Consider the following 72,089-nt stretch of genomic DNA (forward strand, 5'->3'; position numbering starts at 1 on the left):
AAAGAGCCATTGATCAAATATTTCATGAATACATTTGTTTCTCCCATGCCATATGGCCTAGAATACGCAGCGCCTTTAAAATGGCACTCAGATCTTAGGCTCTAGAACCTACGGTGTCTTCCCATATGGTCTAGCGGTTAGGATTCCTGGTTTTCACCCAGGCGGCCGGGGTTCGACTCCCGGTATGGGAACTAATTGTTGTCGAAAAATCAAGTATGTTCTTTCAATGTGTAGAACGGAAGTCATCGAAAACTCACTACATGTTGCATCCCTATCCACTGTATTTGTGTAGTGCTTTTTGTTTTGTGTGAAGAACAAAAATATATGGTGTGTGACCACTCTGGCAAAGTCAATCTTATGCTTGACTATGGGTGACATCTTTTTGTTTTGTTTGGATAGAAAGGTGATCTTGGGTGTTTTGGCAACATTATTAGAAATGTAAAGAATCCAATGATTAGAATGAATATTGTAGCAATCGTTTTTATTTTCATCTTTCTTTTACAATCACCCGTCATCTACTCGAAGAGGACGTATAGCAAAAAAAAAAGAGAAGAAAAAAGGGAAGGAAGTCTGTGATTTGTCCAAATGTAAACAATATATATTTTCATGAACCCCGAAGAAATACTTTCAACACAAATGGTATGGTTTGAACAAAGAGTAAAATAACCAAACAGCACAAATGATGATATTTCCAGACATACACAACCCAGACAATAAACTCTTAAACTCTTTCAATGTCCAAGAACCTTATGTCTCTTTTGGAGTGTATTTTTTAGTTCATATTTAGTTCGTTTAGCTAAATTCCTCACAAATAGCCTGTCTTTTAAATCATAGTTCATTGTAAAAGAAAAGACGGCCGGCAAAGGAAGATCGTGGCAAAATGTTTGCAAACAAAAATCGATCTCACCAGGGGAAGAGGAGACGCGCGTCCGCGTTCATAAACTTTCGGCTCTGATCCGGTGAGTGGAATCCAAAACTCACAGCGATGCAAAGGAAATAATCCAATCTCTATTATTCCAACCACGATGCAAGTGCACAATTGTAATCCAATACAGATCATTTCAACTGCTTCTTGCCAAAATGGTTTGATCGAGTGGAGCACAGGACACACACCGTCCGGCGTGGGATACCAGTGGTAACATGCCGTGATCGTATAGTGGTTAGTACTCTGCGTTGTGGCCGCAGCAACCCCGGTTCGAATCCGGGTCACGGCAGCTTCAGAATGAAGGCTCTATCCTTTTGAAGCAAGCTAAAACCAAAGTGGTACTTCTATTCCAATGATCTGGAGTGATTTCCTATGCCATTCGGTTTACACACACACACACACACACCAGAGGCTGAATTCCAGACTAGTTATCCCCCTACTCTGAGGATCTCATCATGCCCTGCTAGTAGAGGGAGAGTGGGCCAGTGGCGCAATGGATAACGCGTCTGACTACGGATCAGAAGATTCTAGGTTCGACTCCTGGCTGGCTCGGTGTTGTTTAGTTTCAGCAGTACAAAACCCCCCAACTAAAACACAGAGGAGTCACGCCCTCTTCCACCGATTTCGTGAGGCTCTGACAGCCGGCCGCGCTCTCTCCGTCCGAAAAAGAGCAGAGTTGTGCTTCTCAATACAAGGCAATGCAATGAATGAAGCGTGACAAAAGAGCCATTGATCAAATATTTCATGAATACATTTGTTTCTCCCATGCCATATGGCCTAGAATACGCAGCGCCTTTAAAATGGCACTCAGATCTTAGGCTCTAGAACCTACGGTGTCTTCCCATATGGTCTAGCGGTTAGGATTCCTGGTTTTCACCCAGGCGGCCGGGGTTCGACTCCCGGTATGGGAACTAATTGTTGTCGAAAAATCAAGTATGTTCTTTCAATGTGTAGAACGGAAGTCATCGAAAACTCACTACATGTTGCATCCCTATCCACTGTATTTGTGTAGTGCTTTTTGTTTTGTGTGAAGAACAAAAATATATGGTGTGTGACCACTCTGGCAAAGTCAATCTTATGCTTGACTATGGGTGACATCTTTTTGTTTTGTTTGGATAGAAAGGTGATCTTGGGTGTTTTGGCAACATTATTAGAAATGTAAAGAATCCAATGATTAGAATGAATATTGTAGCAATCGTTTTTATTTTCATCTTTCTTTTACAATCACCCGTCATCTACTCGAAGAGGACGTATAGCAAAAAAAAAAGAGAAGAAAAAAGGGAAGGAAGTCTGTGATTTGTCCAAATGTAAACAATATATATTTTCATGAACCCCGAAGAAATACTTTCAACACAAATGGTATGGTTTGAACAAAGAGTAAAATAACCAAACAGCACAAATGATGATATTTCCAGACATACACAACCCAGACAATAAACTCTTAAACTCTTTCAATGTCCAAGAACCTTATGTCTCTTTTGGAGTGTATTTTTTAGTTCATATTTAGTTCGTTTAGCTAAATTCCTCACAAATAGCCTGTCTTTTAAATCATAGTTCATTGTAAAAGAAAAGACGGCCGGCAAAGGAAGATCGTGGCAAAATGTTTGCAAACAAAAATCGATCTCACCAGGGGAAGAGGAGACGCGCGTCCGCGTTCATAAACTTTCGGCTCTGATCCGGTGAGTGGAATCCAAAACTCACAGCGATGCAAAGGAAATAATCCAATCTCTATTATTCCAACCACGATGCAAGTGCACAATTGTAATCCAATACGGATCATTTCAACTGCTTCTTGCCAAAATGGTTTGATCGAGTGGAGCACAGGACACACACCGTCCGGCGTGGGATACCAGTGGTAACATGCCGTGATCGTATAGTGGTTAGTACTCTGCGTTGTGGCCGCAGCAACCCCGGTTCGAATCCGGGTCACGGCAGCTTCAGAATGAAGGCTCTATCCTTTTGAAGCAAGCTAAAACCAAAGTGGTACTTCTATTCCAATGATCTGGAGTGATTTCCTATGCCATTCGGTTTACACACACACACACACACACCAGAGGCTGAATTCCAGACTATTTATCCCCCTACTCTGAGGATCTCATCATGCCCTGCTAGTAGAGGGAGAGTGGGCCAGTGGCGCAATGGATAACGCGTCTGACTACGGATCAGAAGATTCTAGGTTCGACTCCTGGCTGGCTCGGTGTTGTTTAGTTTCAGCAGTACAAAACCCCCCAACTAAAACACAGAGGAGTCACGCCCTCTTCCACCGATTTCGTGAGGCTCTGACAGCCGGCCGCGCTCTCTCCGTCCGAAAAAGAGCAGAGTTGTGCTTCTCAATACAAGGCAATGCAATGAATGAAGCGTGACAAAAGAGCCATTGATCAAATATTTCATGAATACATTTGTTTCTCCCATGCCATATGGCCTAGAATACGCAGCGCCTTTAAAATGGCACTCAGATCTTAGGCTCTAGAACCTACGGTGTCTTCCCATATGGTCTAGCGGTTACGATTCCTGGTTTTCACCCAGGCGGCCGGGGTTCGACTCCCGGTATGGGAACTAATTGTTGTCGAAAAATCAAGTATGTTCTTTCAATGTGTAGAACGGAAGTCATCGAAAACTCACTACATGTTGCATCCCTATCCACTGTATTTGTGTAGTGCTTTTTGTTTTGTGTGAAGAACAAAAATATATGGTGTGTGACCACTCTGGCAAAGTCAATCTTATGCTTGACTATGGGTGACATCTTTTTGTTTTGTTTGGATAGAAAGGTGATCTTGGGTGTTTTGGCAACATTATTAGAAATGTAAAGAATCCAATGATTAGAATGAATATTGTAGCAATCGTTTTTATTTTCATCTTTCTTTTACAATCACCCGTCATCTACTCGAAGAGGACGTATAGCAAAAAAAAAAGAGAAGAAAAAAGGGAAGGAAGTCTGTGATTTGTCCAAATGTAAACAATATATATTTTCATGAACCCCGAAGAAATACTTTCAACACAAATGGTATGGTTTGAACAAAGAGTAAAATAACCAAACAGCACAAATGATGATATTTCCAGACATACACAACCCAGACAATAAACTCTTAAACTCTTTCAATGTCCAAGAACCTTATGTCTCTTTTGGAGTGTATTTTTTAGTTCATATTTAGTTCGTTTAGCTAAATTCCTCACAAATAGCCTGTCTTTTAAATCATAGTTCATTGTAAAAGAAAAGACGGCCGGCAAAGGAAGATCGTGGCAAAATGTTTGCAAACAAAAATCGATCTCACCAGGGGAAGAGGAGACGCGCGTCCGCGTTCATAAACTTTCGGCTCTGATCCGGTGAGTGGAATCCAAAACTCACAGCGATGCAAAGGAAATAATCCAATCTCTATTATTCCAACCACGATGCAAGTGCACAATTGTAATCCAATACGGATCATTTCAACTGCTTCTTGCCAAAATGGTTTGATCGAGTGGAGCACAGGACACACACCGTCCGGCGTGGGATACCAGTGGTAACATGCCGTGATCGTATAGTGGTTAGTACTCTGCGTTGTGGCCGCAGCAACCCCGGTTCGAATCCGGGTCACGGCAGCTTCAGAATGAAGGCTCTATCCTTTTGAAGCAAGCTAAAACCAAAGTGGTACTTCTATTCCAATGATCTGGAGTGATTTCCTATGCCATTCGGTTTACACACACACACACACACACCAGAGGCTGAATTCCAGACTAGTTATCCCCCTACTCTGAGGATCTCATCATGCCCTGCTAGTAGAGGGAGAGTGGGCCAGTGGCGCAATGGATAACGCGTCTGACTACGGATCAGAAGATTCTAGGTTCGACTCCTGGCTGGCTCGGTGTTGTTTAGTTTCAGCAGTACAAAACCCCCCAACTAAAACACAGAGGAGTCACGCCCTCTTCCACCGATTTCGTGAGGCTCTGACAGCCGGCCGCGCTCTCTCCGTCCGAAAAAGAGCAGAGTTGTGCTTCTCAATACAAGGCAATGCAATGAATGAAGCGTGACAAAAGAGCCATTGATCAAATATTTCATGAATACATTTGTTTCTCCCATGCCATATGGCCTAGAATACGCAGCGCCTTTAAAATGGCACTCAGATCTTAGGCTCTAGAACCTGCGGTGTCTTCCCATATGGTCTAGCGGTTAGGATTCCTGGTTTTCACCCAGGCGGCCCGGGTTCGACTCCCGGTATGGGAACTAATTGTTGTCGAAAAATCAAGTATGTTCTTTCAATGTGTTGAACGGAAGTCATCGAAAACTCACTACATGTTGCATCCCTATCCACTGTATTTGTGTAGTGCTTTTTGTTTTGTGTGAAGAACAAAAATATATGGTGTGTGACCACTCTGGCAAAGTCAATCTTATGCTTGACTATGGGTGACATCTTTTTGTTTTGTTTGGATAGAAAGGTGATCTTGGGTGTTTTGGCAACATTATTAGAAATGTAAAGAATCCAATGATTAGAATGAATATTGTAGCAATCGTTTTTATTTTCATCTTTCTTTTACAATCACCCGTCATCTACTCGAAGAGGACGTATAGCAAAAAAAAAAGAGAAGAAAAAAGGGAAGGAAGTCTGTGATTTGTCCAAATGTAAACAATATATATTTTCATGAACCCCGAAGAAATACTTTCAACACAAATGGTATGGTTTGAACAAAGAGTAAAATAACCAAACAGCACAAATGATGATATTTCCAGACATACACAACCCAGACAATAAACTCTTAAACTCTTTCAATGTCCAAGAACCTTATGTCTCTTTTGGAGTGTATTTTTTAGTTCATATTTAGTTCGTTTAGCTAAATTCCTCACAAATAGCCTGTCTTTTAAATCATAGTTCATTGTAAAAGAAAAGACGGCCGGCAAAGGAAGATCGTGGCAAAATGTTTGCAAACAAAAATCGATCTCACCAGGGGAAGAGGAGACGCGCGTCCGCGTTCATAAACTTTCGGCTCTGATCCGGTGAGTGGAATCCAAAACTCACAGCGATGCAAAGGAAATAATCCAATCTCTATTATTCCAACCACGATGCAAGTGCACAATTGTAATCCAATACGGATCATTTCAACTGCTTCTTGCCAAAATGGTTTGATCGAGTGGAGCACAGGACACACACCGTCCGGCGTGGGATACCAGTGGTAACATGCCGTGATCGTATAGTGGTTAGTACTCTGCGTTGTGGCCGCAGCAACCCCGGTTCGAATCCGGGTCACGGCAGCTTCAGAATGAAGGCTCTATCCTTTTGAAGCAAGCTAAAACCAAAGTGGTACTTCTATTCCAATGATCTGGAGTGATTTCCTATGCCATTCGGTTTACACACACACACACACACACCAGAGGCTGAATTCCAGACTAGTTATCCCCCTACTCTGAGGATCTCATCATGCCCTGCTAGTAGAGGGAGAGTGGGCCAGTGGCGCAATGGATAACGCGTCTGACTACGGATCAGAAGATTCTAGGTTCGACTCCTGGCTGGCTCGGTGTTGTTTAGTTTCAGCAGTACAAAACCCCCCAACTAAAACACAGAGGAGTCACGCCCTCTTCCACCGATTTCGTGAGGCTCTGACAGCCGGCCGCGCTCTCTCCGTCCGAAAAAGAGCAGAGTTGTGCTTCTCAATACAAGGCAATGCAATGAATGAAGCGTGACAAAAGAGCCATTGATCAAATATTTCATGAATACATTTGTTTCTCCCATGCCATATGGCCTAGAATACGCAGCGCCTTTAAAATGGCACTCAGATCTTAGGCTCTAGAACCTGCGGTGTCTTCCCATATGGTCTAGCGGTTAGGATTCCTGGTTTTCACCCAGGCGGCCCGGGTTCGACTCCCGGTATGGGAACTAATTGTTGTCGAAAAATCAAGTATGTTCTTTCAATGTGTTGAACGGAAGTCATCGAAAACTCACTACATGTTGCATCCCTATCCACTGTATTTGTGTAGTGCTTTTTGTTTTGTGTGAAGAACAAAAATATATGGTGTGTGACCACTCTGGCAAAGTCAATCTTATGCTTGACTATGGGTGACATCTTTTTGTTTTGTTTGGATAGAAAGGTGATCTTGGGTGTTTTGGCAACATTATTAGAAATGTAAAGAATCCAATGATTAGAATGAATATTGTAGCAATCGTTTTTATTTTCATCTTTCTTTTACAATCACCCGTCATCTACTCGAAGAGGACGTATAGCAAAAAAAAAAGAGAAGAAAAAAGGGAAGGAAGTCTGTGATTTGTCCAAATGTAAACAATATATATTTTCATGAACCCCGAAGAAATACTTTCAACACAAATGGTATGGTTTGAACAAAGAGTAAAATAACCAAACAGCACAAATGATGATATTTCCAGACATACACAACCCAGACAATAAACTCTTAAACTCTTTCAATGTCCAAGAACCTTATGTCTCTTTTGGAGTGTATTTTTTAGTTCATATTTAGTTCGTTTAGCTAAATTCCTCACAAATAGCCTGTCTTTTAAATCATAGTTCATTGTAAAAGAAAAGACGGCCGGCAAAGGAAGATCGTGGCAAAATGTTTGCAAACAAAAATCGATCTCACCAGGGGAAGAGGAGACGCGCGTCCGCGTTCATAAACTTTCGGCTCTGATCCGGTGAGTGGAATCCAAAACTCACAGCGATGCAAAGGAAATAATCCAATCTCTATTATTCCAACCACGATGCAAGTGCACAATTGTAATCCAATACGGATCATTTCAACTGCTTCTTGCCAAAATGGTTTGATCGAGTGGAGCACAGGACACACACCGTCCGGCGTGGGATACCAGTGGTAACATGCCGTGATCGTATAGTGGTTAGTACTCTGCGTTGTGGCCGCAGCAACCCCGGTTCGAATCCGGGTCACGGCAGCTTCAGAATGAAGGCTCTATCCTTTTGAAGCAAGCTAAAACCAAAGTGGTACTTCTATTCCAATGATCTGGAGTGATTTCCTATGCCATTCGGTTTACACACACACACACACACACCAGAGGCTGAATTCCAGACTAGTTATCCCCCTACTCTGAGGATCTCATCATGCCCTGCTAGTAGAGGGAGAGTGGGCCAGTGGCGCAATGGATAACGCGTCTGACTACGGATCAGAAGATTCTAGGTTCGACTCCTGGCTGGCTCGGTGTTGTTTAGTTTCAGCAGTACAAAACCCCCCAACTAAAACACAGAGGAGTCACGCCCTCTTCCACCGATTTCGTGAGGCTCTGACAGCCGGCCGCGCTCTCTCCGTCCGAAAAAGAGCAGAGTTGTGCTTCTCAATACAAGGCAATGCAATGAATGAAGCGTGACAAAAGAGCCATTGATCAAATATTTCATGAATACATTTGTTTCTCCCATGCCATATGGCCTAGAATACGCAGCGCCTTTAAAATGGCACTCAGATCTTAGGCTCTAGAACCTACGGTGTCTTCCCATATGGTCTAGCGGTTAGGATTCCTGGTTTTCACCCAGGCGGCCCGGGTTCGACTCCCGGTATGGGAACTAATTGTTGTCGAAAAATCAAGTATGTTCTTTCAATGTGTAGAACGGAAGTCATCGAAAACTCACTACATGTTGCATCCCTATCCACTGTATTTGTGTAGTGCTTTTTGTTTTGTGTGAAGAACAAAAATATATGGTGTGTGACCACTCTGGCAAAGTCAATCTTATGCTTGACTATGGGTGACATCTTTTTGTTTTGTTTGGATAGAAAGGTGATCTTGGGTGTTTTGGCAACATTATTAGAAATGTAAAGAATCCAATGATTAGAATGAATATTGTAGCAATCGTTTTTATTTTCATCTTTCTTTTACAATCACCCGTCATCTACTCGAAGAGGACGTATAGCAAAAAAAAAAGAGAAGAAAAAAGGGAAGGAAGTCTGTGATTTGTCCAAATGTAAACAATATATATTTTCATGAACCCCGAAGAAATACTTTCAACACAAATGGTATGGTTTGAACAAAGAGTAAAATAACCAAACAGCACAAATGATGATATTTCCAGACATACACAACCCAGACAATAAACTCTTAAACTCTTTCAATGTCCAAGAACCTTATGTCTCTTTTGGAGTGTATTTTTTAGTTCATATTTAGTTCGTTTAGCTAAATTCCTCACAAATAGCCTGTCTTTTAAATCATAGTTCATTGTAAAAGAAAAGACGGCCGGCAAAGGAAGATCGTGGCAAAATGTTTGCAAACAAAAATCGATCTCACCAGGGGAAGAGGAGACGCGCGTCCGCGTTCATAAACTTTCGGCTCTGATCCGGTGAGTGGAATCCAAAACTCACAGCGATGCAAAGGAAATAATCCAATCTCTATTATTCCAACCACGATGCAAGTGCACAATTGTAATCCAATACGGATCATTTCAACTGCTTCTTGCCAAAATGGTTTGATCGAGTGGAGCACAGGACACACACCGTCCGGCGTGGGATACCAGTGGTAACATGCCGTGATCGTATAGTGGTTAGTACTCTGCGTTGTGGCCGCAGCAACCCCGGTTCGAATCCGGGTCACAGCAGCTTCAGAATGAAGGCTCTATCCTTTTGAAGCAAGCTAAAACCAAAGTGGTACTTCTATTCCAATGATCTGGAGTGATTTCCTATACCATTCGGTTTACACACACACACACACCAGAGGCTGAATTCCAGACTATTTATCCCCCTACTCTGAGGATCTCATCATGCCCTGCTAGTAGAGGGAGAGTGGGCCAGTGGCGCAATGGATAACGCGTCTGACTACGGATCAGAAGATTCTAGGTTCGACTCCTGGCTGGCTCGGTGTTGTTTAGTTTCAGCAGTACAAAACCCCCCAACTAAAACACAGAGGAGTCACGCCCTCTTCCACCGATTTCGTGAGGCTCTGACAGCCGGCCGCGCTCTCTCCGTCCGAAAAAGAGCAGAGTTGTGCTTCTCAATACAAGGCAATGCAATGAATGAAGCGTGACAAAAGAGCCATTGATCAAATATTTCATGAATACATTTGTTTCTCCCATGCCATATGGCCTAGAATACGCAGCGCCTTTAAAATGGCACTCAGATCTTAGGCTCTAGAACCTACGGTGTCTTCCCATATGGTCTAGCGGTTAGGATTCCTGGTTTTCACCCAGGCGGCCGGGGTTCGACTCCCGGTATGGGAACTAATTGTTGTCGAAAAATCAAGTATGTTCTTTCAATGTGTAGAACGGAAGTCATCGAAAACTCACTACATGTTGCATCCCTATCCACTGTATTTGTGTAGTGCTTTTTGTTTTGTGTGAAGAACAAAAATATATGGTGTGTGACCACTCTGGCAAAGTCAATCTTATGCTTGACTATGGGTGACATCTTTTTGTTTTGTTTGGATAGAAAGGTGATCTTGGGTGTTTTGGCAACATTATTAGAAATGTAAAGAATCCAATGATTAGAATGAATATTGTAGCAATCGTTTTTATTTTCATCTTTCTTTTACAATCACCCGTCATCGACTCGAAGAGGACGTATAGCAACAAAAAAAAAGAGAAGAAAAAAGGGAAGGAAGTCTGTGATTTGTCCAAATGTAAACAATATATATTTTCATGAACACCGAAGAAATACTTTCAACACAAATGGTATGGTTTGAACAAACACACCTTCCGGCGTGGGACACCAGTGGTAACATGCCGTGATCGTATAGTGGTTAGTACTCTGCGTTGTGGCCGCAGCAACCCCGGTTCGAATCCGGGTCACAGCAGCTTCAGAATGAAGGCTCTATCCTTTTGAAGCAAGCTAAAACCAAAGTGGTACTTCTATTCCAATGATCTGGAGTGATTTCCTATGCCATTCGGTTTACACACACACACACACACACCAGAGGCTGAATTCCAGACTAGTTATCCCCCTACTCTGAGGATCTCATCATGCCCTGCTAGTAGAGGGAGAGTGGGCCAGTGGCGCAATGGATAACGCGTCTGACTACGGATCAGAAGATTCTAGGTTCGACTCCTGGCTGGCTCGGTGTTGTTTAGTTTCAGCAGTACAAAACCCCCCAACTAAAACACAGAGGAGTCACGCCCTCTTCCACCGATTTCGTGAGGCTCTGACAGCCGGCCGCGCTCTCTCCGTCCGAAAAAGAGCAGAGTTGTGCTTCTCAATACAAGGCAATGCAATGAATGAAGCGTGACAAAAGAGCCATTGATCAAATATTTCATGAATACATTTGTTTCTCCCATGCCATATGGCCTAGAATACGCAGCGCCTTTAAAATGGCACTCAGATCTTAGGCTCTAGAACCTACGGTGTCTTCCCATATGGTCTAGCGGTTAGGATTCCTGGTTTTCACCCAGGCGGCCCGGGTTCGACTCCCGGTATGGGAACTAATTGTTGTCGAAAAATCAAGTATGTTCTTTCAATGTGTAGAACGGAAGTCATCGAAAACTCACTACATGTTGCATCCCTATCCACTGTATTTGTGTAGTGCTTTTTGTTTTGTGTGAAGAACAAAAATATATGGTGTGTGACCACTCTGGCAAAGTCAATCTTATGCTTGACTATGGGTGACATCTTTTTGTTTTGTTTGGATAGAAAGGTGATCTTGGGTGTTTTGGCAACATTATTAGAAATGTAAAGAATCCAATGATTAGAATGAATATTGTAGCAATCGTTTTTATTTTCATCTTTCTTTTACAATCACCCGTCATCTACTCGAAGAGGACGTATAGCAAAAAAAAAAGAGAAGAAAAAAGGGAAGGAAGTCTGTGATTTGTCCAAATGTAAACAATATATATTTTCATGAACCCCGAAGAAATACTTTCAACACAAATGGTATGGTTTGAACAAAGAGTAAAATAACCAAACAGCACAAATGATGATATTTCCAGACATACACAACCCAGACAATAAACTCTTAAACTCTTTCAATGTCCAAGAACCTTATGTCTCTTTTGGAGTGTATTTTTTAGTTCATATTTAGTTCGTTTAGCTAAATTCCTCACAAATAGCCTGTCTTTTAAATCATAGTTCATTGTAAAAGAAAAGACGGCCGGCAAAGGAAGATCGTGGCAAAATGTTTGCAAACAAAAATCGATCTCACCAGGGGAAGAGGAGACGCGCGTCCGCGTTCATAAACTTTCGGCTCTGATCCGGTGAGTGGAATCCAAAACTCACAGCGATGCAAAGGAAATAATCCAATCTCTATTATTCCAACCACGATGCAAGTGCACAATTGTAATCCAATACGGATCATTTCAACTGCTTCTTGCCAAAATGGTTTGATCGAGTGGAGCACAGGACACACACCGTCCGGCGTGGGATACCAGTGGTAACATGCCGTGATCGTATAGTGGTTAGTACTCTGCGTTGTGGCCGCAGCAACCCCGGTTCGAATCCGGGTCACGGCAGCTTCAGAATGAAGGCTCTATCCTTTTGAAGCAAGCTAAAACCAAAGTGGTACTTCTATTCCAATGATCTGGAGTGATTTCCTATGCCATTCGGTTTACACACACACACACACACACCAGAGGCTGAATTCCAGACTAGTTATCCCCCTACTCTGAGGATCTCATCATGCCCTGCTAGTAGAGGGAGAGTGGGCCAGTGGCGCAATGGATAACGCGTCTGACTACGGATCAGAAGATTCTAGGTTCGACTCCTGGCTGGCTCGGTGTTGTTTAGTTTCAGCAGTACAAAACCCCCCAACTAAAACACAGAGGAGTCACGCCCTCTTCCACCGATTTCGTGAGGCTCTGACAGCCGGCCGCGCTCTCTCCGTCCGAAAAAGAGCAGAGTTGTGCTTCTCAATACAAGGCAATGCAATGAATGAAGCGTGACAAAAGAGCCATTGATCAAATATTTCATGAATACATTTGTTTCTCCCATGCCATATGGCCTAGAATACGCAGCGCCTTTAAAATGGCACTCAGATCTTAGGCTCTAGAACCTACGGTGTCTTCCCATATGGTCTAGCGGTTAGGATTCCTGGTTTTCACCCAGGCGGCCGGGGTTCGACTCCCGGTATGGGAACTAATTGTTGTCGAAAAATCAAGTATGTTCTTTCAATGTGTAGAACGGAAGTCATCGAAAACTCACTACATGTTGCATCCCTATCCACTGTATTTGTGTAGTGCTTTTTGTTTTGTGTGAAGAACAAAAATATATGGTGTGTGACCACTCTGGCAAAGTCAATCTTATGCTTGACTATGGGTGACATCTTTTTGTTTTGTTTGGATAGAAAGGTGATCTTGGGTGTTTTGGCAACATTATTAGAAATGTAAAGAATCCAATGATTAGAATGAATATTGTAGCAATCGTTTTTATTTTCATCTTTCTTTTACAATCACCCGTCATCGACTCGAAGAGGACGTATAGCAACAAAAAAAAAGAGAAGAAAAAAGGGAAGGAAGTCTGTGATTTGTCCAAATGTAAACAATATATATTTTCATGAACACCGAAGAAATACTTTCAACACAAATGGTATGGTTTGAACAAACACACCTTCCGGCGTGGGACACCAGTGGTAACATGCCGTGATCGTATAGTGGTTAGTACTCTGCGTTGTGGCCGCAGCAACCCCGGTTCGAATCCGGGTCACAGCAGCTTCAGAATGAAGGCTCTATCCTTTTGAAGCAAGCTAAAACCAAAGTGGTACTTCTATTCCAATGATCTGGAGTGATTTCCTATACCATTCGGTTTACACACACACACACACCAGAGGCTGAATTCCAGACTATTTATCCCCCTACTCTGAGGATCTCATCATGCCCTGCTAGTAGAGGGAGAGTGGGCCAGTGGCGCAATGGATAACGCGTCTGACTACGGATCAGAAGATTCTAGGTTCGACTCCTGGCTGGCTCGGTGTTGTTTAGTTTCAGCAGTACAAAACCCCCCAACTAAAACACAGAGGAGTCACGCCCTCTTCCACCGATTTCGTGAGGCTCTGACAGCCGGCCGCGCTCTCTCCGTCCGAAAAAGAGCAGAGTTGTGCTTCTCAATACAAGGCAATGCAATGAATGAAGCGTGACAAAAGAGCCATTGATCAAATATTTCATGAATACATTTGTTTCTCCCATGCCATATGGCCTAGAATACGCAGCGCCTTTAAAATGGCACTCAGATCTTAGGCTCTAGAACCTACGGTGTCTTCCCATATGGTCTAGCGGTTAGGATTCCTGGTTTTCACCCAGGCGGCCGGGGTTCGACTCCCGGTATGGGAACTAATTGTTGTCGAAAAATCAAGTATGTTCTTTCAATGTGTAGAACGGAAGTCATCGAAAACTCACTACATGTTGCATCCCTATCCACTGTATTTGTGTAGTGCTTTTTGTTTTGTGTGAAGAACAAAAATATATGGTGTGTGACCACTCTGGCAAAGTCAATCTTATGCTTGACTATGGGTGACATCTTTTTGTTTTGTTTGGATAGAAAGGTGATCTTGGGTGTTTTGGCAACATTATTAGAAATGTAAAGAATCCAATGATTAGAATGAATATTGTAGCAATCGTTTTTATTTTCATCTTTCTTTTACAATCACCCGTCATCGACTCGAAGAGGACGTATAGCAACAAAAAAAAAGAGAAGAAAAAAGGGAAGGAAGTCTGTGATTTGTCCAAATGTAAACAATATATATTTTCATGAACACCGAAGAAATACTTTCAACACAAATGGTATGGTTTGAACAAACACACCTTCCGGCGTGGGACACCAGTGGTAACATGCCGTGATCGTATAGTGGTTAGTACTCTGCGTTGTGGCCGCAGCAACCCCGGTTCGAATCCGGGTCACAGCAGCTTCAGAATGAAGGCTCTATCCTTTTGAAGCAAGCTAAAACCAAAGTGGTACTTCTATTCCAATGATCTGGAGTGATTTCCTATACCATTCGGTTTACACACACACACACACCAGAGGCTGAATTCCAGACTATTTATCCCCCTACTCTGAGGATCTCATCATGCCCTGCTAGTAGAGGGAGAGTGGGCCAGTGGCGCAATGGATAACGCGTCTGACTACGGATCAGAAGATTCTAGGTTCGACTCCTGGCTGGCTCGGTGTTGTTTAGTTTCAGCAGTACAAAACCCCCCAACTAAAACACAGAGGAGTCACGCCCTCTTCCACCGATTTCGTGAGGCTCTGACAGCCGGCCGCGCTCTCTCCGTCCGAAAAAGAGCAGAGTTGTGCTTCTCAATACAAGGCAATGCAATGAATGAAGCGTGACAAAAGAGCCATTGATCAAATATTTCATGAATACATTTGTTTCTCCCATGCCATATGGCCTAGAATACGCAGCGCCTTTAAAATGGCACTCAGATCTTAGGCTCTAGAACCTACGGTGTCTTCCCATATGGTCTAGCGGTTAGGATTCCTGGTTTTCACCCAGGCGGCCGGGGTTCGACTCCCGGTATGGGAACTAATTGTTGTCGAAAAATCAAGTATGTTCTTTCAATGTGTAGAACGGAAGTCATCGAAAACTCACTACATGTTGCATCCCTATCCACTGTATTTGTGTAGTGCTTTTTGTTTTGTGTGAAGAACAAAAATATATGGTGTGTGACCACTCTGGCAAAGTCAATCTTATGCTTGACTATGGGTGACATCTTTTTGTTTTGTTTGGATAGAAAGGTGATCTTGGGTGTTTTGGCAACATTATTAGAAATGTAAAGAATCCAATGATTAGAATGAATATTGTAGCAATCGTTTTTATTTTCATCTTTCTTTTACAATCACCCGTCATCGACTCGAAGAGGACGTATAGCAACAAAAAAAAAGAGAAGAAAAAAGGGAAGGAAGTCTGTGATTTGTCCAAATGTAAACAATATATATTTTCATGAACCCCGAAGAAATACTTTCAACACAAATGGTATGGTTTGAACAAACACACCTTCCGGCGTGGGACACCAGTGGTAACATGCCGTGATCGTATAGTGGTTAGTACTCTGCGTTGTGGCCGCAGCAACCCCGGTTCGAATCCGGGTCACAGCAGCTTCAGAATGAAGGCTCTATCCTTTTGAAGCAAGCTAAAACCAAAGTGGTACTTCTATTCCAATGATCTGGAGTGATTTCCTATACCATTCGGTTTACACACACACACACACCAGAGGCTGAATTCCAGACTATTTATCCCCCTACTCTGAGGATCTCATCATGCCCTGCTAGTAGAGGGAGAGTGGGCCAGTGGCGCAATGGATAACGCGTCTGACTACGGATCAGAAGATTCTAGGTTCGACTCCTGGCTGGCTCGGTGTTGTTTAGTTTCAGCAGTACAAAACCCCCCAACTAAAACACAGAGGAGTCACGCCCTCTTCCACCGATTTCGTGAGGCTCTGACAGCCGGCCGCGCTCTCTCCGTCCGAAAAAGAGCAGAGTTGTGATTCTCAATACAAGGCAATGCAATGAATGAAGCGTGACAAAAGAGCCATTGATCAAATATTTCATGAATACATTTGTTTCTCCCATGCCATATGGCCTAGAATACGCAGCGCCTTTAAAATGGCACTCAGATCTTAGGCTCTAGAACCTACGGTGTCTTCCCATATGGTCTAGCGGTTAGGATTCCTGGTTTTCACCCAGGCGGCCCGGGTTCGACTCCCGGTATGGGAACTAATTGTTGTCGAAAAATCAAGTATGTTCTTTCAATGTGTAGAACGGAAGTCATCGAAAACTCACTACATGTTGCATCCTTATCCACTGTATTTGTGTAGTGCTTTTTGTTTTGTGTGAAGAACAAAAATATATGGTGTGTGACCACTCTGGCAAAGTCAATCTTATGCTTGACTATGGGTGACATCTTTTTGTTTTGTTTGGATAGAAAGGTGATCTTGGGTGTTTTGGCAACATTATTAGAAATGTAAAGAATCCAAGGATTAGAATGAATATTGTAGCAATCGTTTTTATTTTCATCTTTCTTTTACAATCACCCGTCATCTACTCGAAGAGGACGTATAGCAAAAAAAAAAGAGAAGAAAAAAGGGAAGGAAGTCTGTGATTTGTCCAAATGTAAACAATATATATTTTCATGAACCCCGAAGAAATACTTTCAACACAAATGGTATGGTTTGAACAAAGAGTAAAATAACCAAACAGCACAAATGATGATATTTCCAGACATACACAACCCAAACAATAAACTCTTAAACTCTTTCAATGTCCAAGAACCTTATGTCTCTTTTGGAGTGTATTTTTTAGTTCATATTTAGTTCGTTTAGCTAAATTCCTCACAAATAGCCTGTCTTTTAAATCATAGTTCATTGTAAAAGAAAAGACGGCCGGGAAAGGAAGATCGTGGCAAAATGTTTGCAAACAAAAATCGATCTCACCAGGGGAAGAGGAGACGCGCGTCCGCGTTCATAAACTTTCGGCTCTGATCCGGTGAGTGGAATCCAAAACTCACAGCGATGCAAAGGAAATAATCCAATCTCTATTATTCCAACCACGATGCAAGTGCACAATTGTAATCCAATACGGATCATTTCAACTGCTTCTTGCCAAAATGGTTTGATCGAGTGGAGCACAGGACACACACCGTCCGGCGTGGGATACCAGTGGTAACATGCCGTGATCGTATAGTGGTTAGTACTCTGCGTTGTGGCCGCAGCAACCCTGGTTCGAATCCGGGTCACGGCAGCTTCAGAATGAAGGCTCTATCCTTTTGAAGCAAGCTAAAACCAAAGTGGTACTTCTATTCCAATGATCTGGAGTGATTTCCTATGCCATTCGGTTTACACACACACACACACACACACCAGAGGCTGAATTCCAGACTATTTATCCCCCTACTCTGAGGATCTCATCATGCCCTGCTAGTAGAGGGAGAGTGGGCTAGTGGCGCAATGGATAACGCGTCTGACTACGGATCAGAAGATTCTAGGTTCGACTCCTGGCTGGCTCGGTGTTGTTTAGTTTCAGCAGTACAAAACCCCCCAACTAAAACACAGAGGAGTCACGCCCTCTTCCACCGATTTCGTGAGGCTCTGACAGCCGGCCGCGCTCTCTCCGTCCGAAAAAGAGCAGAGTTGTGCTTCTCAATACAAGGCAATGCAATGAATGAAGCGTGACAAAAGAGCCATTGATCAAATATTTCATGAATACATTTGTTTCTCCCATGCCATATGGCCTAGAATACGCAGCGCCTTTAAAATGGCACTCAGATCTTAGGCTCTAGGACCTACGGTGGTTTGAGCGTCGTGCTAATAACGCGAAGGTTGCGGGTTCGATACCAGTACTGGCCACTGGTTTTAAGGGTCCCATTCCCCCCTTCAGCCGTTTTGAAATCAGCACTACCTTTTCTCCTTGGTTGAAGTAACTGTAATGTAACAGCCCTCGTCCTTCATCAATCTAGACCTTCAACGGCCACCGTACTCCTGGAGATCTCTGGCCCCTCTCGTTGCTATTTTGCTGATAATATTCCCGTGGACCATAAGACACACAAATAAACTTTAGATGACGTTCAGAGAAAGTCCAAATCCATACCCAAGCACTATTGTGAAGCAATGTTTTGACACACATTAAGCGTGGCTATTCATAGTTCATGAGAATACGCCGACTGATGTCCATGCTGTGCAGTCAATTCGGCAGGAGACCTGTTTTTCAGACATGCCTTAAAAAACGCTAATGGAGAATGCGGGCATCGATCCCGCTACCTCTCGCATGCTAAGCGAGCACTCTACCATTTGAGCTAATTCCCCATCTGATCAAAAGGCTAAAGGCATCTCACGAACAAATGGTATACTGTAACCCGAGTCCGTCATCGTTTAGGAAATGCATTTGTAGGATGGCGCATCGGCTTGTGAGAAGAAACGCATGGTCGGTTAGTTCAGTTGGTTAGAGCGTCGTGCTAATAACGCGAATGTCGACGCTCTGATACCCGTACTGCCCACTGATTTTAAGGTTCCCATGCCCCCCTACAGCCGTCTTGAAATCAGCACTACCTTTTCTCCTTGTTTGAAGTAACTGTACTGTAAGAGCCCTCGTCCCTCATCAATCTAGACCTTCAACGGCCACCATACTCCTGGAGATCTCTGGCCCGTCTCATTGCTATTTTGCTAATCATATTCCCGTGGAGCATAAGACAAACAAATAAACTTTAGATGACGTTCAGTCCGAAGGGGGCTGAAAGTCCGAATCCATACCTAAGCACTATTGTGAAGCAATGTTTTGACACACATTAAGCGTGACTATTCATAGTTCATGAGAATACGCCGACTGATGTCCATGCTGTGCAGTCAATTCGGCAGGAGACTTGTTTTTCAGACATGCCTCAAAAAAGCTACCATCGATCCCGCATCGATCCCGCTACCTCTCGCATGCTAAGCGAGCACTCTACCATTTGAGCTAATTCCCCATCAGACCGATTTGTGAAAGTGATCTCACGAACAAATGGTATACTGTAACCGGAGTTCGTTATCGTTTAGGACTTGCGATCACACATCCGCTTTTGAGAAGGAGCGTATGGCAGGTTAGCTCAGTTGCTTAGAACGTAGTGCTAATAATGAGAAAGTCGCGCGTTCGATACCCATACTGGCCACTAATTTTAAGGGTCCCATGCCCCCCTGTAGCTGTTTTGAAATCAGCACTGCCTTAACTCCTTGTTTGAAGTAACTGTCCTGTCATAGCCAGAGAAAGTCAGAGAAAGTCCCACTCCATATCCAAGCACTACTGTGAAGCAATGCTTTGACACACACATTAGTGTTGCCATCTGTGACTCAGAGGTGGGAAAAGAGAGAAGGAGTTGAGTGTCATCAGCGTAGCAGTGGTAGGAGAAACCTTGTGAGGAAATTACAGAATCAAGAGATTTGTTACAAAGGGAGAACTGTAAGGGCCCTAGGATGGAGCCCTGGGGGACTCCAGTGGTGAGGGTGCGTTAAGAGGACAGCGACCATCTCAACGTCACCTGGTACGAGTGATTGGCCAGGTAGGATGCAAACCAGGAGAGTCCAGAGCCAGAGATGCCCAGTTCTAAGTGGGTGGAAAGAAGGATCTGGTGGTTTACTGTGTCGAATGCAGCGGACGGTTCCAGAAGAATGAGAACAGAGGAGAGGGAGGAAGCTCGAGCAGAGTTTACAGGGTCTCTGTAACAGCAAGGAGAGCAGTCTCAGTAGAGTGCCTAGTCTTACAGCCGGATGTCTGTGGGTCAAGGAGGTTGTTCTGAAGGACATTGTGAGACAGTTGGTTAGAGACAGCACGTTCAAGGGTTTTAGATAACAAGGAGAGAAGGGATACCGGTCTTTAGTTATGGACAGCAGACGGGTCAAGAGTTGGTTTCTTGAGAAGAGGCTTGACTTCGGCTGTCTTAAAGACAGCTGGGACACATCCTGTGGAGCGAGGGGAATTGATTATGGTGGTAAGGAATGGAAGGAGGTTGTTGGAAATGGATTACAGAAAGGGTGAGGGGATAGGATCGAGAGGGCAGGTGGTCGCCCACTTGGATGTGACAAGTTTTAGTGTATCATCTGGGGAGAGGGGGGAAAGAGCTGATAAACCAGAGACCGAGGGTAGCGCAGTAGGTTTGGGAGGAGTGGTAGCAGTGTTGTCGAGAGGTTGAGTGAAGGAGCTGCTCATGCCATCAACCTTCTTTTCAAAGTAGGTGACACGTCATCTGCAGACAGAGGAAGGAGGTGGGTTGAGGAGTGAGACATCAGCCTGACTGACTCCAAACACTGACTCCTAACACTGCACACTGGGGAGAGAGGAGTGTGTAGGAGAGTGTGTGTGAGTGTTAGAGAGAGAGAGAGAGAGAAAGAGAGAGAGAGAGAGTGTGTGCATGTGTGTTAGAGTGCGAGAGAGAGGAAGCTGTGTGTGTGTGTGTGTGTGTGTGTGTGTGTGTGTGTGTGTGTGTGTGTGTGTAATTCAATATGTAAACATTGCAGATGTCTGAATCTGCTCCCGTCTGTGAGCTGAGATTGAAAGGCAGTTAATGGTTATGAGGATATGATGCACGGACTTGCTGCCTTTTGCTTCCCCCATCTATGTGTGTGTGTGTGTCTGTGTGTGTGTGTGTGTGTGTGTGTGTGTGTGTATCATTTTAATCTTACAATACATATCAAGTGTATTGTATTCAGCAATGCAAAATCGTTATGTCTTAATGGAAGATTTCTATGCAAACGGTTGCAACAACACGACCCAACTGTCCTGTGGCTCTCCGTTACTCTTCTCCTGTTCTCTCTTGTCCTCCAGAGCCTCACTGCTCTTCTCCACTGTAGCAACCTCCTTAAGGTTCCCTTTGCTATTTTCCACTGTGTCAAACCTTGTGAACCAGGTGAGGCGACTGATCTGCTCCAACACAAACAGCAGGGATTAGTGCCCTTTGTCACAGTTTTGATTTGGAATTTACATACATTACAATATTGGAATCGGAAAGCTGCATATTTTTTCTTTGTGATGAGTTAAGCAGAAACCAATGGACTAATCAAATGCACATTATTAGATTTCAATGAAGTAGATATTCCATGATATTTTGTTTCTGCTTTCATTATTTTGATCGGGACCCACCCAAACCGTCTGAAGCCCTCTGTCTACCCAGCCTTCCTTTCATCTGCTCTGGGCTGAGTTTCTCCGTGGCCAGGCTGCAACTTGCATACTTATATTCCTACTAAATAGCTCACAGTATGAATGTTGAGTCACGTCTATGGTCTGTTTACATTGTAAATTGTATTACATTCTTTTTGACATTGGCTGAAAATGTGAAGCATGTAGCAGTCAAGAGAACAAACATTTTGCATGCTACAAAGGCTCCTTGAGACACTAATTGGTTAGTGCGTGGTACTTATACAACAGTACGCAGCAAAGCAATGGAGAGGTAGTGAGTTCAAGCCTCACCTTGAACACAGATTTTTGGTAAACCTTTAGATTTTGAGAAAATGGGCCTTGACAGATTATTCATACTGCCTTCTGATTACTAAAAGTGTATTCTAGAAAGTAATTGTACTTCATGCTGTTTAAGCCTTACACTTTCATAAAAATGTATGCAGTGTCTTGCATATTTATATTCCAAAAAAATAACTTGCAGTATGAACGTTGAGTCACAGCCATGGTCTGTTTACGTTGTCAGCGTACTGTACATCATAGGTAAGGCATTGAATTGATCCTCACTGGTATTAACAAGGGCAAGAAACAATTGGTCATCTTCTTTTTGATGTTGGCCGACAATGCGAAGCAAGCAGCATTCAAGAGAACAAACCCTACATCTGTCATGAAATAGGCAAGCACAGGCACTGCTGGGATTTGAGCCCATGGTCTCCTGTTTACAAGAGAGGTGCTTTCACCAGTTAAGTCACAGCACCCACAGAACATGGTCCATGGGATTCAAAGCAGTGTTTTCCATTACAGCACCGGAGACTCCAGTTGAAAAGATTCCAAGGATTCCTTCCCTTCAGAGAGACCATGCACAATTGAATTGTGCTATTCTGTGCATTTAGCTGGAATTACTGAGTTGGACTGACCATGTCAGTTGGTTGATGGTCAGGTGTTTGCAGTGACTGAAATTTGGCAGAATATGTAGTGATACTGTCTGTCCACTAGAGGTCAGTCCAATACAACTCATCTCATCTCATAGGGTCATTCAGATCACCGCTGCATTCAAAAACAAGTGGTGACCGTGAGGAAATCAAATGAGCGTTACACGTAGGTAATGTTAACATATTTCTATCATATCATATCTTTCTAAAAGTCTGTCTAAAAGTAGTTTGTTCTCACGATAGAAAGATTGAAGTGTAAAGGTAAGTGTATACAGTACAGTATATACACACACACACACACACACACACACACACACACACACACACACACACACACACAAACACACACACACACACAAACACACACACACACACACACACACACACACACACACACACACACACACACACACACTAATAGAGAGACAGACTTAAGGGTAAAGGTAAGTCCATCCAGTACGGTTGCTATAGTGTTGAGGGTTTCTGGGTGGAGGACTGTGTGTTCATGGAGTGCTCCACGAACATGTGACGGTAGACCTCCAACTGGTTATCCAGCAGCTTGGGCACGTCATGGCACGGCTCTAGCAGAAACACGTTGGCAGAGTTGGTCAGGAACACCTGGGGAGGAGGAGGGAGAGAGACACACACACACGGTTCTCTTTCAAGATGTCACATCCAAATAACGTGCAAAACACATACTGTAAAGAGGGTTCCTAGTACAACACGTGCGCGTGTGCACACAACGCACATGCCCACACTCATGCACGCACACACTGACACGCACACACACACACAGGCACACCTGCAGGGTGGGCTGGATGCCAGCCTTGATGTCTCTGTTCTGTGCCTCAGTCAGACAGCCACGGCTGATGGTGCTGCTGAAGGAGTACATCCTCCCCCAGCTGGACAACCGTCTGTGCCTGTTACGGCGTCTGTCTCTTCCCGTGTTTGTTTGTTTGTCAAGCAGGCCGTGTGCTCCAAAGGTCGGGGGAGGCTCCACCCACTTTCTGGTTGCGGTCATCAGTGGTCCTGACTAGAGTGGGACATTCCGTCCAGCGCACCAATCCGGACAGGGCACCTGTAGTTTGGCCAGCTTGTCAGTCGGGGGCTGTGTTCAGTTGAGCAGTTCCCAGCTGTGAATCTTGTAGTTAGACATCCGTTGTTTGATGATTCAGTTCATGTTGTGTGACTTGAACAAGGCACTAACTAGCCTCTTAGCTGGAACCCACAGGCCTTTTTTCCTTTGTAGTTTGCCTCTTTACCTTACCTAGAAAACTACCTAAGTTCCTTGTAAATAAAATAACTTTATTTTACCAAATCTAACTGGTTCTATGTTGCTTCCCTTTCCCCTAACGAGCTGGGTTGCAACAATGGCCATGACTCTCTAACAACTGGAGGAGGAATGGATAGCACAGTCAGTATGTGTGTGTGTGTGTGTGTGTGTGTGTGTGTGTGTGCGTGTGCGTGCGTACGTGTGTGTATGCAAGAGAGAGAGAGAGAGAGAGAGAGAGAGTAAGTGCATGTTTGAGACAACATCATCTGTGTGTGTGTGTGTGTGTGTGTGTGTACGGTCCTCAACTGTACATTCGTGCTGTCCGTCTCCGTGGTGAGCAGCTGCTCTGGGTCTCCTCCACCTCGTCCTGGCTGCTCTTCTCCGGCTCTGTCATGAAGGTGGGCTTCCCCTGCAGCATCCACTTCCTGTACACCTTGATCACCTTCTGGGTCGCTGATGCCTGGTAGGACGGGAACAGGAAGGCCTGCAGGGGGAAGATAGAGACATCAGGAGATTTACTAGAATAGACATCAGGATATTTACAGGGCCGTTGGGCTCCCCCTCCATCTCTGGTCCTTCTCCTTCTCCTGCTCCCTCTCGTTCTCCTGACTGCTCCTGCCCGCAGTGACAGTCTGAACACACACAGAGGCACACACACACGTTGGCAGTGAGAGGTGGAGAGGGTTTAGAGCTGTGACTGAGGGCTTCAGCATACACACACTGAGACCACTGCAGAGACTGGGTGCTGGGTGACTAAACCTGTTTAACATGCGGAAAACATCTATCCCTCCAGCATAGCACTCTTACAGCAGGTTACACTCAAAACGGACTCAAATGTCTCGTCTCACTTGGTCAGATTGGTCATTGGTCATTGGTCACCACAACTGGTACTGCTCTCAATACTTTCAATGTCAATCTTTCAGCTGAAATTGGTCATTTAGCTCTGATAATTTACTCAGCCCATAAAGTCATTGAACTGAGCCCTGTTCATTTCACAGCACTAAAATGCCTCGAAGATGAGGTACATATTTCAAAAGGAAATTTCATTTCAAACAGTACCTTTGAGTTAATTGGTAATTAGATTGAAATAGCTGCCATGACTGCTCCAGTATTCAGCCTTAGACAGAATAGGCTAGATAATTATAGCAGCCGATCAGTAGAGATGTAGAGAATCCTCTCGTAGGGTCACGGCCTAGTGGATGCTGGACTGAATGGTTCAATAGCCATAGAAGAGCATGCTTGGACACCTTCCCCAAAATATGTTACATTTCCAACAATTGATGTGAATTGATTGCATGGCAAATAAACAGTCTTTCTTTCATTCTTTCTTCTCCAAAACTGTTTTTGGAGGAGAGCATCAACTATCCAATTTACTCACCACTTAAAAAGCTACCAGAATGCTTCAGAAATAGAATGTAAGAGTACGGAGTGTTCTACTGGATCTCAATTGGAGCACGCTCTCACATTGCAAACGGACAGTATTTGACACTATTAGCACAAAATACTGCACACAGTGTAGAGACTGCACACACACAAAGGGCACACTCAAGCTGACCTAATAAAAGCTTGTAGAGGTTGGTGAGCTTGGTGAAGGGGGGGAAGAGGTGAGGCAGGTACTACTTCTTGAACAGACTGAACAGAAACCTGAAGCCCAAGTCCTGGTTGTCTTTGTTTTTCCACTCTAAGCTGGACACCTTTCAGACATACAGACGGACGGAGACAGCTAAGAGTGAGTTGCGGCACGAGAGGACAGAAGATCAGATACAGAGTGAGCTGGATAGGGGAATGTGGGCTCTCCCTGGACAACCATGAACTTGAGCAGGGTTTGGAGGATGTAGCAGGTCTGATCGTCTGCCACCTTCTCCCCCAGCACGGCGGGCTGATCTCCTCTGGCACCAACTTGGCTGCTCAGGCAGAGAGAGAGAGAGAGAGAAACACACACACAATACACAAACGTACACACACACACAGACAGACAGACAGACAGACAGACAGACAGACAGACAGACATACAGATGGGTGAGTACTCAGAGCACAGTGGCATTAAGGACAACAGCCTGTCTGAACTCTCTTTTTCACTTTTTCTTCCCCTCACCTAGACAGCCTGTCTCATAGGACTCAGCCACAAGCCACCAGTGTGATTCCCTGGCACCCGGAGGACCACAGCCACCCATCCCAGCCCAATTAGCACTAACTTCCAGAAGGAATTTCAAATGTGTCTGGGCAACGCATGTTCAAGCTGGGACACATTCAGCAGCAGCAACCCAAAAATAAAGACTTGGAACTTCCGTTTGGCAGATGAGTTGGCTGGATGGCAGGATTCAGGGAGAGTCTAAACTTGGGCGATGTGAAGAGTGTGTGTGTGTGTGTGTGTGTGTGTGTGTGTGTGCGTGTGCATGTGTATATGTGTGTGTGTGAGTGTGTGTCTGTCTCCTCTGTGTGTGTGTGTGTCTCCTCTCTGTGTGCATGCGGACACGGGAGGGGGGTTAGTCTACACCCTGGAAGATAGAACAGTATCTATCTCTACGGTCTACTCTATACAGACCACCACCAGAGAAGACCCATAAGCCATGACTGCCTCATACACGTGGGTGTTCTTGCGTAAAAAAAGAAAACTGTGTCTTTGTGTGATAAACCCCACCCGCCCCACCATTAATTCTTACCTTGAACGAGTTTCCAGTGTGCAAAAGCTTTTTCAGAATAGAACCTGGAACAAAGCGGTAACAAAGGGGCAACAATTACTGACAGGCTTTTCATAACCCTGAAACCAACAGATGTCCCCTCCTCCACTTGATGTGTCACCACGCAGAGAACACACACAATAAAACGTACACTGTGCTGGCTCTGTCAATCCATATTGACTTTCTTTTTTTTTTAATTGGCGGGTGTGCATTTATGAAGACAATCAGGCTATCCGTCATCAACTGAGACATTTCTCTGATTGTTAAATGCCTTCTGGGGGGGGGGGGGGGAGCGGTCTGTGTAAACGCCTGTCCTTCCAACACCACCAGGAAACACCACTACAGCACAACACTCTTTCCTGCCTGTCTGAGTGTATCAATGAGGCAATGAGTGGCCCTGCATACAGTACACGTAGGCCCGATCAATGACCCACTATTCTTGCCGACCCAAAGCTAAACCCGAGCTTTGTCATTGAGCTCGTTCAGGCAGCAGGGGTTAATAGTGGCTAACAGTAGTCTAGTCACCAAGGTGACTCCTCAGGCATCCACAACTTGGATACAGTTAGGAGCCTCCATATTTGGAGCGATAAGCCCTGGGGGGCCATCGGCAGCCATGATCTCTGCCTTGTTGGTTTAGCGGCAGAAACGGGTGACAAACAGAAGCTTATAATTGAGGTTATCGCTTCTTGCCAGAGTCCTCCTGTTCGCGAGGCTGAAACCGAGCAACGCATAATTCAATTACCCATTTGCATTTCAGATGAGGCTCTCATTTGCATTTTTCATTTACCTCCCCTTCCGCAACTAATTATTTTTCTTCTTACACAACGGCGTTTGAGCGTGGTTGTGCAGATAATCTGAGCTTCCTTGATTTATTTTTGTGGTTAGTGACAGAGGGAGGAGAGGACAGTACTGAACTGAACTGACGCAAACGTATTCAGACATTGTTACAATATTCAAGGAGGGGAACCAGGGTAGAAACTAAAAAGCAGCTTAATCAGAGGTACATACCTATACTGTGGAACTGCCATCGACTGTAGATTTTTCTGGTAGAAGTTGCAGAATTTTCTGGAAAATTTGGAACATCAGTAAAAAAAATAATGATTTTTCACCAAACAAACAACTCACTTAAGGCTAAAATAGTAAAAACAAGAGTAGAGCACAAAGGGGAGGCAAGGACTATAAACCTAATGGGCCTGAACACAACTCAACGTAGCTGAAGTGCGACTTTGGCGAAGTGACAACAATACATGAGAGAGCAGTGATCGGACAGACAGACATCACTCATGGTGTCTGGAGTACTGGTGGCCATGGTGTGTCTGTGTGTGTGTGTGTGTGTGTGTGTGTGTGTGTGTGTGTGTGCGTGTCTGTCTGTCTATCTGTTTGTGTGTCTGTCTGTCTCTGTGTGTGTGTGTGTCTATCTGCCTCTCTGTCTGTGTGTATGTCTGTGTGTGTCTGTCTGTCTGTCCTGGTTGACTCCTCTCTGATCCAGAGTGTGTCGGGGCTGCTGCTGCACCTCTCTATCGATCCAGGGAGGGATTAGACATACCCAACACTAGCGCTCTCCTCCGAGCAGCATGATTAATTATCATTATTATTATTATATATATTATTATTATTATTATTATTATTAACATTATTCTAGGGGGTAACTCAGTGGGGGGCCCGCGTCAAAGCCTGTGTGTTGTGTGTGTGTGTGTGTAACACACCCATCCTTCTCTCTTTTACAGACTCATTCTGGGTTTCTATAGTACGCAGCTTTAACTTTGGTAGGACGAGACGATTACACTGACTGCACCTAGAGATGATTTCCCATCCTTTCCGTAGTTTGAAAATACTGTGGAAGTAAGTGAATAATGCAATAGGGTCCTGCAGAGTTTGAAATTATGTCTGAGGACACACTTGGAGAGATGACTTCTTGGAAGACAAGAGGAAACTTTCCTGCAAAAGGTCAAACATGAGCATTCTACATAAGTGACAGTCTGATGCAGCAGAGTTTTTTGAGTGAACAGTATTGCAAGCATGTGGCAATCACACCACAGTCACAGCAGGTGAACAGAGAGCAGGTCAAAGTTCACTGTTACTAAGTGGAATGCTTAATCCTGAAAGAACCATTGGAACCAAGTTGTTGTCAACATCCAGAAAAGTATCCAGATGTCAGAGTTTGACTCTTGAGTTTTAAACCAATGAAGAGAGAGATGGGACCATATATACAGTACTGAAAAATGTATGCACTTAATGCAATGTGAGTGAGTGCATACAGTAGATAAAAGCGTCAGCTAAATGGCATATAGAGGCCAGATACTAAACCAGATCACTCATTTACAAGGCAACCAAATGACCTATTCCGTTTATAGAACTAGGCTAGACACACATTATACAGGCTTTTGGCCCTAGAAGCCTAGGCCTAGCCTTTACTGTATGACAATAAACATTAATTAGCCTACTGTAATATTGTAATAGTCAATGAAATATCGTTATTGAATAAAACGATGCAAACTGAAATTAGCCAACATAAAAAAATAACAAAGAATTAAAAAAAAAGATTTCCAGCATTAAACATAAAAAAAACAGTCTGGCTTAAGGCCATTAAGCCAGGGAGAAGACAGAGACAGAGGAGAGCTACTGATGGCCAGCCAAGATACAGGTTGATGTTCTTTTATTCATGACCTACTCATGAACATTTACATAGCCCAGGGCTTTAATGGCCCGCCCTCACGCCGAACACTTAAACTGACACCAATCATGGCCAATCATCTGCCCTCGTGAGCAATGGCAGAGTAGACACTGTAAATAATAAGAACTGTAGAACTGCTCTCCTCTATGGCCTTTATCTTTCAGAACACGACTGTCCCCTCCTATCCTACAATGCTAGGTCTACAGCGTAGGCTGGCCTAGTCTTCTTAAGGGGCTTCGCTACTGTCCCAATTAGATTAGCGAAGAGAAGCCTAGTTAGCTGTTTAGAGGGAGCTAAAATACCCGAAGCCATCCAGGACATCGAAAAGGTAGCCTGTGTTATGGAAAATACATTGATAGAACTGTTTGAAGAACATAGTTCTCAACATTAGTTCTATAGCCATTGTTCTGAGAAACACAGTATGATTACCATATTCATAGCTGTGATTCCGGGGTGAGGGGTAAGAGAGAAAAAACAAAGAGACAGACACATCTTGCTGACAGGAAGGTGGATAGGTGTGAAATGTTGAACGCCGATTGATCAATAAGAAAGTCTCCCCATTGTTACCTCTCTCTCGCCCTCTTTCTGGTAAGCACAAGCCCATCAGCTGATTTTGTGGCTCCTACCATTATGTTTCATCTGTATAAAAGACAACCTTGAGAATCGCCTCTTCAGACTTGTGCTAAACAGTCCCTCGGATTTACACTGGGCTGCTGTTAGGCTCTTGTCTCTTGTTTGCAAGCAATAATAAGGCTGCTCAGGACTTTATTTCTTGAATCTCACCTCCGAAGAGCTGAAGTACAGAGTGGTAAATCCTAGACATCCACCACACCTGTTACAGATAGAGCTCATATAAAAAGAGGGCTGGCTGCTGGGTCAGAGTGGGGTAAAAACAGTGGACACCAGAGAAGAAAAACAACATGATCACCACCACCACTACTGGGCCTTTTGAGAACAACCTCCTTCCATGCCCACATTAAACTGCAGTGCCCTCCATAACTCTTTGATTCTCTGTGGCTCAGTTGGTAGAGCATGGCACTCACAACGCTTAGGTTGTGGGTTTGATTCCCGCTGGGACCATATATACTGAAATGTATGCACTCACTGCAATGTAAGTCGCTTAGGATAAAAGGGTCAGCTAAATGGCATATATAGACCTCCTAAAGACCTCTTCACACCCACTACCCCCCCTGTACTAACCCTTGAGACCTCTTCACCCCCACTTCCCCCCTGTACAAGTTATCTCCTGTTAATAATAATAATTTTAAAAAAAAGGCTTCTGGCATTACGATTGCCAATGGCCCCTGGTGTGAGCATTGATTACTTTGTCTTATGATGACTGTTGGATAGATGATTCACTTACTTAAACAAATGTATTTGTTGTAAATCGCTTTGGATAAAGGCGTCTGCTAAACGCCATAAATGTACTGTTAATGTAAATGTAAATGCAATATTATATAATATAACTATTGGAAAGAGGAAGCATACTCCAACAGTTTGGATTTGAAATCTTGACGTGAAGATTTTGGAAAAGGGCGGGTCGGAAAAGCGAGCTTTGCATTTGGCCAATGAAAGTGTTGTGGGCGGGCCCACATTGGAAGCTTGTACCGCCGTGCAGACGCTAACATTAGCTAGTAGCTTTATTGGTTAAAGATATATGGAGAAAAGAAAGAGAGTTATGTATGATAAATGATATATGGAGATAAGAAAATGACCACCTTGGTTCTTGATAATGGAGCTTATGCGGCCAAAATCGGATACAGCCATGAAAAAGTCAGGTACGACGAGCTACGCTACGGCTAGCTTAGCTAGTAAGGCTAGCTAAACATTGATGTTTTGTTAAGATAACACTGACTGTTCTGCTTACACTGCCAGATAGATGCTCTTTGATAGCTCATATAACCAATTACGAAGGAAGAATATAATAGCTACGTATGTTTAAACCTTAATTCTGCCGCAGCTGCTAAGTTTAGATCTTTCGCCTCCTGGCTTCTGTACTTCTATACGTCTATGTTCGCTATCTTGCTTAATCAAGTCTAACTACTATGTCGGTGCTGTATGCTGTTCCAGTCTTTGACTTGATTATGGGGCAACTACATGTCAGATACAGAAGCCTGTAAATGCGACTTAAGCTTGCCAAGTTGGCTACCTTGTCACTTATTTCCCAAACTGAATGTTCTTCATGACGTTTCCTACAGCGTTATCCCAAATTGTCAGTTTCGCTCGAAGACGTCGAGGTTAAAGACCTTTACTGCCAACCAACTGGATGAGATCAAGGATCCCTCGGGACTTTTCTACATTCTCCCTTTTCAAAAGGTGAGTCTGTGACCTGGCCATGTCCCCATTACACTGCCTCAAAGTTTAGTCTTGATGGGCTGCTTCAAACATAACATCAAATACAGTATATATGTCACTGCTCAACAGTTACCCAGCCTAAAACCTCTAGTAGCCTTTAGTTGCTTGATGGCAATGAAAACCTCCCTAGATGGGAGGAAACCCATAGGGAACACCCATAAGCAACTACTATACAGTGGAATATTGTGTGATGTGGAATATTTTTTCTGTGTTCTGATACAGGGTTACCTCGTCAACTGGGATGTACAGAGAAAGGTTTGGGATCACCTCTTTGGAAAGGAAATGTTTAAGGTGCTAATAATCTTTGCAGTCATTGCATTGTTCCTCTGTCAAGTACAAGTGTTTTAAAAAGGCATTCAGACATGTAATGGCTACCCAGAGAGTGCAACTGTATCATATACAATAGTACTAATATACAATGATAATATCCTAAGTAACTCTGATGGTTGAAAGAGAAGTCACTTGGGTTTGCAATGCATTGCTGTCATATTGCATGGTGTGAATGTCTTTTTTTTTTGCATCTTTCATGACTTCATTATTTTTGATTTCAGGTGGACTTTGCAGACACCAGTATAGTGATCACAGAACCCTACTTTAACTTCACCTCCATTCAGGAATCCATGAATGAGATCCTGTTTGAGGAGTACCAGTTCCAGGCTGCTCTCAGGATTAATTGTGAGAGTGAATTCTGATCTAGTGTGTTTCAGATACTAATGTTATTATATGATTGTTTTATCATCATGATGATTTGTTTCCTGGCTAGCATTTAGCCATACCAGTGTACATGAATGGGAAAAAGAGGTCTAACATCTGAACAAAAAACTGAACTATTCTTTTAAACCTGGCTCTGTGTTCTTTTGCTTATAAATAAGTGTGATTTTTGTTTCATTTTACCTACATGTCCTCACTTGAGTGTTGATGCAGCAGAGGTGTGTAATACTGTTGTCGTTTCTCTTTGTTTCAGCTGGATCGCTAAGCGCCCACCGCTACTTCCAAGAGAACAGCTCGGAGCTCTGCTGCATCGTGGTAGATAGTGGCTTCTCCTTCACTCACATTGTCCCTTACTGCAGGGGCAAAAAAATGAAGGATGGGATATGCAGGTTAGGCATCTACTCAACAAGTGTGTTTTGAGAAGGCAACACTGTGTTGTCCTGTCATACTCCCTTGCTAGGTTATTGCATGCATTGGTTGCATTGCATTACAAATGTTGGGAGGCACATGTGCACTGTTGTGCTTGTACATCTGCTCCAACTGATAGCTTGTGTGTGATGTTTGCGTACGGTATGTTCCGGCCTTAAGAGGCACTATATTTTATGTCACCTTTATTTATCCAGGAAGACCCATTGTGGTCATAAGAACTTTTTTACAAGGGAGACCTGGCAATGGCACACATCCAAAAGCATTTGGCTCAGGCCATAACACTATTTGCGGATATTAATGATTTAATTTGGTTTTGCTCTGTAGGGTCAATGTAGGAGGGAAGCTCCTGACCAATCATTTGAAGGAGATTATTTCATATAGGTAAGATTGTCTTGAAATGACACTTATATGGAATATTGTTCTGCATTTGTAGGCATGGCTTTGTCCAAATCTCCTTCATGAAAGCACATATGTATGAGAGGTTCTTTGATTGTAATTTTATTTTATTGTCTCTTAAGAATTTAAATCTCCTTCTAAACAGGCAATTACATGTCATGGATGAGACCCATGTGCTTAATCAGGTGAAGGAGGATGTATGTTATGTATCCCAGGAGTTCTACAAGGACATGGAGATAGCACAGTAAGCAATTTTACTTGTCACATGACATCATCTCACTTGCTAAAATACAACAAACCCAATAGCACAAATATAGAGAGACCCACTTACCACAACACTTGCTAAAAGGTTCCTGAATTCATCAACTTCAGACCAAAGAGCTTAATGAAAATATCAGTGCAGCAAGTTCACAAATTTACATAAATGTATTGATATGGGCAGCCACCTAATGCAGACAGTGTTTCCTGGCAGGACTGGAGTGAGAAAGAATGAAAGCTGATCCTCTGTTTGCAGGTTGAAAGGAGAGGAGAACACCGTTATGAGAGATTATGTACTGCCAGATTTCAGCTCCATCAAAAAGGGCTTCTGTAAGGTAAGGATCCCGGAGACGCATTTTCGGCTGTACTGCATGGAGTACCTTGTTCTCTGACCATCCTCCATATCTTTCTCTAGCCAAGAGAAGACATGAACTTCACAGGCAAGTATAAGACGGGAGAGCAGATCCTGCGCTTGACCAACGAGCGTTTTGCTGTTCCCGAGATGCTCTTTCACCCCTCAGACATCGGCATTCAGGAGATGGGCATCCATGAAGCTATTGTCAACTCCATCAGTAACATGCCAGAGGGTAAGAGAGGACAACGGCCACACTCCTAAACTTGCATACATATACAACATTGTATTCCTTTATCTGTGTGCTTACATTCATTTCATCTGTGTGCTTCAGTTTATTGCGCACATTTCCGACAGTCCATGTGTTTGGTGAGTTGGTGTCACATTTGATAGAAAAGACATAATCACGATCAAACACTCCAAATGCTGACCTTCATCTTCTGTCACTCATTGAAATGACACTTCAGTGTGACATCATCCAGAGCCGTGTCCAACTGGGATCTGGCAGTCACACCTCAGGGCTCATACTCAGAGTTTACAACATGCTCCACTTTGGCATGCTAAAGCTTAAAATTGGTGATATAATGCTGTAGAAATCCACAGTGTACGATGCCTTGCTTGTTTTCTGTTATCTAACTAAACAGTATGCAGTTCCTTCCTACTAACATTGTAATTGTTTTTTATTTATTCAGAAATGCAGCCGCATTTCTTCAAGAACATTGTGCTGACTGGGGGCAACACATTGTTCCCAGGGTTCAGAGATCGGGTGTACAAAGAGGTCCGCTCCCTTACCCCCACTGACTTACAGGTCTCTGTGGTGCAGCCACCTAAGTGAGTGTAATACATAATGCATAAGGTTGGGCGAGGGTGTCAAGCCACAATTTTACAGAATGGATTATGTCCTTGAGGGTACCATTTATGGCAGTGATATAATTTTTAATTTCAAAATGTTACCTTCAATTGTATATTTAAATTATGCGTTTCATATGTTTTTATTATTATATTGTCTGTATTTTGTATCAGTATCATGTTGTCTTGAAATTCATTCAGAAAAGTTATCAAAAAATGCAATTGAATTAAACCAACATGAACTAAGTGAATTCTAAGTCAATCACATCATATTTTCTATAATGAAATGATACAACCCTTCTCTTTCTCCATAGTCCAATCTGTTACCCCTGGGAGGGTGGAAAACTCCTAGCAGAAAACCCAGACTTTGATGAGATGGTGGTCACTCGTGAGGACTATGAGGAGAATGGACATTTTATCTGTGAAGAAAAGTTTGATGTTTAAAGGATATTTTTGCCATCTGGTACACGGAAAGAGTATGACAACGTCAACTACAACCAATACAACTTATGCTTTTTCTACTGATCATATTGATTGGGTTAAAATGTTTGAATGATGTCTTTTTTTTAATTGCCTAAATTTAATTTGTAATTTAATTAATTGCCTGTCAATGTAAGTCTATGTAAGTTTTTTCTTATATGGAATGTTATTTTGAGGATTGAAGCAAAGGATCATCACACAACTGAACTTACCAATTCACATCTACAGTACAAAATCCTGACTCAAGATCACTCGTACAAGTTTTTTAAAATAATGTATTGTATAATACAGTAACAACCCTTCCTCACTCATGAAATTAATTTCTATACATAAAAGATGCTTCATTGTGTTTTAAATTGTATTTAAATGTAATTTTGAATATGCAATATGGTCATTCATTCCCAGAATACTTCCACGAGATACTGACCTGCATCCTCTGTGAAAGGGAGTAGCGAATAACAGATAAACCTCTTTTGAAAATGTAATGAATCAAAATGATTGCTGCCAGTCAGAAATGTGAGAGTCACCAAAGTCATTGAGGAAGTGAAGTTACATTATTTGGGAATTCAAACGCATCCCTCATTATTACATTTTGCATATACAGTGCCCTGTGTAAGTAATGGGACAGTGAAACATTTTTTCTGTTGGCTCTATACTATTTTATTGTATTTGTTTCACCTTTTAGAAATTACACCACTTTTTATGCCTAGTCCTCCTATTACCCAAAAGTGATGGGACATATTTAGATTTTTTTTCCTGCAACCCATTGACCCCACCAGATGCTGGGTATCTTCTCTGGTGATGCTCTGTCAGGCCTGTACTGCAGCCATCTTCAGTTGTTGTTTGTTTTGAGGTCTTTTTGCCTAAAATCTTATTAAATCAATTAAATGCACATTCAATTGGATTTAAATCTGAAGATTTATTTTGCCTGTCAAGACCTTTTTCCACATTTTGGCCCTGAAAAACTCCCTAGTTCGTATGGCAGTATGTTTTGGGTCATTGTTTTAGTGTATGATGTAACACCATCGAATGGATTTGGAGGAATTTGCTTGCACTCGAACAAACAGGATGTTTCTGTACACTTCAGAATACCAAAAAGTAAACTATGCGTATGCTTAATCGCACATTCATACAAGCCCCCAGAAATCTGTAAGTGATTGGATAAAAAATAAAATAATCACCAAGCTACAGTAATTAAGAGGAACAATAAACAAAAATTAAGAGGAACAACCAAGTCAACCCTCAAGGAATATTTGGAGATGACTATTTTGTCAATGGAAACAACCTTTTTATTTTTGCTGTGCTTCTTCTGGATTTTCTGAATCACCGACATACTGTACACTCAAATCAACATTTCAACTGTTCTGAAGATCAGCATAACCCTAACCCATGCCATCTTATTTTGAGGATTGTCACAGTTTATACTTGAGTAAGCCATAAGGTGATCATCTAAAACTGAAATAGTATATGTTCAGAGCTGTAGAATAGATTTGATATTAAATAGAGCAGGTAAATATTCAACTTGCAGCTGTGTAGGTTCAATCAAACCTGCACATGGGCAGGTTTACGAATGATACCTGCCAACATGTTCCAGTTATACCTACAAATAACAGGTTGTTTTGGAACCTGTTCTTAAGCAGGATTACAAATAAAACCTGGTATCAACAGGTTATTGAAAAGACCTGACAGCAGGATTACATAAACCTGTCAAAAACAGGTTCTTGTTTAAACTTGCAGTTAAGCAGGTTTAGAAACGGGTCTAAGCCCCAGTTTCCGTTTTTCCGAATTCGCCCATCTTCTCATAAATGCATATTACAACAATCCAATAAACATGAGCTATCAAGTGTAATAGATATTTTTCAGGACAGTTGGGGGAATTTAGTTATACCCCGATAGCACACACACATCTGCAAGACGTCTGTGCGATGTACCTAAATTACATCTGGTGTGCATCTTATAGACTGCTGGTTCTCATCGAAAATTACGTCTCTGTTACGTCGGTTTAGATCGAACGTAGATCTCTCGCCGTTGCCTTGGTAATGTTCTCAGAAATGATCCGATGCACGGCCGCTCTACACCAGACCCTTGCTTTCGCTATATTCAGCCTAAATAATCTTACTGTAGTCAGACATTTAATTACATTAAAACACATCACAGATGTAAATCTATAGAAATATTTGTATCGGCTACAATTACAGCAAAGAACAATTCTTAATTGTATTCAACCATATCGAATACATCACGTATTCAACAAATGACATCATTACAAAGAATGTGCTTAAACAAATAAAAATAATTTAGCCTAAATGTGAAATAAATCAAATGGCAATGGAAATTCAACAAATCTAGGCCTATTCTCTATATTGATGTATGAATCAGTCAAATAATCAATAAATAATCAGATCATTCAGTCAATCAATTATTCATCAACAAACATTATAAATCCTATAGAAACGAAGGAACATTTAAGAAACGTTGTGTGCTAGCTCAGCTGGCTAAAACTACTTGTCAATTTCTCTAGAAATAATGTCACTTTTGGTGTTATTATGGAAGACAAGAAAACGTAATATGTGGTAAATGTTGTCCTAATTCTGGCCAAGTTTTTTTTATAGCCAAAGCTTTTTGTTTGAACACACTTTATTAAGTAAATTGTTATTATTATTATTATTATTATTATTATTATTATTAAGAAGAAGAAGAAGAAGAAGAAGAAGAAGAAGTGTCATTTGATTTAGTGTTTGAGGAAGAAAAGACAGGACTGAATTGTTCAGATGACAACAGAGAAGGTAGCTAGCTAATCTGTGAAGCTAGCTAATAATGAATTATTATGTCAGCTAATTGTTAATTACTAATTATTGGCTAACTATCATACTTCATATTACATCTCTGTCTGTAGATAAAACACCTATTGTTGACAAGTTGGCCAAAAAGAGATCATACGGCAACTTTGGGGAGGACTATCTAAATGTTGGAGTAGGGTAAGTAGGATAATTGCTATCATTTAATATAATACATGCTGAACAAGTAGGCCTAATCTCTCTTCTTTATTGTAAACTCTTGCTCTTCCTCTACACCCCTCTAGGAATGAGGTACAAATCATGTTGGAGCGATTTGGAGGTAAATAACAAACGGTAGCCTACAACTTAATTTTCTTGAATCTGTGTCTGTATTTTCTCAAATTGGAAGTTATTCTATCATGACGTGCTGTGCATTACAGTCAAAATGGCTTTCATCCCCAGCTGACATTGGCAAGGCAATGCAGGCCAAGAGGAAACGTCTGGAGACCTTCACCAAAAGATAACCCTAACCATAGATATTAATCATACATAAAAAAAAGCACACATTCAATTGGCCTACTTCTAAAATAGGTCATAGACATTCATATACCGGTATCATAATAACTAAAACCAATTAGATTATTTCCAACAGGAGTTTATTTAACAATCTTTCAATATAAATGTCTTTACTGTTACATAGATCTCAGAATTACATGAAAGTAGACCTACTACTATTTGTAAAAGAATTAAATACATTTAATCTTTAAATCTAAGGTCTTTTAGATCTTTAATCTTGGTAAGATGATATTTCACCACAACATGAAAATAGGCTGAACCTTAATTGTGGCCAGTCATATTTGTATAAAGTTATTATATAGATATGATTCCGAAATCTTATTGACATGTGTGGACGTTGTTGTATGTCTTGATTTCCACTTTTTATATTGACCGACTAACCCCCAGGTAACAATGAATATGATTGTAGTAAGTGTGAGTGTGCATTTGCAGGCAAAAGCTGACTCAGGAGTGCTCACAGCAGGTTTCCTCTGTGCTACAGCAGTGGGAGATTGAAGCACAGAAATCTGAGCATCAGGAGGAGAAATTGATTGTCAGTGCTACTCTGTACAGTATATCATTGCAATACTTGTGGTCCATCTAAAAAATGGCAGCTGCTTGTGCAGTACATCACTGTTTAGAATAAGACAATGGTGCAATTTCTGTCTCTCACACACAGTATACAGCTAGAAAGGATGTAGTTACTGACGACAGTAAATGATGATGATGGTGATGGTATCTTATCGTATCGTTATTTCCATTGAAGAACATGTTCCACCAGCAGCAAAAGCTCCTTCAGCAGGCTGGAGGGTAGCAAACTCAGAAGTTGAAAACTATCAAGGAGTTCTGTGAGCAGTTAATTAAGGTGAGGCCCAGGTGACATTCAGTATAACACTAGATTTGAGAAGAAATGCACCAAGCAAGGCCCACAAAGCTACTGACCCTATAATCCTCAATCAAAGTTCTTGGACGATTCTGCTATTGTGGGATGTGTCAGTGGAGGCCAGGAGACTGAGTATAGAGGACTGGTGGACAGTTTTGTTGAGTGGTGTGAGCAGAACCACCTGCTACTCAATATCAGCAAGACAAAGGAGATGGTGGTGGACTTTAGGAGGACTAGGGTCCCCCTGTCTCCTGTTTCCATCTAGGGAGAGGAAGTGGAGGTGGTCCAGAGCTACAAGTACCTGGGGGTGCACCTGGACAATAAACTGGACTGTCCTGTACAAGAGGGGCCAGAGCCGGCTTTATTTCCTGAGGAGGCTCAGGTCCTTTGGTGTGTGCAGGACTCTGCTGAACATGTTCTTACTAGTCAGTGGTGGCCAGCGAAGTGCTTTACGTAGTGGTATGCTGGGGGGGCAGCATCAAGGAAGGTGACACCAAGAGGCTGAACAAGCTTATTAGGAAAGCTTGTTCTTTCCTCTGTGTAACCCTGGACACTGTGGGGGAGGTGGCCAATAGGAGGATGAGGCCCAACTCCTGGCCATCATGGACAATCCCTCCCATCCCCTACATGTCACTGTGGCAGAGCAGAGAAGCTCCTTTAGCAACAGACTACTACAACCACGTTGCACTAAGGAGTGCTGTAGGAGATATTTTCTGCTTGCCGCAATAAGACTGTACAACTCTTCCGGCTGGCTCGATCAGGGTGATCAGAGTCAGGCTGGTGGATGTTGAATCATAACTGGACTGTTCTTACTGTATATAATGTTTCAGATGTCTGTTTTGTCCTATTGTCACTTTATTTTGTTGTTGTTTGGGCTGTGAGCTGCTGTAACACATTCATTTCCCCTCAGGGATCAATAAAGTACCTATCTGTCTATCTATCTCTAGATACAACAGCAGGAATGGCCGCTCTTCGCAAATCACTCCAGTCTATGCTCGTCAACAGCATCAAATGTCACACTGCTTATGTTAAGTTCACAATGGTTACGTGTTGACCATTAATGTTTCCAAAACCAGAATTTGTTGTACATTTGTTTGATGATAACATGTTTCTTTGTATTTTTTGCCAGTTTTATGGTAATGATGTCTGCTGCTTGTTTCAGGAGCAATTTTACCAAAACAGTTGTGAAAAATAAATGTTCCAAAACTATTTATACTTAAATGAAAATGTATTATTTAAAGCTATGAGAAGTAGTAGTAATTCTGTTGCATGAAATACAAGATACTTTTATTTTCACACAACTAAAGTTGGTGGAATTAGTTTTCAGTACAGCATGGGACATTCATCACACAATGAGAAAAGACAGCCAAGTGGGCTAGTGCAGGAGTGATGGGAGTTCAGTGTCTGTATGGCTTTGGAGAATAAGCTGTGGTTGAAGATGTCAGTCCCATCACCCAGTGATTTAAAATGCCTGCCAGCGGACAGGAGTTCAGAGAGGTGAGGTTATATGAAGTGTATCAAATCACGCCCTAACGATGGTGGCGACAATACAGAAAAATAACCAATCGTACGTAGCTAAACATAAGCCAGGAAGAATACACCCCATTCACTATAGATTTCCTTACCTTAAAAAACATATCTCTAGGCTTTACATGCTGATTAAAGGGACCTATAAGAGGCAAACATGGGTAAGATTTGTACCTTTACATTTGTAGTAGTTAGTTGCTAATGGTGTTGTTCAATTTCAGATAAAATAAAGTAGCGATGTCCATAGCAGTAATAATTTAGCTAGCTAATTTGCTAGCTGCAGAAAATGATGGATGGTTTACAAATAACCGGGGCATACATAATATTCTACCTTAATTGCACTACTAGTTTGACCCATTGAGCAGGCATTAGTGTATCGTTTGTAGAATATCAATTGATTGGAGTGTTACGTCTGAGCTATATTTCCCCATGAATTTCAATTAGTTTACCCCCAACCCTGTAAGAGTTATTTTTTTATTTTGGTATAATATTATACAATATCAGGATTCCCAAGCACGAGGTCGGAGGGTAGGGCACGACACACAACACTAATTCCCAGCCTTTTTATATGTAGGTGGGTTTTTCTCCAGTCTCTTTTCTGGCCTATTTGGCACCAGGTAAAAGGATACTGATTCTTGGACTGGATGGAGCAGGGAAAACCAGAATCCTTTACAAACTGTAGGTTGGAGAGGTTGTCACCACTATTTCCAGTGAGTGAAAATAATACATTTCTTCCCAGTGATCTGCTTCTGTATACTGATGTCACCACTCCTACCAGTCAATACTATGTTATGTTACAGATTTCAATAAGGTCTACGTTGGCCGGAAGGTAAGTAGGTGGATTGTTCAGAAATCAAAGCTGTGGTCTGATTCATGACGACCATTTAATCCAATATTTGGATATTCAATCAATATGAGTCAATGATTGATTACATGCAAGCAACCACTAACAATGCACCTACTAACATTTGTTGACTCACGCCCTTTGTTTGTCTACTCTCCACAGTGGAACCAGGGCCTCTAGTCACAGCAGAGGGAGTAAGCGGACCTCAAAGCAAGCTGTCTCTACCAAGTCCAGCTTCAAGTCTTATTCGGCACGTGCCTCAACTAGCACCAACACAGACTCAGGTTCAGAGAAGGAAAGGTTAAGTCCTGGCAGAGAACTCCCTCTATCTAATGGTAAGCGCAAAATGCACACACCAAAGTGAATGGTTCAATTCGATCCAGCTAGCCTACACTTTATATGGCAACAAAAACGTTAAAGGATAAATTGGAATTTTCTTTTTTAACTGGCATTTAAATATGGCATTTTTGAAACTGCAAAGCTCCCAGTATAGTGATGCAGGTCTATATGCAATAACGCTATATTGTGTTGAGTAAGTGTATCAATATAGGGCTGAATTGGTAGGCAGAAGTGTATAATATTACTGTGTTGTGTAAGTGTATAAAATCGCTGTGTTGTGTTGTGAAAGTGTATAATATTACTGTGTTGTGTAGGCGGAAGTGTATCAACATAGGTAGGCAGAAGTGTATAAAATCGCTGTGAAAGTGTAAAATTGTTGTGTTATGTGCGGAAGTGTAGCACCAAAGGGCTGAATAGGGAGACAGAAATCCTGTATATAACTGCTTGTCTGGTGTTGAAGATAATCAGAACCTAGGATAAGTAATGGGGACAAATGTCTAATTTAACAGAAAGACTGCAGACATTACATACGGAAGAACAAAGGGTAAAAATTTTTAGATGAAGCGTCAACATGCACAATTTATGACACACGTCTCCCGGAGTACAAAATAACAAGAATATAGATTCAGGTGTACAAGATATTGGTAGGAAGCCATCATTTTCTCTTAGAGGAAACATTTGATACATGTATTAAAACATTAATCAAAATAAGAACACAGGATAGAAGAGACAACCGTTGGGTAATTGGGATAAAAGCCGCAAGAGACACAGTGGAAACTGACTTTAGGAGACAAAGATAAAATAGATGCTGGATTTGCACCAAACTTAATGTTTTGTAGTAAAACCAAATAAACACATTTCCAGTCACTTTCTTTGCTGTATCACTTGAATTCATTGTTGCAAACGCAATTATGGATATGAGAGATTATTTTCCGTGAAGGGATTCTTTTTGGTTATAGACCAATTTTGTGGAGTGATTGAGATGTGCCATCGACTGTGCTTTTTCTTTTCCTATGCAAATCAGAGACCCTATAAAAACAAAGATATTCACTCCAAAATTACATTACATTACAATACAAATTACAAACTATTATCATTGCATTAAGATGGACTCAATTCAACTTATTGAGTGATTTGTTTGACATAGCAAAGGGTCTGAATACTTATGGACATGAGGTATGTTTTCGCTTTGTAATTCTGGGGTATTGTGTGTGGATTGACGGCAAATTCTTTTCATTTAATCCATGTCAAATTGAGACTATTAACACAACAAATTGTGGAAAAAGTGAAGGGGTCTGAATATTTTCCGAAGGCACTGTATATGTTGTTTTCAAACAAGCACATCTGTGCTAGAATGATCCACACATGCAAAGTGTGGACGGAACTGTTCGTGGAGACCAGCTGGAGTATTCTGTCTCCTCACCAACCTCAGCAGCAGCCTCCTGTCAACACTGCAGCAGGAGACATAGGGAGACAGCAGAATAGCAACCTAATTCACACCAACCACAAACATGTCAGGGGAATAAAACACTGAGGGCCAGTTTCCCAGACACAGATCAAGCCTATTCCTGGACTAAATAACATATTCAAGAGTAAATCTACATTTACCTTTATGGCATTTAGCAGTGAATCATCTATCCATCAGTCATCATGAGAAGAAGTAATCTATGCTAAATTTCCATTGAAGATGCATTTTCGTCAAGGATTATGCTTAATCTGTGTCTGGGAAACCAGCCCTGAATGTAAACCCATAACAATGAATCATGGTTTACTTTACACTGGCTGGGAGAGAACAGCATAGAAAGACTCATATGAAAAACAAGACACCTGAGACAGTGGTCACTAGATAGGCATAGAGAGGACAACAAGATTGAATTAGTCATGAAGAAATGTGGTTAGAAAGTTGCTGTAATTCAGTCCATTCTAGCTCGACCACACAGTGACGACTGACCTGAGAGACTCTGAACAGGAGAGGCTATAAATGTAAACACACGTGAATTGGCTATTCACAAATTACTTTCATGTGTAACCTCTTCATACAATCATTAAAAATGGAAGAGCAACTGTAATTTGCGTTTCAGTTTCATTTCACCATTTACAAACTTTCCCAGTCATTGCACATTCTTGTCTGATATCTCTGTTAGTTTCACCAGCACCCTCCCCCGACCTGCATCTATACCTGCGCAGGCTGCTCAGAACTTCAGAGGGGGTGTTCGGCGCCGGAATCATGGCAGGGGCCCTTATGGACGAGCAGGGAGGACTGGGTCACGTGAATACAGAGGGATTGCGGGGTAGGGAACCCTGGCGTGAGGGGCTGGCGCCATCTAGTGGTCTTAGCATATCTCTATATTCCTGACCTTCTTCTTCCCTCTCCAGTCCCTGGGGTGGGGCAGGTGAGCTGGGAATGGAGGATGGGGCGGGGCCTTCGCTGGGCGGGGCCTTCGCTGGTTACAGAACAATATGTTGTGGGGCTTCTTCTGTGATCTGGATTACCTGCTGTTGGACCTTGGTTTCATTTTAGTTCATTCCGGTGATATATTTTTATTTTATATTGTGTGGGTTCACTTTAACTACTTTGGATCTTTTATATTTTTTCCATTTTTGTATTTCCTAAATCCTTTTCTTTCGGTTGGAGATCTGGAAACCCTCGCCTGAGGATGTGGTGATCAACCAGAAGCATATTTTTATTTTGTCTTTTCTTTCTTTTTGCTTGGAGATCGGGCGAATTTGGAACCCACCAGATTTCGACTGACGGTAATTACTTATCATCCTTCTTTCTATTGTATTTTTATTATTTTACTATTAAATCATTTTATTGATATCATGTATTATACTGCTGACCTGTTTTATGCTTGAATAAAGAACAACTCTGAAAACCAAGTTGAAGTTTTTGTAGATTTATACTTGGTATAGTACTTAGCACAGTACTTATCAAATGAAATGATGTGTTATTCTCCTTGCTAAACATAAATAGATACACTGTGCATATTACACCAAAGGATATGAATGGTTATTCTAGCCCCTGTATTAAAATATCCCCTTTGGATGAATTGTCTTCATCAATAAATTAAATTCCTGCAACCACACCAACTGGCACTCATAAGAATAGAGCCATCGTTAAGAATTGGGGCTTTCGTATGCTAAGTTCTGATTTGTAGGTCACTTTCAGAGCATAACATTAAGCTGAAGCAGGGGTAGCTGCTGTAGCCCATCTGCTTCAAGGATCTACATGTTGTGCGTTCAGAAATGGTCTTCTGCATACCTTGTTTGTAACAAGTGGTTATTTGAGTTACTGTTGCCTTTCTATCATCTCGAACCAGTCTGGCCATTCTACTCTGAAGGCATTTTCACCCAGAGAACTGCCGCTCACTGGATATTTTCTCTTTTTCGGACCATTCTCTGTAAACCCTAGAGATGGTTGTGCGTGAAAATCCCAGTAGATCAGCAGTTTCTGAAATACTCAGACCAGCCCGTCTGGCACCAACAACCATGCCACGTTCAAAATCACTTAAATCACCTTTCTTCCCCATTCTGATGCTCCGTTTGAACTTCAGCAGGTCGTCTTGACCATGTCTTTGCTGCCATGTGATTGGCTGATTAGATATTTGTGTTAACGAGCAGTTGAACAGGTGTACCTAATAAAGTGGCTGGTGAGTGTATGTTGGTGGTGCTAACCATTGAATGCTATTGCTAAATTGAAAACACTGACTCATTCCCTGTACAAGTTCTCTCCTGTTAATAAATAATAAAAATAGATAAAAAATAAAAGCCTTCTGGCATTACGACTGCCAATGGCCCCTGGTGTGAGCATTGATTACTTTGTCTTATGATGACTGTTGGATAGATCATTCACTTACTTAAACAAATGTATTTGTTGTAAGTCGCTTTGGATAAAGGCGTCTGCTAAATGCCATAAATGTAAATGTGTGTGTGTGTGTGTGTAAGTGATGTGGAGGAGTGAGTGCAAATTGTCTACAGAAATATGTCCTACTTCATCTTTGATAATAGGAGGAGGATTGTCCAGGTGACGCTCATCTCTGTCCTCGATTATGGTGACACAATTGTCATGCATCAGTTTTTACTCCAATTAGATTCTCTTGTATCTATCGATCAATTTAAGACCCTGATAAATGACCTCTAAATAGTATAAAACATCTGAATCAAAGTTCTTTAAGTAGAGTCAGTCTACACATTTTAAAGTTGAATTGAGGTGTCAAGTTTAAAAGATAAAAAAGTGTAGAGTAAACATGTTGTCCCCCACAAATTACCCCTCTATAAAATGAAGCCTGCGAATGAAGCTATGAAGACGTTTATTCATAAACTTTCACTTTATTTTTTTTATTTTTTTATTCATCACTTTTTGAGATCCCTTTCTGTGTTTTACTTCAAACACAAACCAACAATTATTTGATTACAAATGCTACTTGCTATAAACCTAGGTTACAAAATTCCAGAAAACAGACAGTAATAACAAAAACTGGATTTGCTGCAGTAATAACAAAAACTGGATTTGCTGGTCTAGGCTATTCTTGTCAGCAGGGTGTGGAGGGATCAGGCAAACAATTTCATTATTAATATTGAAGGATGAAAACATCTTAAGTCAGTCATCAAGCCAAATTAAACGGCTCTGATTGTCAAGCCTCTTCTCAAGAAACCAACTCGACCCGTCTGCTGTCCATAACTACAGACCGGTATCCCTTCTCTCCTTCATATCTAAAACCCTTGAACATGCTGTCTCTAACCAACTGTCTCACTACCTCCCTCAGGACAACCTCCCTCACCAATCCGGTTTTAAGGCTGGGTACTCTACTGAGACTGCTCTCCTTGCTGTCACGGAGGCCCTCCACGCCCTCCTCCCTCTACTCTGTTCTCATACAGGTATTTATTTCCTCATGGCAAACACAACACAAGACACACGCCAAGGAGAAAAGGGAACTACTAGGGAACTACAACTACGAGTGGTGCCAAAGCAAATAAATCATAAACAAAAGTGATGTCCTAAACTAGTGCAATGTAGCCTATACTATCAGGGCTATGCTAAAGTGCAATGCTACACTAGACTAATACATACATGGGGCGGCACCCACTCCTAACCTGGTGAATTGTAACAGAGGTGAGCCTACGTGGTGGAAATGTAAACCCATGGGTCTCTTACCTATTCACCTTACCCCTATGGCGATAAATTATGAGAAAAATAAGTAAACAATGACTTAAATCTAACAAAAGAAAACACGATGTAAACTAATACGTATGAGATTCGAACAAACAGGGCAATAGCGAGTCGACAGCAAACACAAGACTACATTGAAACGGGTCGACTCCCGAGGGGAAGTCCGGCGGAGCTTTTAAAGGAAACGGACAGCCCTCTAATTGGACAGGAACAGATGAGTGATGGGGACGAATGGCCAATTGCTGATGGACACCTGAATGTAGAATGACAGGGTAAGGGAAAAACAGGAGGAAACACAAAACACGACAAGGACACACGCACATGTAGGAGTGGGAACGTAACACACTGCCAGCAAAATAATAAGCATCCTTGACTGAATTAACTGCAGCTGCAGCTCTTGCTAGTAATTGTTAGCTAGTAATAACTATCCTATGTCTCCACTGATGATGAAGTGTTTCGGGTTTTGTTTTTGCTTTCTGTGGTTTGACACAGCAAGCTGGCTCTAGCAATAGTTTGATCTAGCCAACTCTAGCCTGCTATCTTTAGCCTGGTTTTGTCATCAATGATCTAACAAGATTTTACAAGAGTTTAAAAGGTATCAAAAACAACAGACATAGTTAGACCTCTCTGCACGTTATACAGTTGGATTGATGTGAATAGCTTAAAAGTTGTAGGTAGGAGGAGTTACAGTACAGTGAGAATATTGGCAGAAAAATAATGAGAAGAAGTATGAGCGAGAACAATAGTTGGACTTGCTAAATGAAGCAAGCCCACGAAAAAAAAAGTTATTCTAAGCAAAGGGGAAGAATGTCACCTTCAGTGACTCATGTGGTCATAGAAGTTCCCATAGAGACTTGGCTTCAACAAAAGCCCACTAATGTCTACATACAATGCAGACAACAAAACATAGAGTATAGACACATACACTCACCTGCCACTTTATTAGGTACAATAAAGTAAAGTGTACCTAATAAAGTGGCCGGTGAGTGTATGTACCCCGCCCCGGGCTAAACTCAATTATTCAATTTACAGAGTTAATGTATTATTTATAAAAGCTCAATTATCTATTCGTTTCGTGTTTTCCACCAACTCTGTACCATTACTGGAGCCAATTCCCAAAAGGCATATTCCTGCCATTGGCTTCTGAAGCACTGACTATTGCCATGGGAAAGTCGGTTGGCTGTAGTTATCCTCTCTAACACCCACACCATAGAGGGATGCCCAGGCCAGGTTAACATTCTGTTACTTCTATGTGGGAATAACTGTTTACTAGTTCCCATTCCACAAAAGAGTATTTCCACACATAGACTAACAAAGTCCCAGTGGATAGTAGGCTCCTCATGCATCTTCCTGTCTGTCTAATTACTGTTAGCAACAGAGAGCTCAGTGTGTCTGTTGAATACATATGGAAAATAATGATTTCCAGGAACTAGTCTCATCTAAGTGAATAATACAGATATTGAACATGCAACATATGATGTGGTTTGTGGTTCAAGGGAGTGTTTCTTCAACTGCAGTTTTTATTTTTTTAACCAAAGTATTGGTTGTATTGACTGACAGAGGATATACCAACATGGTCTCCAATGGAATACGTTCTTGGGGATCATTTCTACAGACCAAATAATACGTCCCCCAGATACTACGTCTAGGGATATAAAAGGGGAGTGGGGGGTGTCTGTATATGCTGCTGAAGACTGCTGGTGCTGTGGTAGTGCAACGCACACTACTTAGGACGACTGAGTAAAATGGCAACAACAAGCCAGATTTATATATATATATATATAATAGTACATACAATAGTACATACAACAAACAACCAGACAACACGGGGGGAACATAGAGAGGGAACTAAGGGGAGGACGCCAGACAGCAAATAAATGAAAACAAAAATAACACTCAAGCTAATATTCTAATCCTATCTGTTTTAACTACGAAGTCTGCTATCTGACTAAGTCTTGCCCGCCTACCCTAAACCCAAAATACAAGAACTAGCGCCCGCCTGGGAAAACTAACCTAATGTATATAACAAGACCAAACCTGCGTAGGTAGGACAGACACTTTTACGAGGACAGTAGAATACTAACACTATGGTGCAACAAGATGCTACCACACCCTCCTATTCTGAAGAGTGCGGAGGAGTTTTAAATGTAGACAGACGACGGTCTAATTGGACGATGGATGACAGCCAGATGAAACCATTGGTCGAAGGACAACAGGGGACTGACGGACGAAACGATGATTGACAGGGGGATGAACCAATACCTGGGAGAGAGACAGAGGGAGAAACAAACAGACAAAACGACACCACACGCACAAAAATGTGGGGACGTAACAAGAAGGCATGAGCAAATATTAGCATAAGCAAAAAGAATGAGCAAGAATTAAAAAAACAAAAAACACTAGTGTCCCAAGCGTGATTCAAACCGTCTTCAATCTACGGCGGAAGACTGCAGCCACCCCAGCCATGTCCTGTTCTCTCCACTACCATCTGGTAAATGGTACCAGACCAACAGATTCCGAGACAGCTTCTGCCTCTCACTTGCACTAGCAGTGTTACGGTTCACTTGCACCCGGACGTTCATAGTGTAACAAACAGGTTGTAAACTGGTTTGTAAACCAGTTCAAACGCACAGGAATTTGGTTACACACCTATAGCGTGACAGCTATTGTCCAATGCAAATACAAAGATTACCCCACATGGACATTAACTCTTCAACAATGAGCATTGTTTGGTTTTCTTTTCCTTCAGCGTGACAGCTGCGTGACAGCTATTGTCCAATGCAAATACAAAGATTACCCCACATGGACATTAACTCTTCAACAATGAGCATTGTTTGGTTTTCTTTTCCTTCAGCATGACAGCTGCGTGACAGCTATTGTCCAATGCAAATACAAAGATTACCCCACATGGACATTAACTCTTCAACAATGAGCATTGTTTGGTTTTCTTTTCCTTCACTAATCCTAATGAATCGTTTATATATATGTATACACTGACATTAATAGACACTAACAAACTATGAATTATTATTTTATTTTTTTCAAACATTAAACATGTCCCTCCTGTCCCGCCCATACCGTCTCTCCTTCAGGCAATAGGCTGTTGCGTGTAAGATAAAACATAAATAGTAGGCTAGTGCTTATTTTGCAGTATAGCCTAATTTGAAAGAATCCTAAAGACTATTATTTGAAAGAAATCAGTGTCTGGTTTTGTAAAATAAAGTAGCCTGTGTGAGCTCCGATATTAGGAGCATTAAAAAAGATAATCCTGCACGCAAAGAACAGGTCTCTATCCCCCTCCATCCCACAGTCTGGGATCGGTATCTGACCTACAACACCTACATAGGCGATCAAACGAATGTTGCCGGTGTAAACTGATGTGTGTAGACTACAATATAGCTTATGTTGCTTTTATTCGGGTGGATAATACATTTACTTCGCTGTATATCATAGTATTATTTAAAAGCAGCCCAAAGATGCGGGTTAGTTGGGATGAACGGGAGAATGAAAGACGCGTAATGTGTTCGAGGTAGCCAACAGTAACTGTTTGAATTACTTTAGGCTTGGACATTTTTACAGTGACATTATCACAACGTGGGAAAACAGATACTGGGTGGGGAAAACAGATACTGGGTGGGAACAACCCTACAAATTCATGCAAGAATAGTTTTCAGAAAAGGTGCCAAAATAAACCCTGGCTATCAGGCATTTTCCCTTCTGTTCCGTCCCGTCCCGTCTCTCATATAAGTTCGCTTTTGTTTGTGTAGTGTAGTGATTTGATTCACTAGCAGAGCAGCGACAGTATTATTTGAAAGCCATCAATAAATATTTGTTTTTGTAAACCGAAGTAGCATTATCCTTAGGTCCTCAGTCCCGCAGTCTCGCGCCTACCCTGACCAAGTTTACCCATATTAAGTGCGCTCTTAAAGTTGCTGGGTTGCGGATAAAAGCTACAAAAGTGTTTGTAGACTACACCTACGAGTGATTCTGACTTGTGTGGATGTAGGGCGTAAGGTGTTTTGTTTAATATCATTATGTAAATCAGCGCACTGATGTGGGTGAGTTGGAAGTCATCGTGAGAGCGCAGTTCGTGCGTGTCAGGTCCCTATTCTCAGCCCACGTTGTTTAACCCGTTTAATACATTGTCAACCTTGCTTGACGGTTAAAGGGGATATCATAGTCAAGCCTATGCGTGCGTGCATGGGCGTTTATGCGTATCAAACATAGTTTCATTATGATATAAAACAGAATGTTTGATACAGATGTTATGGGTAATGTAGTACTTTTACAGTTTTAAACAGCAGTATGAGCAATAACAGTCACACGAATTACATCAGTGTTCATGAAAACCCATAATGTGACGGAGGAATGTTGGCCTTCCTATAAAAATAACAAGAGACACTCACACTCATGATTTTGTCGGATACGCAGCAGTAGAAGCTGTCAATGACTAAATATTGACTTTAAATCTCACTTTCTTTAAACTCCCCACAGAATCTTATCAACCGTGATATAAAACTTACAGATACCCGTTAAACCTTTTAAACTATTACACTTCTTGTAAATCCAAAAACTTCCATCCTGTTATCTATCTATCTATCTATCTATCTATCTATCTATCTATCTATCTATCTATCTATCTATCTATCTATCTATCTATCTATCTATCTATCAATCAAAACATCTTTAAAGCTCTTCCACAACAAGAATAAGACTTTGCAAGCTCACAAAGTTTCCACAACCTGTTTCTAGTTGAAATATGTTCTTGGTATATTTACCTGTGTAGGCTACTAGTGTTTTCACCAACATAGGTCACTAATTGTTGGTCAACTAAGCTGTTTTTTTTCTTTTTACAGAGCAAGATGATGTCACCAACAACTTCCAAAATAAATGGTTTCCTATCCATAATAATAACTTCTCTTGGGGTTATAGTATTTATCATTTATTTTGATCCATCATCTACAGTGTGTCCATCCATGTCCAAAGACCAGCCAGAGAAGCCCATTGTGTTGCTGTGGTTCTGGCCAATTGGTGTGAAGATTGACTTCAAGGAATGCAAAACATTGTTCAACATTGATAGTTGTGTGCTGACTGCTGACAGATCCCTTTACAACAAAGCAAATGGAGTAATATTCTATCACAAACACGTTTCATTGACAACCCTGCCCAAAGCTCCACGACCCCCTTTTCAGAAATGGATCTGGTATCATGTCGAATCGCCAACTAATACACATAGAGCTCCAGGCGTAGATAGTCTGTTCAATCTGACTATGAGCTATAGACGAGATGCTGACATCGTGGTGAGAAATGAGTTGACAGCTGTGAAGACTGAGATGGATAGTGAGTTTGTCCTGCCTAAGAAAGATAAATTAGTTTGCTGGATTGTGAGTAACACGGATCCTAGAACTGGTGCAGGAGTAAGAAATAGGTATTACGAAGAGCTGATCAAGCATATAAAGGTACACATTTTTGGTTCTGCTTTTTCAGCGAAAAGTTTGAGTTTTGAAGATTATTACTCAACAATTGCTAGCTGTAAATTCTACCTTTCATTTGAGAATTCAATCCACAGAGACTACATTACAGAGAAGGTGAATGGACCACTTGTAGCAGGAACTGTACCAGTAGTATTGGGCCCACCAAGACAGAACTATGAGCAGTTCCTCCCAGCTGATTCATTTATTCACGTAAATGACTTTCCTAATGCAAAGGCACTGGCTGACTTCATCCTCGACTTGGACAAGAAGAATGAGATGTACATGCACTACTTCCAGTGGAGGAGGTTCCTTAAACCCATGCCACACCTCCTGTCAACACAGAATGAGTTCACCGAACCTATCTGTCAAGCCTGTGAATATATGGCTACAGAGAATACAGGGTACAGTGTTCGCCACAACATTTATAAGTGGTACACAAGTTGAGCATTTTGATTAATTAGCCTTCTTGAACCACATTGCCATGACCAAGAACGGGCTATCTAGTTTTCAGTATTGGATATCAGGTAACAGAATCCGTAGGACAGTAAAGAGAGAGGAGAAATAATGAGAAATGCAGTTACTTTTGAACCCTGCTATATAATCTAAATGCTTTGCAAATGCCTCATGTGCAAATTGTTGTTGATGAAGGTGTACAGTGCCATGGGAAAGTATTCAGACCCCTTCACTTTTTCCACATTTTGTTGTGTTATAGACTCAATTTAAAATGGATGAAATTAAAATAATTTGCCATCAATCCACACACAATACCCCAGAATGACAAAGCGAAAACAGGTTTTTAAAATTTCTGTAAATTTATTCAAATTGAAATACAGAAATACCTCATGTACATACGTTTTCAGATACTTTGCTATGACACTATTAAAATTAGCTAAAATGCAAAAATGTCATCAACAAATCACTCAATAAGTTGAATTGAGTCCATCTTAATGCAAGGATAATAGTTCATGTAATTTTGGAATTAATATCTTTGTTTTTATAGGGTCTCTGATTTGCATAATACAACAAAATGTGGAAAAAGTGAAGGGGTCTGAATACTTTCCAAAGGCACTGTACATTTCTACCCTTCTCTGTGTGATTCTGCTGATCAGGAAACTGCTTAGCGCTTATGCTTATGGTTTGGTCCCAGGACATTTGGACTGTTCAGAAGTGTTGCATATTTTGAAACTGCCAGGTTTTATGTGATTTTGGAAGTTTGATTGTAGAGTGTGTGGGGCTGTACTAATGTGCAGACATTTACTTGTGATACTGAAACAGTAAATCAAACCTTTTTCTTTCTTCATATGCATTGGCATTGTAATTCATTTCAGACCTAACAACCTAGGAATTAAAAAAAACACTTTTGGAACCAAGTACCCAAGTACTTTTCAAGTAACTGGCAGATGGAGCTGGGATTCTAAAGTACTGAAATCTGAAGAGAAAATTCAAAAGCAACAGGATATTGGTCTACTGTGTAACAAAGGAAGGAAGAGGAAGAGGTTTGTAGTTCTGCAAATGCAGAGTCATAGCAGCCTAAAGTAACCAGCTTGGCCACAATAATAGACAGGTTTGTTGTTGTCTATTTCTAAAGCAACAGGAATACAAGGAGGTTTTAAAGTTTTTTGAGTGGGGCAGTCCCACTCTTAAACTTTTCATTTTTATTGGATAGAGACATGAAAGTAAAGAGGAGAGGGCATGGGCTGGATTCAAACACATGCCGACCAAGGCATATGTGTGCACTGTAGGCCATGGTGCTAGACCACTGGACCACCCCAGGCCACTACAAGGAGCTTTAAAGCAGCAGCCTTAATAGTACATGATATTTTGAGATTTGAACTGTTATGCCAAATAGTTTCCAATCCTAAATTAAATGTTTTACAGTTTTACCCTAAAGTAGTTGCGATAGGTAACTGGTTTGATTCCAAGGTATTGGAGTCTGGAGTTGGAGCCTACTATAAATCTTAAAGTAACTGGATCAGGGAATCTATTTCAAAGCACAGATAGATGTTGTTTATTTTTTTAAGGTAACAGACCTAGAGTATTTGGTTCTGGACTTTTGGGCCCAAGGTCAGGGGCAGTTTTTTGGGAGAAAGGGAGACAGTTTGAGTTTTTCATAGTATTTCTTATTCAATATGAGTGTGCCATGGATTTCACAAAGTTAGTTGTGCAGTATATTGATAAGCATGCGATACCTGATACACTACAGGGCTTAGAGAGCCAAGATGAGCCCTATGAGTGGGCTATGTCTGAGCTCAACAGTAACCCAAAGATGTTAAAGAATAAGAAGGAAAAAGTGGCCACAGCATTACAAGCACTTCTTGTTTCACACAAAAGTATCAAGGCAAGAATATCTACTATCTATCTAGTGTACTATTGTGTACTACAGGATCAGGTCGCAGGTTTCTGCAATCAGAAGATATCAATCTCAGAAGTTCAGTTGCAGCTAAGGCCTTAGAGGACACATCTGCAGCTTTAGCAAAAGTGCAGACAGCTAATGGGATAGTTGATCTGGTGATCCAGTGAGATTCCCAGTAGCCCTAGTGCACCAGACAACCACCATTACATCAGCTCAGGATGATACAACAAGGAGCTCAGTCGTCATCTCAACAGTTAAACCAATCTCTCCCTTAGACATAGATTCAATAGTTAGGAATCTTGACACACCCCCCTGCAGAACCGAGTCCTAGAACATGGCTGTGCATGTATATATTTATCCCGACAAGATGGATAAAGACAATTACTACTATTAGATGGCTGCGCGTGGATACTATGCTTGATCTAACTGGCACAATTGAAGCAAATTGACTAGTCTCAGAAGTGCAAACACTTGAGCTCCAGCTAAGACAAATTCACTGGAGTCGAGAGTCTTTGAGAGTCTAAAACACTTTATATGTGGCCAAACCACACATTTCTGTTTCTTTATGATTGAGAATATGTCCAGATTCTGTATGTTGTCGGCAATAACAAACATTCCATTCCCTATACTCAGGTTTCATGTATATTTCAGTAGCATATTAACACAGAGATTTCCCTTTGTGTGCAAGCCATGGAACAAGGGAGTGACATGGAGGATAGCCTTTTTGTTTTCTCTCCTCCCTCGGGATGTTCTTTGCCAAGTCCCTTTAATGTCACACACCCCTGCAGAACCGGTTGCGCGTGAATACTGTACTGTATATGAAGCATGAAGAACAACATTGTGTAACACAGAGAACATTTGTCATGTGTGCTTCTATCTTGGTATTTCCAGTCTGTTGTACACATCACTGCTGTACATGAGCATGAACAGCGGCTCTTCCAGGGAATGGGTCTCAGATGGGTTAATCCGAATAGGAGCCGACACTTCTTCTTGTCATATAGAAATGACTTAACTGTCAGGTTTGGTTCCAGTGTTGAGATTCACCCTGAGGAGCCTCCTGTCGCTGTGTGTGTGTGATTACACCACTACACTGGAGGGCCAATAGGTCTAAATTAACACTTTCCTTCGTTCACACACACACACACACACACACACACACACACACACACACACACACACACACGCTATATTAGGCTGGTCCTCCACATCCACATCTCCTTGTTATCCACCCACCAGCACCACTGAAAAGAGACAGCTAGTTCTAGGCCACCACTACAGTGAGTCAGTGTGTGTGTGTGTGTGTGTGTGTGTGTGTGTGTGTGTGTGTGTGTGTGTGTGTGTGTGTGTGTGTGTGTGTGTGTGTGTGTGTATCAGTGCCCCAACTCTCACTCACTCCACCCTGACCACTTACCCCGCTACCCTGCTACGGTTACCATTGTGATGATCAGCTGTAATTACCAAGAACAGATCTAATTACAGACTGGTCTAACAGCTTGTAACACACACACAGACACACACACACGTGCACACAGAGAGAGAGAGAGAGAGAAAGAGAGAGACAACCAGGTATAACAAAGGGTTTAACTCTGTTGAAAGGCCAAAGGGACAAAGATGGGGCAAAGACAACAGGGAACACACAGAGATGGGGAACACAGACAAAATACCCTGGGAAGGATGATGAACAGGAACAGGTGAAGCCAATCAGGGCGGAGTCGACAATCACACAGGTGGGAAACACACAAGGGGAGGTGGAGAAATGTCGGAAACGAGAGACAAGGTGAGGAATACAAAAATTAACAGGAAACAATCAATGAAATAACATGAAAAAAGACAAACATAAACTAAGAAACAGGACGAGACGTTACATCTGGCACTGCTGCGTCAGTGCAATGTGTTTTACGGCAACGTGCGATTCAAGCGACCGTACCTGTTTTCAGTTAGTGGCATTTTGGTAATAAAATGGAGAGCACGCTCCGAAGTTAGCTCTGGCTTCAGTCTCCGTTATTAAAACCTAACACCAAGGTCTCAAGGAGGCTTTGTAGTATGCCAAGTGGCCTGGTTTCAAAGCTTTGTTTTCTATTACAGCACCACAGAGTCCAGTTGAAATGACTACCTTCTCTGTGGGCTTAGCTAGTGAAATCACCTGTCTTGTAAACAGGAGACACCTACTTCAGGACGGATGCATGATTTGTTCTCTTGAAAGCCGCATGCTTCACGTTGTCGGCCAACGTTAAATAGAAGATGACCAATTGTTCTTGCCCTTGTTAACCCCAGTGGTCACTGGTGCTTAGATTATGTGAGTGAGGTGGAAATCAACGATGGGATGGAGGGATGAAAGAAAAACTGAGAAAAAGCTATAAGTGCTATAGTGCTATCAGACATTGACCAACTCTTGGGGCATAGACCTTCGAAAAAATCAGTATGAGACATCATTACATTTACATTACATTTATGGCATTTAGCAGACGCCTTTATCCAAAGCGACGTTCAACAATACATTTGTTTAAGTAAGTGAATCATCTATTCAACAGTCATCATAAGACAAAGTAATTTAGGATTGGGTGGTTTACTGTGTCAAATGCAGCAGACAGGTCCAGAAGAATGAGAACAGAGGAGAGGGAGGAAGCTTGAGCGGAGTGGAGAGCCTCCGTGACAGGGAGGAGAGCAGTTTCAGTAGAGTGCCCAGCTTTAAAGCCGGATTGGTGAGGGTCAAGGAAGTTGTTTTGAAGGAGGTAGTTAGACAGTTGGTTAGAGACAGCATGTTCAAGGGTTTTAGATAAGAAGGAGAGAAGGGATACCGGTCTGTAGTTATGGACAGCAGATGGTCAAGAGTTGGTTTCTTGACTTGAAGGCAGCTGGGACAGATCCTGTGGATAGAGAGGAATTGATTAAGGTGGTAAGGAACGGAAGGAGGTCTTTGGAGGTCTTTGGAGAGAAAGGGGGAGGGGATACGATCGAGGGGGCAGGTGGTTGCCCGCTTGGATGTGACCAGCTTTAGAACATCCTCAGGGGAGAGGGGGGAGAAATCTGATTAACCAGGGACTGGGTGTTGCGCAGTGGGTTTGGGAGGAGAGGTAGCATTGTTGGTGAGAGGTAGAGGGAAGGAGCTGTTAATGTCATCATCAAATGGTACCGGCTGAAAAGCCACATTTTGTTTCAGAAAGCTACTGTTGTGAGGAATTTTTGCTGGGGGCAACGACAACAATTTACGACTCTATTGTAATGCTAACCAGATGTGGAACATAGCCTAAGGTCCCCCAACCTCTAGACTTACTGGCACCATGCCACATATGGTATGGGAAGGAGGCTTCCTGAGACTTATTTGTCTTCCTGTATAAATAGGAGCGAAACCCCCATTTCGTTGCTCTCATGTGGAAATATGCACTGACCATGTATCTTCCATTGTGAGCCCAGATCGATCTGAATTAAACTATCCTGATCCAACTTTTATTCGGCGTATCTACTTTATTTACATCACCGGTGACTGCATTCTTCAACATTCGAAAAACATCATTACAGCTACTTAGCTACTTACTTAGTTAGCTATCCTGTTGTCCTTAGTGCCAGATAGACAGCCAGGTTAGCTAACCAGCTGTTAATTCAGGCTGGCCAGTGGCCAATGTAATCCGTGTTTCCGTATGAACACCGGTGACTACAATATGTACAGTGGGGGAAATAATTATTTGATCCCCTGCTGATTTTGTTAGTTTGCCCGATTACAAAGAAATGAGCGGTCTATAATTGTTATGGTACTTTTATTTTAACAAATAGAGACAGAATATCAACAAAGAAGTCCAGAAAAAACACATTATATAAAGTTATAAATTCATTTGCATTTGATCGAAGGAAATAAGTATTTGATCCCCAAGCAAAACATGACTTAGTACTTGGTTGAGAAACCCTTGCTGGCAAGCACAGAAGTCAGACGTTTCTTATAGTTGGTCACCAGGTTTGCACACATCTTAGGAGGGATTTTGGTCCACTCCTCTTTACAGATCCTCTCCAAATCCTGAAGGTTTCAAGGCTTTTGCTTGGCAACTCGAAGCTTCAGCTCCCTCCACAAATTTTCTATAGGATTAAGGTCTGGAGACTAGCTAGGCCACTCCATGACCTTAGTGTGCTTCTTCTTGAGCCATTCCTTTGTTGCCTTGGCTGTATGTTTTGGGTCATTGTCATGCTGGAAGACCCATCCACGACCCATCCTCAGTGCTCTGGCTGAGGGAAGGAGGTTCTCGTCCAAGATCTTATGGTACATGGCCCCGTCCATTGGCCCCTCAATGCAGTGAAGTCGTCCTGTACCCTTAGCAGAGAAACAACCCCAAAGCATAATGTTTCCACCTCCGCGTTTGACGGTGGGGATGGTGTTCTTGGTATTGTAGCATTCAGCATTTCTCTCCCTCCAAACACGAAGAGTCGAATTTATGCCAAAGAGTTCCATTTTGGTTTCATCTGACCACATCATCTTCTCCCAAGCCTTCTCTGAATCATTTAGGTGTTCATTGGTAAACTTCAGATGGGCCTGTACATGTGCCTTCTTAAGCAGGGGGACCTTGCGGGCACTGCAGGATTTCAATCCGTTACGGTGTAGTGTGTTACCAATGGTTTTCTTGGTGACTGTGGTCCCAGCTGCCTTGAGATCATTACCAAGCTCCTCCCGTTTAGTTCTGGGCTGATCCCTCACCCTTCTCATGATCATCCTTACCCCACGAGGCAAGATCTTGCATGGAGCTCCAGGCCGAGGGCGATTGATGGTTATTTTGTATTTCTTCCATTTTCTAATAATTGCACCAACAGTCTCCTTCTCACCAAGCTTCTTGCTGATGGTCTTGTAGCCCATTCCAGCCTTGTGCAGGTCTACAACTCTTACCCTGATGTCCTTTGAATGTTCTTTGGTCTTGCCCGTGGTGGTGGAGAGGTTGGAATGGAAGAGATTGATTCTATTGACAGGTGTCTTTTATACCCATAACAAGCAGAGATTATGAGTACTTTTCCTAAAGCGACAGGACTAATCTGTGTGCCTCATGGGCATATAACCGGTCTGTATGAGCCAGAATTCTTGCTGGTTTGTAGGGGATCAAATATTTATTTCCTTCGATCAAATGCAAATTAATTTATAACTTTATATAATGTGTTTTTTCTGGACTTCTTTGTTGATATTCTGTCTCTATTTGTTAAACTAAAAGTACCATAAAAATTATAGACCGCTCATTTCTTTGTAATCGGGCAAACTAACAAAATCAGCAGGGGATCAAATAATTATTTCCCCCACTGTATATTGAATTCGGGTATGGACCAGATATCAAAAGATAAAGTCTCGTTCAGGAGAGAGGGTGGGATGCACAAGCAAGAATGAATCACACAGAGACGTATGTTATATTTTAAAGGTAAGAGAATGTTTTCTTCTTTTCTTCCTTGTTTTTCTCTTCCTTCAAATGTATATATATATTATTTTTTTTACAAAACTAGAAAACCAACACATAACAACAACATTTTTAAAGTAAAATGATGCAATGAGACTATCAGTAACTCTTAAATGTCAATAATCAACACCTTTTTCTTTAACAGTACAACCCAAGGCTTTTCACTTCTTGTGAGACTAATTATTCATTTACCCATATGATTAGTTACTTTTAGAACCTGATCCCTGGTTCTAAACAGGGATTTACTATGTTATTTAACACCTTGCTTTTGTATTAATACTAAGTATTTTAGCTTTTTTTAAAACTTTAATCTATTTTGGTATTACCCAGTAGGTCTTTTGGTCTTTTAGTTAAAATGACCTCTTAGTAGCTAAACAAAGTTACAACAGAACCGATGGTAAATGAAACAAGTGAATTGCTTAACATGAATGAAGTGAGAAACAAAAATGCTGATAATGAACTGACTGATAAAATGATTAATGACACGGACATAGATGAAAGACAAAGAGAAAGGAATTATGGAAGTAATGACGTGCAAAACAACAAAGATGTGAGCAATGGTGACAAAGAGAAAAGTGGGGAGAAAACACAGCAACATTGGAATTGAACACAAGGGAAATTACTGTGATTTTAGAAACGGAAGACGTAACGTAATGAAGCTAATAAAAGCAATTGAGCAAGAGGTGGGTCCAGGGGAACTGTTTGCTCTGCGACCCAGACATAATAAACAATACAAAGCTACATTTGGTTCTATGAACTACTGTGACATTTTAGAGTTTATTAAATATCAGGGCGGTTTTAGAAGAACAAGAAAGAAGGAAAAATGCTAGAAAGAAAGAGGGGATGAAACTGGTGAAAAAGATAAGGGGCCAAGGGAAAAAAACACATAAATGATGGGTTTTAATTATTATTTTATTTTTTTCTATTCATTTCTGTTTATTGTTTTTTGTCACAAGGCTTTCCAACCAGCAGATGGCGACAGAGAGCACTTCCAGGGGGACCAAGAGGAAGTAACCTAGAGATGCCCATATTTGGTCCTTCCTGCCCGAGGGACTCACCTGGAACAGATGACCTGAGTGATTGTGTTTTGTGTTCATGTTTCTCACCTGTGTTTAGTCATTAGCCCTTATTAGTTGGAGTATTTAAATACCTCTGTTAGCAGTGCCTCTTTGCTGAGTCTTGAATGTTTATTCCTGAGACTGTTTTTCCGTGTATTGTAAAGATTCCTAAGTTTTCGAGTAAAAGCCTTGGACCTCCCTCAACTGTTCTTCTGACTCTGCATTTTTGGGATTTTCCTGGTTAACCATCAGCTTTGGCTAAGGTGAATAGAGCCTCTGGTGGTCAAACTCTAAATCTACCGTGACAGTTTTAATGGGTTGGGATTTAACTTCTATTAATTTAAGAGGAGGGGTAAACCCCCAAAAGATGAGCAGAATGGTGAAAGAAACAGAAAGAAGTGAAATAATTTTATTACAAGAAACTAATTGGTAAAAGGAGGTGGTGGAGGGTTTTAAGAAAAGATGGGATGGTGAAATGTTTTATAACAACAGTGAAAAGAAGGGAAGATGGGTGGCTGTTTTAATAAGAAGAAATGTGTGTGACAATGTAACAGAAATATATAGTGATAATGAAGGGCAAATATTAACTGTAAAACTACAGAAAGAAAATGAAGAAATTATAATGTGTAACATTCAAGCACCAAATGAGGATAAGGACAGTGGAGTTTTTTAAGAATTTGAAAGTTTCAGTGGATAACTCGGGAGAAACAATAATAATGGGGGATTTTAACACTGTTTTAGAAAGAGATGATATGGTGATATGTGTTTTACTACAGACAGAGGGAGAGAAGAACTTAAGAGATAGAAAACTGTGATTTACAGGATGTGTGGAGAGAAAGAAACAAGGGATCAAGGAAATACAGCAGGGTGCAAATAGTAAAAGATAAAATAAAGCAAAGCAGAAATGATATGGTTTTAACAAAGAGGAGTTTTTATGGAAATGTGAAGATGGTGTTTTATTAAAGATGCAGTGTTAGTGGTCATGAGTATGTGGTTTTAAAGCTGGATCTTAGTAAGGTAGAAAGAGGTCCAGGAATATGGCGTTTAAATACAGAGATTTTTAAAGACAATGTGTATAAGATGGAGGTGGATGGACTTATTTTAAGCTGTATAAATGAAACAAAGTTCTATGGAGGTAACTTAGGGGTTTGGTGGGTTAATTTAAAATGTGATATAAAGAATGTCACAATACAGTATTGTAAAAAGATAAGAAAAGACAAAAGAAGGAGAGAAGAAACAATTAAAAAAAGAGTTGGAAAAGGAATTTAAAAAGTGGATGAAAGAAAAGAAGATAGCTTAAAAACAATAGAAGAGGGAAAATGTAAAGAAGCAATGGTGAGGAGCAGGGCAAAGTATATGATAGAAGGGGAGAGGTGTACAGTTCTTTTTTGACCTGGAAAAAAGCAGACAAAAAGCAGAAGAAATTGAAAGTGTTAAAGATAAAGAAGGGAAGAGAGTAACAGAAAAGGAGGATATTTTAAAAGAAATACATGGTTTTTATACTTTATTTATTTACTAAACAAGGGATAGAGGAGGAAGCGAAGGAGTTTTTATTAAGTAAAATTAAGGAAAAAGTAACTAAAGAGGATAGAAGTATGTGCAACAAAGAAATAACTACAGAGGAAATAGAAAATGCAATAAGTGAAATGAAGAATGACAAGAGTCCTGGCTTAGATGGCCTACCATGTGAATTTTACAAGGTTTTTAAGGTTGTTTTAGTGCCCATTTTAAATCAAGTTTTTGATGAAGTGTGGCAAGGGGGAGCTCTGAGTCCCACTTATGACAAGAGGAATAATTAAAAAGGGGACAAGGAAGAGCTCAAGATATTTAGGCCCAATATATTTAGGCCTTTTAAACTGTGATTATAAGGTATTGGCAAAGGTAATAGCGAACAGACTGAATCGGGTTTTGCCCACCATCATTCAAACAAACCATGCATATGCTGTGCTGGGTAGGGACATCTCAGACACTGTAAACAGTGTTAGGGATAACATTTGGTATATGGAGAAAGAGAAGAAGAGTGTTTTTTTAATTAGTGTAGATTTTGAAAAAGCGTTTGACAGGGTGGAGCATGATTTTTTTATTTTCAGTTTTAGAGACGTTTAATTTTGGAGAGAAGTTTATCCAGTGCCTGAGATGTCTCTATTCAGAAACAAAGAGTTGTGTCAAATGCAATGGTTTTTTAACTGATTTTATCTATTTATCTAGATCGATCGGGCAAGGTTATCCACTGTCAGCATCACCCTGACATACACCCTGGTTGCTGAGCCCTTGGGCTTGGCGATCAATGCTGACAGTGGAGTGAGAGGTGTAGCCGTTGAGGGTTGTAGTGATTTTAACAAAGTGACTCAAATTTACCAGTATGTGGATGACACAACTTTGATTTTAAAAGAGGAAGAAATACTTTTTAAAGCATTAGAAGCCCTGGAAATGTACTGTAAAGGCTCAGGCGCCCGAATGATTGTGGGCAAAACCGGGTTTTTAAAAATAGGTAGACTTAGCACCTTGTCAAGGATGCTACCCTTTAAAGAAGTGATAGGAAGCTTGAACATTTTGGGGTTTAGAGTAGGGCCCGACAAAAGGGAAAACACAAGAATAATGTGGGAGGAGATGATCAGGTTAGTTTAGAACAAATTGGCTTTTTGGAGAAGGAGGAATCTGTCTCTCAAAGGAAAAGTTCTGGTGATTAACACCCTGTTTTTATCTAAGCTATGGGTTTAAAAAAAAAAAGAAAAAAAAAATAGATTCAACTTTATTGTCATGGTACGTCCTTGGATCAGTTAGTTTGCCATTTCCTGTTCTCAAAGCATTGAAAGTTTTAGTTACAGACTTTATTTGGGACGGTAAGCCATCTGAGATAGCTTACAAGACTCTGATCGGGAAGGTGGAGGAGGTGGGCTGAATAAGTGGGCTCATAAGGCTGAAGGCCCTCAGAGTGAAAGTAGTGAAACATTTTATGAGGGAGGAAACTAAATAATGGGCCAATGTTGTATTTTTTAAATTAATGTATTTTTTAAATGAAAAGTTCGAGATGGGAAAGCATGACAGTCAGCATCCCAGATTTTTATAGGGAAGTTTTAAGGGCTAAATCCAAATCTAAAAATCGGAGCAGGGAATTTTTACATTAAAAGCTGGTTTGAAGCTGGATTCCGCAGGATCAAGAATCTTTTATGAAGTAAGACCAGGACTTGCCATTTCAAGCTTTTATTGATGAAATAGAGTGGACGGGACCTCTGACAGGCAGGTGGTAGAAAAGCAATGGGAAAATATAAAAGAGGCAATACCGGAGGAGTGGTGGGAGAAAATAGAAAGACAAGGAGAGAAGGAAGAGGAAACAAAAACAAGAAAAGTCATGAAAGAAACAGAGGTCCTGTGCTTTAGTTGTATGTTAAAGGATTTTTATTTTGTTTTTTCGGGGCAAGGCTTTTATCCAGCCGAGAGCTACGACTTACTGGCAATTTTTTTTACAGACATTGAGACAGAAAAAATATGGAAAAACATAAGAGTAGCTCTGAAGTGTCCGCTTTTAGAGAATTTTGATTTTCTTTTAGCGCACAACTGTGTTTTTAATGAAATTAGGCTTTTTAAAATGGGATTCGCCCAGGATGAGATGTGCAAGATCTGTAGAGAGGAAAAGGAAGGGTTTTTCAAATGCAAAGTTTTATTAAAAAAGTGAAGAAAATTGTGGTTGGGTTTGGGGAGGAAGAGGAATATGTGGAAGAGAAGGTGTTTTTATTTGGGATGATGAAAAAAAAAAAGAAAGAGCAACCAGGTCGTTAACATTGTTTTAGCCGTGGCTAGGCATACAGTGTGGGGTGGGGCGGTAGTTTCTGTCATTGCAAATTTTGCACGTAACCTGTCGGCTGTCTGCACAGTCTTGGCAATTTTGCCCATATTTATTGTATGTATTTATTGACTGTGTATGTGTGATGCGAACAGATAAATGAACAGAATGCAAAAAAAAAAAAAAGGTTTTTTAAAAGTGAATTCACTGAATGGAACAATGCAAATTTTGAAATGGATCCCAATGCAAAAACTCATATATAATGTACATTTTCAAAACTGAAAATGATTGGAATGTAAACTTTTGAATATTTGATAAATAAAATAAAAAGTCTTCTCTGGAGGCTTGGGTTCAAATCCCACTTCTAACATGCTTTAAGCTGCTGCATGTCTGGAGAAGGTCAACTGGTTCCTTCATTCATCGTGCCTCCACTGCCTGGACAGTCAAGATATCTGGCCATAATCTGGCAGTTACTGAGATGCTGGCCACTGTACGACCGATGCAACACAATGGGGGAACAGTCATCCACTGTGCAACTTTGGACACATCTTCTGTTTTTTTCAGCTGAAGGTTAAATGTGTATCAAGGGGTCAGTCAGGATGGCTGAGCAGTCTGAGGGGCTGCCTTCAGGTCGTAGTCTCCACTGGAGGTGTGAGTTTGAATCTCGCTTCTGACATGCTTTATGCAGGTGCATGTCTGGTGAAGGCCAAAGAGTACCTTCATTCATTGTGCCTCCACTGGCTAGAAAAGGCAGGAAATCTGACAGATACTGAGATACTGGCCGGTGTATGACTGATGCAACACAATGGGGGAACAGTCATCCACTGTGCAACTTTGGACACATCTTCTGTTTTTTTCAGCTGAAGGTTAAATGTGTGTCAATGGGTCAGGATGACAGAGCGGTCTGAGGTTCTGTGTTAAGGACGCTTTATGCTGCTGCCATGTCTGGAGAAGGCTAACTGGTTCCTTCATTCATCTTGCCTCCGCTGGCTGGACAGGCAGGTAATCTGTCAGATACTGAGATACTGGCCACTGTGCGACCGATGCAACACAATGGGGGCACGGTAATTTCTGTAAAATGAAAACATTTTTTTTTTTTCCAGCCGAAGATTGAAACTGTGTGAAGGGGTCAGGATGGCCGAGCGGTCCTCCTCTGGAGGCGTGGGTTCAAATCCCATTTCTGACATGCATTATGCTGCTGCATGTCTAGAGAAGGCCAACTGGTACCTTCATTCATTGTGCCTCCGCTGGCTGGACAGGCAAGAAATCTGGCCATAATCTGGCAGATACTGGCCACTGTACGACCCATGCAACACAATGGGGGTATGGTCATTTCTGTAAATTAGAAAACATTTTCTCTTTTTTTTCAGCCGAAGATTGAAACTGTGTGAAAGGGTCAGGATGGCCAAGCGGTCTAAGGCGCTGCGTTTAGGTCGCAGTCTCTCAGGAGGCGTGGGTTCAAATCCCACTTCTGACATGCTTTATGCTGCTGCATGTCTGGAGAAGGCCAACTGGAACCTTCATTAATTGTGACTCCGCTGGCTGGACAGGCAGGAAATCTGGCCATAATCTGGCAGATACTGTCCACTGTACGACCGATGCAACACAATTGGGGTACGGTCATGTCTGTAAATTTGAAAACATTTTCTTTTTTTTTTTAGCCGAAGATTGATACTGTGTGAAGAGGTCAGGATGGCCGAGCGGTCTAAGGCGCTGCGTTCAGGTCGCAGTCTCCTCTGGAGGCGTGGGTTCAAATCCCACTTCTGACATGCTTTATGCTGCTGCATGTCTGGAGAGGGCCAACTTGTACCTTCATTCATTGAGCCTCTGCTGGCTGGATAGGCAGGAAATCTGGCCATAATCTGGCAGATACTGAGATACTGGCCACTGTACGGCCGATGCAACACAATGGGGGTACGGTCATTTCCCTAAATTTGAAAACATTTTCTGTTTTTTTTCATCTGAAGATTGAAACTGTGTGAAAGGGTCAGGATGGCCGAGCGGTCTAAGGCGCTGCGTTTAGGTCGCAGTCTCTCAGGAGGCGTGGGTTCAAATCCCACTTCTGACATGCTTTATGCTGCTGCATGTCTGGAGAAGGCCAACTGGAACCTTCATTAATTGTGCCTCCGCTGGCTGGACAGGCAGGAAATCTGGCAGATATTGGCCACTGTACGACGATGCAACACAATTGGGGTACGGTCATTTCTGTAAATTTGAAAACATTTTCTTTTTTTTTTTCAGCCAAAGATTGAGACTGTGTGAAGGGGTCAGGATGGCCGAGCGGTCTAAGGCGCTGCGTTCAGGTCGCAGTCTCCTCTGGAGGCGTGTGTTCAAATCCCGCTTCTGACATGCTTTATGATGTGTGCATGTCTGGAGAAGGCCAACTGGTACCTTCATTTATTGTGCCTCCGCTGGCTGGACAGGCAGAACATCTGGCAGATACTGGCCACTGTACGACGATGCAACACAATTGGGGTACGGTCATTTCTGTAAATTTGAAAACATTTTCTTTTTTTTTTTCAGCCGAAGATGGAACCTGTGTGAAGGGGTCAGGATGGCCGAGCGGTCTAAGGCGCTGCGTTCAGGTCGCAGTCTCCTCTGGAGGCGTGGTTTCAAATCCCGCTTCTGACATGCTTTATGCTGCTGCATGTCTGGAGAAGGCCAACTGGTACCTTCATTCATTGTGCCGCCGCTGGCTGGACAGGCAGAAAATCTGGCCATAATCTGGCAGATACTGGCCACTGTACGACCAATGCAACACAATAGGGGTACGGTCATTTCTGTAAATTTGAATACCTTTTCTGTTTTTTTTCAGCCGAAGATGGAACCTGTGTGAAGGGGTCAGGATGGCCGAGCGGTCTAAGGCGCTGCGTCCAGGTCGCAGTCTCCTCTGGAGGCGTGGGTTCAAATCCCACTTCTGACATGCTTTATGCTGCTGCATGTCTGGAGAAGGCCAACTGGTACCTTCAAACATTGTGCCTTCGCTGGCTGGACAGGCAGAAAATCTGGCGACAATCTGGCAGATACTGGCCACTGTACGACCGATGCAACACAATTGGGGTATGGTCATTTCTGTTAATTTGAAAACATTTTCTTTTTTTTTTTCAGCCGAAGATGGAACCTGTGTGAAGGGGTCAGGATGGCCGAGCGGTCTAAGGCGCTGCGTTCAGGTCGCAGTCTCCTCTGGAGGCGTGGGTTCAAATCCCACTTCTGACATGCTTTATGCTGCTGCATGTCTGGAGAAGGCCAACTGGTACCTTCATTCATTGTGCCGCCGCTGGCTGGACAGGCAGAAAATCTGTCCATAATCTGGCAGATACTGGCCACTGTACGACCAATGCAACACAATAGGGGTACGGTCATTTCTGTAAATTTGAATACCTTTTCTGTTTTTTTTCAGCCGAAGATGGAACCTGTGTGAAGGGGTCAGGATGGCCGAGCGGTCTAAGGCGCTGCGTTCAGGTCGCAGTCTCCTCTGGAGGCGTGTGTTCAAATCCCACTTCTGACATGCTTTATGATGTGTGCATGTCTGGAGAAGGCCAACTGGTACCTTCATTTATTGTGCTTCCGCTGGCTGGACAGGCAGAACATCTGGCAGATACTGGCCACTGTACGACGATGCAACACAATTGGGGTACGGTCATTTCTGTAAATTTGAAAACATTTTCTTTTTTTTTTTCATCTGAAGATTGATGCTGCGTGAAGGGGTCAGGATGGCCGAGCGGTCAAAGGTGCTGCGTTAAGGTCGCAGTCTCCTCTGGAGGCGTGGGTTCAAATCCCACTTCTGACCGTACCCCAATTGCTGCTGTATGTCTGGAGAAAGCCAACTGCTACCTTCATTCATTGTGCCTCCGCTGGCTGGACAAGCAGAAAATCTGGCGACAATCTGGCAGATACTGGCCACTGTACGACCGATGCAACACAATTGGGGTATGGTTATTTCTGTTAATTTGAAAACATTTTCTTTTTTTTTCATCTGAAGATTGATACTGCGTGAAGGGGTCAGGATGGCCAAGCGGTCTAAGGCGCTGCGTTCAGGTCGCAGTCTCCTCTGGAGGCGTGGGTTCAAATCCCACTTCTGACATGCTTTATGCTGCTGCATGTCTGGAGAAGGCCAACTGGTACCTTCATACATTGTGCATCCGCTGGCTGGACAGGCAGGAAATCTGGACATAATCTGGACATAATCTGGCAGATACTGGCCATTGTACGACCGATGCAACACAATTGGGGTACGGCCATTTCTGTTAATTTGAAAACATTTTCTTTTTTTTTTCATCTGAAGATTGATACTGTGTGAACAGGTTAGGATGGCCGAGCGATCTAAGGCGCTGCGTTAAGGTCGCAGTCTCCTCTGGAGGCGTGGGTTCAAATCCCACTTCTGACATGCTTTATGCTGCTGCATGTCTGGAGAAGGCCAACTGCTACCTTCATTCATTGTGCCTCCGCTGGCTGGACAGGCAGAAAATCTGGCCACAATCTGGCAGATACTGGCCACTGTACGACCGATGCAACACAATGGGGGTACGGTCATTTCTGTAAATTTGAAAACATTTTCTTTTTTTTTTTCAGCCGAAGATGGAACCTGTGTGAAGGGGTCAGGATGGCCGAGCGGTCTAAGGCGCTGCGTTCAGGTCGCAGTCTCCTCTGGAGGCGTGGGTTCAAATCCCACTTCTGACATGCTAAAGCATGTCTGGAGAAGGCCAACTGGTACCTTCATTCGTTGTGCCGCCGCTGGCTGGACAGGCAGAAAATCTGGCCATAATCTGGCAGATACTGGCCACTGTACGACCAATGCAACACAATTGGGGTACGGTCATTTCTGTTAATTTGAAAACATTTTATTTATTTTTTTCAGCCGAAGATTGGTACTGTGTAAAGGGGTCAGGATGGCCGAGCGGTCTATGGCGCTTCGTTAAGGTCGCAGTCTCCTCTGGAGGCGTGGGTTCAAATCCCACTTCTGACATGCTTTATGCTGCTGCATGTCTGGAGAAGGCCAACTGGTACCTTCATTCATTGTGCCTCCGCTGGCTGGACAGGCAGAAAATCTGGCCATAATCTGGCAGATACTTGCCACTGTACGACCGATGCAACACAATTGGGGTACGGTCATTTCTGTTAATTTGAAACCATTTTATTTATTTTTTTCAGCCGAAGATTGATACTGTGTAAAGGGGTCAGGATGGCCGAGCGGTCTAAGGCGTTGCGTTCAGGTCGCAGTCTCCTCTGGAGGCGTGGGTTCAAATCCCACTTCTGACATGCTTTATGCTGCTGCATGTCTGGAGAAGGCCAACTGGTACCTTCATACATTGTGCCTCCGCTGGCTGGACAGGCAGGAAATCTGGACATAATCTGGCCACTGTACGACCGATGCAACACAATTGGGGTACGGTCATTTCTGTAAATTTGAAAACATTTTCTTTTTTTTTTTCAGCCGAAGATTGATACTGCGTGAAGGGGTCAGGATGGCCGAGCGGTCTAAGGCGCTGCGTTCAGGTCGCAGTCTCCTCTGGAGGCGTGGGTTCAAATCCCACTTCTGACATGCTTTATGCTGCTGCATGTCTGGAGAAGGCCAACTGGTACCTTCATTCATTGTGCCTCCGCTGACTGGACAGGCAGAAAATCTGGCCATAATCTGGCAGATACTTGCCACTGTACGACCGATGCAACACAATTGGGGTACGGTCATTTCTGTTCAATGATGATGATGGTGATGGTATCTTATCGTATCGTTATTTCCATTGAAGAACATGTTCCACCAGCAGCAAAAGCTCCTTCAGCAGGCTGGAGGGTAGCAAACTCAGAAGTTGAAAACTATCAAGGAGTTCTGTGAGCAGTTAATTAAGGTGAGGCCCAGGTGACATTCAGTATAACACTAGATTTGAGAAGAAATGCACCAAGCAAGGCCCACAAAGCTACTGACCCTATAATCCTCAATCAAAGTTCTTGGACGATTCTGCTATTGTGGGATGTGTCAGTGGAGGCCAGGAGACTGAGTATAGAGGACTGGTGGACAGTTTTGTTGAGTGGTGTGAGCAGAACCACCTGCTACTCAATATCAGCAAGACAAAGGAGATGGTGGTGGACTTTAGGAGGACTAGGGTCCCCCTGTCTCCTGTTTCCATCTAGGGAGAGGAAGTGGAGGTGGTCCAGAGCTACAAGTACCTGGGGGTGCACCTGGACAATAAACTGGACTGTCCTGTACAAGAGGGGCCAGAGCCGGCTTTATTTCCTGAGGAGGCTCAGGTCCTTTGGTGTGTGCAGGACTCTGCTGAACATGTTCTTACTAGTCAGTGGTGGCCAGCGAAGTGCTTTACGTAGTGGTATGCTGGGGGGGCAGCATCAAGGAAGGTGACACCAAGAGGCTGAACAAGCTTATTAGGAAAGCTTGTTCTTTCCTCTGTGTAACCCTGGACACTGTGGGGGAGGTGGCCAATAGGAGGATGAGGCCCAACTCCTGGCCATCATGGACAATCCCTCCCATCCCCTACATGTCACTGTGGCAGAGCAGAGAAGCTCCTTTAGCAACAGACTACTACAACCACGTTGCACTAAGGAGTGCTGTAGGAGATATTTTCTGCTTGCCGCAATAAGACTGTACAACTCTTCCGGCTGGCTCGATCAGGGTGATCAGAGTCAGGCTGGTGGATGTTGAATCATAACTGGACTGTTCTTACTGTATATAATGTTTCAGATGTCTGTTTTGTCCTATTGTCACTTTATTTTGTTGTTGTTTGGGCTGTGAGCTGCTGTAACACATTCATTTCCCCTCAGGGATCAATAAAGTACCTATCTGTCTATCTATCTCTAGATACAACAGCAGGAATGGCCGCTCTTCGCAAATCACTCCAGTCTATGCTCGTCAACAGCATCAAATGTCACACTGCTTATGTTAAGTTCACAATGGTTACGTGTTGACCATTAATGTTTCCAAAACCAGAATTTGTTGTACATTTGTTTGATGATAACATGTTTCTTTGTATTTTTTGCCAGTTTTATGGTAATGATGTCTGCTGCTTGTTTCAGGAGCAATTTTACCAAAACAGTTGTGAAAAATAAATGTTCCAAAACTATTTATACTTAAATGAAAATGTATTATTTAAAGCTATGAGAAGTAGTAGTAATTCTG

The 72,089-nt window shown here is 42.2% G+C and overlaps 2 protein-coding genes across 3 annotated transcripts; both read left to right on the forward strand.

The window, feature by feature from the left end:
- Positions 1-30,547: 30,547 nt before the first annotated feature.
- On the forward strand, positions 30,548-35,680 carry LOC310819525 (actin-related protein 6). The gene is made up of 11 exons (XM_083690827.1): positions 30,548-30,724; positions 31,145-31,262; positions 31,524-31,592; positions 31,853-31,976; positions 32,266-32,401; positions 32,766-32,822; positions 32,983-33,081; positions 33,352-33,430; positions 33,511-33,682; positions 34,140-34,278; positions 34,611-35,680. Exons 1-11 carry the CDS (start codon positions 30,636-30,638, stop codon positions 34,738-34,740), a joined length of 1,212 nt encoding a protein of 403 aa, XP_083546953.1. The 5' UTR covers positions 30,548-30,635; the 3' UTR covers positions 34,741-35,680.
- An 8,496-nt stretch (positions 35,681-44,176) lies between these two features.
- On the forward strand, positions 44,177-53,645 carry LOC310819367 (4-galactosyl-N-acetylglucosaminide 3-alpha-L-fucosyltransferase 9-like). 2 transcript variants are annotated; one of them, XM_083690631.1, is made up of 4 exons: positions 44,177-44,455; positions 46,468-46,579; positions 46,971-47,143; positions 51,728-53,645. In XM_083690631.1, the coding sequence occupies exon 4, from the start codon at positions 51,734-51,736 to the stop codon at positions 52,787-52,789; it is 1,056 nt and encodes a 351-aa protein (XP_083546757.1). In that variant the 5' UTR covers positions 44,177-44,455; positions 46,468-46,579; positions 46,971-47,143; positions 51,728-51,733; the 3' UTR covers positions 52,790-53,645. The 2 variants fall into 2 exon arrangements, with proteins under 2 accessions (XP_083546757.1, XP_083546756.1); XM_083690630.1 differs by lacking the exon at positions 46,971-47,143.
- The last annotated feature ends 18,444 nt before the right edge of the window (positions 53,646-72,089 follow it).

The sequence above is a fragment of the Argentina silus genome (genome assembly GCF_951799395.1).
Source record: "Argentina silus genome assembly, chromosome: 2".
NCBI classification, from domain to species: Eukaryota; Metazoa; Chordata; class Actinopteri; order Argentiniformes; family Argentinidae; genus Argentina; species Argentina silus.

Bases quoted from the DNA above. Each gene is read 5' to 3' on its own strand.
- LOC310819525 (XM_083690827.1), top strand. From the start codon at position 30,636: ATGATATATGGAGATAAGAAAATGACCACCTTGGTTCTTGATAATGGA. The intron at 31,593-31,852 runs GTGCTAATAATC...TTTTGATTTCAG, and splicing joins TTGGAAAGGAAATGTTTAAG to GTGGACTTTGCAGACACCAG. The intron at 33,683-34,139 runs GTAAGAGAGGAC...TTATTTATTCAG, and splicing joins CATCAGTAACATGCCAGAGG to AAATGCAGCCGCATTTCTTC.
- LOC310819367 (XM_083690631.1), top strand. From the start codon at position 51,734: ATGATGTCACCAACAACTTCCAAAATAAATGGTTTCCTATCCATAATA.